Source organism: Wyeomyia smithii, chromosome 2 (assembly GCF_029784165.1).
Source record: "Wyeomyia smithii strain HCP4-BCI-WySm-NY-G18 chromosome 2, ASM2978416v1, whole genome shotgun sequence".
Classification (NCBI taxonomy): Eukaryota; Metazoa; Arthropoda; class Insecta; order Diptera; family Culicidae; genus Wyeomyia; species Wyeomyia smithii.
Window position 1 is genome coordinate 254,523,787 of NC_073695.1, and position 72,089 is coordinate 254,595,875.

Consider the following 72,089-nt stretch of genomic DNA (forward strand, 5'->3'; position numbering starts at 1 on the left):
ACGAGGTTAGAAAAGTTTGTAAAGAGATCAAAAATCACAAAGCAGTTGGAAAGAACAGCCTCCCAGCATCATGCATCAGGATAGCGGGCGTAATTTCGGAGCCGTTCGTGACCTTAGATGGTCGGAAGCAGGGTGATGGGCTCCCAAAACGGTTGTTCAACATTGCCTCGAAGGGTGCAGTACGGAAATCTGGCGTACAAAAAGCGGCACTATCATATCGAAGTTTTATGTGCTCCTTGGGTTTGTGGATGATATTGATAACGTCGGTATTAACCGCAGAGCAGTGAAAGAGGCATTTGTGCCTTTCAAGAGTAAAACAGCGAGGATTGAACTTGACATCAACTCTATCAAAACAAAGCACTTGGTGGCTAATAAAGAGCGGAGAAGTTCATCGAGTCTTGGTACTGAGATTGTGATATATGGGAGGTATCTCTGAAGTAATCGACGAATTTGTGTACCTTGGTACTCTCGTAATGTGTCTTAGCGATGTTAACCGCGAAGGATAGCAGCCGCAAACAGGAACTTTTACGGTTTACGTGGCCAGCTGGGATCCCGCAGCATGCATGTCTGCACGAAATTTGTGCTTTAAAGGACGCTGATTCTCCCAGTGGTACTTTACGGCCATGAGTGTTGGTCGATGTAGGAGGCCGATCGGCAAGCACTTGGTTTCCTTGGCGGAAAACTGGAAAATAGAGTGTGGCGCTGGCGCATGAACCACGAGGTGTACCAAGTTTACCATGTCATCACGCTGGTTGGTGAACGGCTGGGCAATGCGTACCAGCAGTACACCCGTACCGGTGGGAACTTGGTCGTATGCTGACAGGCAGGGCTGGAATTCATCTCGGTGCAGACAGAACCACACAAATCTGTACACAACACATTTGCCATCAAACCGTGCGTGCCACTCCTATTATTTCGTTTGTGTTATCCTCTCCCCATTCGCTCTTTTGTATTTTTTTCGCACCGAAAAAATGCGACCGAGTACACTTTGTGCATTTGCCAAAATGTGCGACACCACACATTGTGTCTTACTTTGCGTGTTGCTTGCGGCAATGATTATCGGATATGACAACCGAACGATTATAGTATTAAATTTTGTTTTGGTTTTTGCACTTAATTTGACTTCTACTGAAATAATTTAGGAGCTAATTTTCAGTGCTGCTCAATGAGTTTTGTTTAATAACTTAAAATGGTTTCATCCCGGAGATAGCCGCAATATGTCTCGTACGTGAACAGTAGGGTGGCAAAAGAAATCGACTTTTCGAATTTAGAAGTAGGGCTCAAAATTTTCTTCTTCGAAAAAAGTACCCATACTAAACTTCAGCTTAATCTGACTTCGGGAACACGAAAGCATAATTTTGTGACCAATAAAAAAAATGCACAGGTAGTTCATAAATTTCTGAATCAAAACATTCTGATGCCAAATGTCTATAAAATGCATGAAACATCGTGATCTGGTATTATCCAAAAACAAAAAATGAAAAAATCGATCGGTTAAAGTTCCACTTTTCGACTGAACGAACTTCTAAATGTGACGAAGGACAATTTTTTCCGTACAAGTCATTACCACCCTAATGAACGGTATCAGTAGTGAATGTATGTAGCGATTGTATATGAATACCGGGACAGAAACATGTCTGGACGTGCGTAACATGTCCTAAGACACGTCAACGCCATTGAGAATCATGTTTAAATGAATACTCAAAAACGTATATGGTCCTTTCTTAGTTCCTTTTCTCTGCTATTTTTTCTACCCGCAACGCAACGCAACGCGAACTGATCAAAGTGAAGCTCTTTGTTCTCACGCAATGTGTCACAAAAAGCAGCACAAAGTGTTGTTCCGTTCACCCTTTCTTGAAATATTTCTCACTTGTTGATATCTTTCATAGTCATTTCGTTTTCGCTTTTTCTCTTTGTGCCTGTTGGTTGTCAAAATGTGTAGGTACCGTTCTCGTTGTGCCTAGACGTAAAATTAACACACTGAGCGCAATGAGTGTGCGAATGACAGCCCTGCTGACAGGGAAGGGGGAGTTGTTCTCCTTGGAGAGCAGCTTGCCTGAGCGTCTGTTCCCCAGGTCAGGGGCGGCTCAAACAGCGACTGATCCGGAGCGGACGGCTGAACTATGAAATGCGGTGTCACACCAGCTACATCCAAGACGGCGACCCCGTCGCGAGACTAAGCATCGCAGCCCTAGTAAGGCAGCTTGCTGAAAATAAACATACTACGAACAATCCAGAGAATGATACGAATCGGAACAATCGGTTTAGACCTAGGCAAACGAAAAAGGACAACGAACGCAAATGTGGAGGTAACAGCCATTCAAGAGGTGCGTTAGCCTAAAACCGGAGAACGTGAATTCCGGACGGTTGATCCGACCGCGGGCACATCTTTCAATTATCATATCTACTACGGAGCGTCGGTTTCGTGCTACTTGGAAACCAAATGAAGCTTGTTATTAGGTGGAGGCCTATTAATGACCGTCTATGCGTATTGAGGATCAAGGGCAGATTCTTCAATTACAGCCTTATCAACGTGTCCGCGCCGACAAACGATAAAACCGATGACGTAAAGGAGGAGTTCTATGAGCTCCTTGAGAAAACGTATGGAGAGTGCCCACAGCACGATATAAAGATCGTCATCGGAGATACGAACGCACAAGTCGGAAGAGAGGAGTTCTTTCGTTTCGTTATTGGTAGAGAAAGCCTTCACTCTACCACCAATGACAACGGTTTGAAGTTAGTGAACTTCGCCACGGCCAGGGGAAAGGCCATCTGTAGTACCCATTTTGCACGTCTGAACATTCGGAAGCACACCTGGAAACACCCCAATGGAGAGGCCTGCTCCCAGATCGACCACATGCTGATCGACGGCCGGCACTTTTCAGACGTCATAGATGTGCGGTCCTTTCGAGGGCCAAACATCGACTCGGATCACTATCTCGTGGTAGGCAAGATTCGCGCCCGGTTGTCCAATGTATTTAAATCAAGATCGGCGAGGAAGATACATCTGGACATCCAGAGGTTATCAGCGGAAGGAGTTGCTGCAGAGTATACTCGGAAAGTTGATAGACGGATCGGTGAACCAACTGAAGTGGACCTGAACGAGCAGTGGAAGCACATCCATCATGCGGTCAGCGAAACAGCGCGAGAAGTGATAGGCATGACAACGGGAACCACGCGTAGTGGGTGGTTCGATGCTGAGTGCCTAGAGCTCACGGAGGAGAAGAACCCAGCCTACGCCAACACGTTAGTAGCAGCTAATCGTGTAACGCGTCAGATGCGGGAGAAATACCGGGAGGCAAGAGCTGCCGCAAAGAAGCTCCATCACCGCAAGAAACGTGAGCACTACGATCCCGTCCTCGCGGAGGGGGAGAATTACTTCACCAGGCACGACACGAGGAGCTTCTATAGAACGATCAACGGAATTAGGAACCGGACCGTGCCAGTACCTGCCATGTGCAATGACAGGGAGGGGAACCTGATTACTGAGAAATCGCAGGTGGCCAGGCGTTGGAAGCAACATTTTGAAGTGGTGTTGAACGGTGCGGAAGGTAGGAGAGTCGTCGAAAGGAACAGGATAGAAATTGGGGAGGACGGACAAGCTGTGGACCCACCAACATTGGAAGAGGTAAAGAATGCTTGCAAAGAGCTAAAGAACCACAAAGCCGCTGGGAGAGACGGCTTACCGGCCGAACTTTTCAAAGTTGGGAGCGAGCGGCTGTGTGGTGCAATTCACCAGATTATCCTAAGGGTATGGAACAACTACCTACGGATTGGTTGGAAGGACTCATATGCCCTATCTACAAGAAGGGACATAGGCTCGACTGTAGTAATTATAGAGGCATAACCCTGCTCAATTCCGCTTACGAAATTCTCTCCCGTATCCTGTTCCAGCAACTGAGGCCGTTTCAGGAAGCCTTCGCTGGAGAATACCAATGCGGTTTTCGAGTGGGGCGATCTACAACGGACCAGATGTTCACCATGGGAGTTCTCGACAATGGTTTCCCAACAAAACTAATTAAACTGTTACGTGCTACGCTTGACGGTTTCACATCATGCGTCAGGACAGCGGGCGCGCTTGTGACATTGCATGGTCTGAAGCAAGGTGACGGGCTCTCGAACTCGCTGTTCAACATAGCTTTAGAAGGTGCAATACGAAGGGCAGGTGTGCAGAGGAGCGGCACCATCATCACTAAGTCTTACATGCTTCTGGGCTTTGCGGACGACATTGATAAAATTGGTGTTAACCGTAGAGCAGTTGAGGAGGCCTTTACGGCTCTCAAAAGGGAAGCTGCGAGAATTGGACTCACCATAAACACTGCCAAAACGAAGTACATGGTGGCTGGCAGAGAGCGTAGTAGTTCTACGGGTCTTGGTACTGCGGTGGAGATGGATGGGGATACTTTCGAAGTGATCGACGAATTTGTTTATCTTGGTACTCTCGTGACATGTGACAACGAGGTGAGCCGCGAGGTAAAGAGGCGGATTGCGGCAGCGAATAGGGCTTATTACGGATTACGTAACCAGCTTAGGTCCCGTAGCCAACAGATCCGTACGAAATTTGCGCTCTATAGGACTCTGATCCTCCCGGTTGCGCTCAACGCACATGAATCGTGGACGTGTAAGGAGGCCGATCGACGAGCGGTTGGGGTCTCCAAACTAGAGAAGTGGGTGTGGCGCAGGCGCATGAATCACGAGCTGTACGAAGTATACAAACACGCTGATATTGTCAAGCTGATGAAACACGGCAGGTTACAGTGGGCTGGCCATGTAGCACGGATGGCGGATGAGCGACCGGCAAAGATAATATTTAGTAGAGAACCGGATAGAGGCCGACGACTTCGAGGCAGACCGCGCACTCGCTGGATGTGTGCTGTCGACGAGGATGCCAGAGCAGCGGGTGTAAGGGGAGCCTGGAGAGTAGCAGCCCAAGACCGAGTTTTGTGGAGACGTATTTTGGATTCGGCATAGGATCTCAATGATCGGTCGCCATGAAAGTAAAGTAAGTAAGGATGTCATCACGCTAATAGAATACGGCAGGCTACAGTGGGCTGGCCACGTGACATGAATGCCGGGAAGCGACTAACGAAGATGATTTTCAGCAAGAAGCCCGGCAGAGGTCAGTGACTCCATGGTAAACCTCGTGTTCGTAGAATGGGTGGTGTGGATGAGGACGCCCGATCGGCGGGTGTTGAGGACAGTTGCAGAAGACTATTCCAAGATCAAGTGATGCGGGGATGTATTCTGAATTCGGCAGTCGCTCGTTAACAACCTGTCGCCATAAAAGTAAAGTAAGTAAGTATTCCAAAAACCGGAATTTGGCATTTTAAATTTCTCATTGGCATCTGCGGTTTTATTTTCGCCCTTTTAGTATCATCCCGGTTCCAAAGAAAAAACAGAATTTGTCATCTTTGATTCCAAAATGATGTCCTCGTATATTCCCGGGTCTAATATCTCCCGGGATTTTTATTTCGATTCGCAAGTGGATTTCGATAGTAAAACAAAATTCAAATTTGAAGGGTATCAAAAAATTAAATTGTTTAATAGCGGAATCTAATGGAAACTGTCAAAATGCTTGAGTAGTCAGAAACTGAAATATCAAAATACTATTAATTATAAGAGGCTATCCACATTCCACGGGAACAGATTTTTGACGATTTTGAAAATCACTGTGTCTTTCTGCCAAATAAGGAATGATTGCAACTTTGCGTAAACAGAAACTCAACACCAACATTGCTGAGAAGTGCGTAAGCTCTGTACGATAAAAAAAAATTACACTTGTCTGAGAGGTTTGAAATAACGCTGTAAATCAGAAAAAAATAAACATACCGTCAGCCCAGCAGGTAAGCAAGTTAGAGCGCTAACATTCAAATAACAAAATACTGAAAATGTGATTCACAAAATCAAAAATAAAACAGCTGTTTAAATCTTGAAATTGACACTTAATTGCTGAGAAATTCGCTAAGCTTGGAGCAAGAATATGTGTCAAAATAAATCATCCTTAACGATCAAAACTGAATTCGCCTGCTATCGAATCTCAATATTTATAATAAAATAATTAAAGAACGAACTGGTTTGCTAAGGTTAAACTAATTAAATTTTCAAGAACTGCTCAGAAAAAAACCTATCGTTCTAAATTTGAAACAAATTAAACTCTAAACGCTCTGATGGTTTCATATCTGAAATTATAAAATGCTAGTAGTTACAAAATTACGACTACGTGAGCAAGGGTTTTCTGAGAGCTACACTGCCCATAATCGCATATTTGTAACATTTGCAAAATTGGTTGTTCGAGCAAACGACACTTTTATATTTTGACCTTAAATGCCTTGTTTCCAATATATACTTGCAAATGAACACTTCAACTAGACTTAGTATCATGAAGAAAGCACTACTTTACACTATGTATACATCGAACATTACTTTTGAAGTCAAATTGGTTGAAATTTTTGCAATGATACTTTTATGCCATCACTATCAAGCTACTTTTGGAATATATCACAAGAGAAATGAAGTTTTTCTTGTATTCAACAAGCATGAGCTGAACATAAGAAACGGATCACCGGTGGTTGTTTACTGGACTAGATTAACTTCCAAGTTCCAAAGGATGCAGATGTGGATTTTGATGGAAGCTTTTTTGACAGAAAAGTATAAAAAGATAAGTAGTGTGACAATTATGCGCTATGTGACAAAACAACTTGGTATTTTTTACGACATTTTTCAAACAAACACAAGCATATTTTTTCAGACGTAAAAAGTACATACTATTTTAAGCATTTTCCAATAAAAAGCGCGAATTCCATAAAATGTCGAATGTTACAATTATGCGATTACAGGCAGTACACAACTTAAAAAACCTTGAATGAAATTCTGGAAATCTACTAAAACACAGTCTAGTGTTCATAATAATTGGATGAGAAAAACGTTAATTCTCATATAAGAATAATAAACAGCGTAGAAACTCAGAGGCAGAAAAGCCTGTAATTTTTTGGAACCTTTACGTTCGATTATCTGAGCATTCTTAAGAACGCATGATAGTCTAATACTAAATCGATTGAACAGTTACAACAATCCTACATTCCATTTTCTTTGATTCGAGCTACTCTACAGCAGCTAGGTTTAAGTAAGAAAAGTAGTCAAATGTTTATTGCAAACTGATTCAACAATAAAATCTTAGGTGTTACAGTTATTTGATTGCCGCATCATGTTAAGGTGAAGGTGCGTACACACAAGTAGGACATCTGCTTTGCAGCTGCGCAACTTTCTCCCAACTAGTGTGAGTGGGAAAAAAAACAACATGCAAGCTCCGTCACAGTGTGTACGCACCTTAGGACCTGTTGGAGTTCATATATGTATGGTTAATTCTAGAGTAGATATGAAAATCGTTGCTGTTGGTTTTAAACAGACTTAGTTCTAAATTCTCCACGGAGGTCAACATCGTAGGTGACCTCTTCGGTAGTAGTTGCCTGAGTTGTTGTAGGTCTTGTTGGTGTAGATCCCGTACTCTGCGAAATTGGTACTGCAGGAACTGGAGCTGGAATAGCAGGAGGTGTCGCAGCAGCCTCTGTAGTAGTTGTAGCCGTAATGCTTTTCGTTGGTTTTGCAGAAGGGATTGGACGGCGACCATTAGAAGAAGAACCGTGTAGTTGGAGTGGCCAGTTGTAGTAGCCGTTTCCGTGTGCATAGTTTGAACCGGTTCCGTAATTATGCCCATTGCCATGTCCGTGGCCATAATCGTGGCCATGCCCATGGTCATGAGCGTCGTCATGATAATGCCCATACTCATGTTTGGTTCCCTGTCTATGTCTGTGGCCATGATGGCCGTGGTGGTGACCATCAAAGTAATCATCGTCCTCGTGATGAAAACCACCCCGGGAAGGACCCGGTGGTGGCGGAGTTGGTGGTGGAGTTTGGCGGTGTGTAGGAGCGGGTGCATACAAGTAATGATTCGGTCCATAACCCCCGGGATAACCTATGCCATAGCCAGTTGGAGCTCCGGGACCTTGGAACAGACTGAAAGACGATTTAAATTGATCATTCACACTTTTGAACACAGCTTGCGTATTTTCGGCCACTTGAGCGAACAGGTTCATCGAGAGAGGATCCAAACCGAACGGACCGTAGCTCAGCGGTTGCACAAAGTTCACTTGCCTTTGCCGAACGTGCTGCCGTAAGGGACGTTGTACCGTAGAGGGTGGGCTGTCTTCAGCCGTGTTTTCCAGACTTAAGTTTTCCTCTGAGCTGTGGCGCAAACGTCCATAGCTGGCAACAACTGTGGGGAGAGTAAAAGGATCGCATTATTTCGAGGATTTTCTGTTTTGCAATAAAATTGGCAGTTCTTCTGGAATCGTTCGAGAAAAATATATTACAATCATATGTTGTGGTGAAGAATATGCCGTTGATAAGATGTTTGTTGGTTGAGATGAGTCGAAATAATTACTTCTTGATAATGACGGTAGGAATAATCAGGCTTTATTCAGTTTTGCATGTTCTTATTAATTGGAGCAGAAGATTGAAAAATATGCTAAAACGTTCACACTTATCAAGCAGTTTGAAACTAATATCTTTGTATGAAAACTTTTACTTCCAAAGATAATTGCTAGCAGTTAATTTGTAATAGCTATTGTGAATATGAACTTAAATATCCAAACAGTGATACTCAAAGTTTTGTTCTAACGTTTTATCTATAACGTGTCGAAAACTACTTGAATATTTTAGAGAAACTTTCTTTAAACTTATGTAGCTTACTTACCCAATGCAAATAATTGTAGAATTATCACAGCTTTCGTTGCAATTCGCACACTAAACTTCACCGCCATCCTCACTGCTCAGAACACGATTCTGATTTGAGTAGAAAACGAGCACACTTGTGGGGCTGATATCAACTAGCATCTGCCTAGACAGTCCAACTGGCCGTCGATTGATGCGGCTAGAGCCGAACGGAGCCGGAATTCAGGTTTCACGATCGACCGTTACAACAAAAACATATCGCGAAGGTTATACTGCCATTTGAACGCTTAGCCCCGCTCAGCATTTTATTAAATACGCACGCTGCTAGCTCTGTCTCTGCGCGATCTAACCCGAACCGAAGGGGGTTTCACCAAACACACGGCCATAGTGAGCGGTGGACACATGAGTGAAAATCCTGTGGAACGGAATTTTTGTCCATTCACCACGCGTGTCGCCGTTACGAAAACAAAGAATTGAAATCAGAATTCAGAAACGAATGCGTCATCTGTGTGGTGCGGTAAACAACCAGCAGGCGGTATCAATTATAAACGCCGGTCTGTGTCTAGTTCACGCGTCGCCCGATTCGGGTTCAGTAATATTTTCGAGACTGTACTGCACTAATTATGAGTCAAGATGAAAGGAAGTTGCTGCTATGACAAATAAAACTGCAACAAACTCGAGTCTAGTCGAGTGACATACTGCTTTTGGTTTTCCCCAAACTCGATTCATGAACCTTGAAATCAATGAATTCTTAAGCAAGTGAAACGACAAACTTTAAAAACTAAATTTTGATATAGGGTAGATGATCCAATAGTTGTGGTAGCATCAATAGTTGCGGCATCGCTTTTAAATTCATCGTTTAAACTAATTAGAACCGAATTGCTTATGCAACATGTTGAAGAAATAATAGATTAAACATAAGTACATAGGTTACTACAACAATATATACTGAAAATATCCAAATTACTGAAGAATACTATGGGTATTCATGTCGAGCTCGTAAACAAATACCCAACCGTAAAAATACTCACCTCCATTGACGAGTAATGGAAGATACACAGTTTACGGCTGGGTATTCGTATACGAGCTTGATGTGAAGACCAGTAGGGTAGTTTTTCAGAAACTTACCCGGAAGGCACCACTCACTACCCATTTTCTTATTTTGTCCACGATTGTTTTAAGATTTGTGTGTGGTTTTAGTACGATTATTACTCATATAATTATTTTCCCAGATAACAGTTTATTATAGAAACTGTTGCACAGGTGAAGTTCGTTAATAGATGATCATATTATTTATAAATTACTTCCTCCACTATTGGATCACAGGATACACTATGTTCTTATAGTTGCGGTATGTTTCGCAATTCTGATTTACGTTTATCAGAACATATGTATGTGGGACTACTTGTGTATATTAGGGACAAGCAGCTACTAGGGGACATACCTAAATGATGTAACTTATTACTATTCAATTTTTGAACCCCACCTTCCCCTGCCACCGTGTATTTACCGATACTTCATACATGATCGGCCACAAAAGCTATCGCTCTCACCCCTAAAATGCTGCATTTATGACCTCTTAATCGATGCTTACCCACTGCTTTTGGTCTTGTAATTCTTTTAACGAACCTTTCACAGCTTCAGTCGCTCTTTTAGTAAACACTAACGTCAAAAATGTAAGGGCAAACATGGTACGAAGCAGAGATAATAGACTCTAACTTCCAGTGTTGAGAAGTCACCATTTGTGAAAAAAAATTCTTCTGAATATTTCAAAATGAGTGCCATTGGTCTTTCTCTTCAGCCAATTTCAGCCCGTTTCAAATGTTAGTCTAAAGACATTTTATAAAAAGTATGCAAAATTTGTTTTATTTTAATAAAACCTACACCCTCACTGAATTTTGCCAACATCTGATCAAATTGGCGCAAAATCCGTCTCTTAGTTAACTTCGTGCATTTTTGTATTTACTTGCAAACCGACTTGTCAACCTATTAAAAACAATATGATAAATAGTAAAACAATCAAAAACCACTTCAAACGAGGCAAATACCTCCATTTAACCAAGCAAACACGAATGTTTTATATACCGCAACTACAGGAACACCCATTCACAACATAAGAACTCTACCGAAACTATTGGAACAAAAGCGTGCAACTTATTTTAGTTAATTTAAACCCTCAAAGCGGGTTCAAAGTCAATTTAAAGGTGCAAAATTATCAAATAGAACCCATTTCAACATAAAATAGTGAAACGGACCAGCTAGATTCGTTTTTCTTAGCTAAAACATGGCTAAACATGCATAACTCGTGCTTAGCTCCTCCACTATTGGGTCATTTACCCTAGCTTGATCAAAGTTTTAAGAAACACATTTTTTAAATTTATTTACAGATTGATTGAGACCGTCCACATTCAACGTGGACAAAAAATTCGGCATTCAAAACCCACTCTTGTCTACGGGGACATTTTTTTCCAAAGAAAAGTTGGAAAACGTTTCTTTCTGTGGTTTATTTAGTGCTTGAACACAAAAATAGAAAACTCGAGATTTTGGAAATTCTAATTCCAGTGCAAGCTGGCCCGAAACGATGGTTGTAAATATGAGACAATCGTAAAAATACGGCAAAAAGGTTTGAATTGACGACAGAAAAACAATTTAAAGAACGAACTGGTTTGCTAAGGTTAAACAATTTAAATTTAGTTATACTTCGGTATAAGGCAACTTTTTTTCGTTACGTTATATCGATGCACGCAAAAAATTTTTTCCATTGATGTAAAATTCTAAATGGTTACTCAAAGGTGAGTAAAAACTTTTTTCCCTTCATCTAACAGCATATATAAACCTGTCTTATGCCCCTTCAAGAAAATTTTCGAAGACAAACATAATCAGTTAAAAAACATTGAAAAAAACTACCCCATTTTACGGTACTTATCGGTTTCAAAACTTACTACAAACATTTATTCGGACCATTATACACCAAAAAAATAATTGTACTTTAATTTTAAGATAATGAAAAAAGTTACATCATATCGAGTTACGTTATATCGAGGTGGCCTTAAATCGAGGTTGCCTTATATCGAGGTATGACTGTAATATCCATAGTATAAATTAACAATAAATAAAAAAATTAATTTTCAATCCGAAGCTGTATGTCTGGAATGTTCCAAAATTCTCACACTTTTATCAACTTATTAACACACCCCTTTTCTCAACTTAAGAAACTAGAACAAGAAACGACAATTTGGCTGAGGAAACTAAATGCTTACCATCAAAAGTTGGAAGGCAGCACATTAAAAAAGACTAGTCAATCTAAAACATGTTTACGGCCGATTTACTACAAAAGTTCACATCGTTGGACAACGTATTTCTATTTCCCTGACAAAAAATGGGGAAAATACCTTTAAATGATCCTAAATTTAGCTTGAAAAGCAAACGGCTACTTTCAACTTATAAGTCGAATATAAAATAATAAAAAGGTAGTTGCATTTGACATTCAAAAATCCAAAACAAAGCTGAAAATTTCTGAAAATGGCTTCTAAAACACAAAAGAGTCTTAACAAAAATTGGTTTCTAATATAGTTGTTAGCCGCTGGAAGAAACCGAAGAAGAGATTCAAAACGAGAAGGGTTGAAAAGTTAGTTCAATAAGGCTGAAAACTTCTGTAAAAATTGGAGGGATAAAATGTTTTCTACAAGTTAGAAAAGATTGAAAAAAAAAACAGAATTATTAAACCTAATGTTGAAACGTACCTTTGTCCCCATTTTAGAACTACTGTCAACAACGTACGCGTTACTTAATTTGAGGCATTTATCAATTTAAATCAACTATTAATCCATAAACAATGAAAACTTCTGAATTAATTTATCAAAACCAATATACCCATAGATCATGTTTATGGGACTGTGTATAGTACTCAATTAATAGACGTAACACTTTCAAAACAGTGAGAGAAATAAAATGAAAAGAAGAAAAACAAGAAAAAATTCATTAATTCTTAAGCGAGCTGTTGACAGAATCTCCACAATTTAACACTACACTTTTATTTCACTTCACTTTTTAATTCTATCACTTTTCAATTTTCACACACTTGCAAATGCGCATTTCAACGCTTACATAGCGCTTTCTTAAGCGCTTAGATGGACTGCATCAGTCCATCTAAGCACCGAAGAAGGCGCTATGTAAGCGTTGGTATGCGAATTTGCAAGTGATAAGTGAAAAGTGATAGAATTGAAAAGTGAAGTGAAATAAGAGAGTAGTGTAAAATTTTAATAAGGAAAAGAAAGATAGAGATAAAGGAAGGAAAGGGAAAAAGAAAGAAAAGAATTAAAGGATAAAGAAAGCAGCAAAGAAAGATAGAGAGAAAATGAGTGCGAAAGAAAATGTGTGAGAGAAAGAATGAGAGAAAAATCAGTGAGAGAAAATGAGAAAGACTATGAGAGAACGAGAGAGAGAGAGAATGAGAGAATAACAGAGGGGGATGAGAGAATGAAAGATACAGAGAACGAAAAAAGGAAAAAGAGATAGAATGAGAGAAGGATTGAATGAGGAAGAAAATGAAAATAAAAGACTATGAGAGAATGAGAGAGACGGAGAGTGAAAGAATGAGAGAGAATAATAGAATGAAAGATACATAGAATGATAAAATGAGAGAGAAAATACCCATAATAGAGAAAATGAAAAAAGATGAGAGAGCGTATGAGAGAGAGAATGAGAGGTTGAGTGAGAGAGCGCATGAGAGAAAGAGAGAACGAGAGAGAGATAATGAGAGACATAAGATGAGAAAGAAAATGAAAGAGCTGAGATGAGAGAGAGAATGAGAGAGAAAATGAGAGAGAGAGAGATGAGAGTGAGATGAAAGAGAGGATGAGAGAGAAAATAAGAGAGAAAATGAGAGAGAGAATGAGATAATGAGAAAGAGAACGAGAGAGATAGAGAGATAGAGCGAAAGTGAGAGAGATGAGAGAGAGAGAATGAGAGGAGAAAATGGAGAAAGCAAGACAGAGAAAATAAAAGAAAGAGAATAAAAGTGAGAGCGAGTGAAAAAGAAAGAGAGAATGAAAGATAGAGAGAATGAAAGAGTGAGAGAGAAAAAGATGTGGAGAAAGAGAAAGAGATAGAAAAAGAGAGATAAAAGTAAAAGAGAGAATGGAACGAAGGGAGGGTTCCCTCCTGAATAATGCCAATGTTCAGTTTTAGTATAAACAAGTTAAGAAACAAGTACATACAATTTACCTCAACATGCGTGAAAACGCTCCAAGAAACGAATGGCCTGAAAAAAAACCCAAACAGAGAATAAACAAACAACGTAATTTCTATTTCAGTTCTACAAGTTTTCAGGAAAGCAAGAAAGTCTAATAAAATAACTTCAAGTTTCTACCGAAAATTCTCAAAATTAACATCAAAAAACCTTGAAAAATCTCTAAAAGGTAGAAAAAAAGCAGGGATGTTCTTCCGAATAAACTCTTGTATTGTTTGGAGGAACATCCCTGAATTTCAGAAGAAAAGGAATATAAAATACTATAACTGAATACAACTTTGGGTGACCTAAAACACATGTAAAGAAAAAAAAATCCAAAACCGTATCGGAATGTAAGAAAAAATAAAAATATAATGTTCCTCGAAACTGTACTAATTTTCTCTGAACAAAAAATATCTAACTTTACACTTTAAAAAAATTAGAACCAACAACGAAAATGATAATTAAGTAACAAATTAAAATATAATTCATGAATGGAGAGGGATTGTTGTTCCCAAAATTCAACCTAGGAAACTAGAATAACTCCAAATTCATTTGAATCACTTTGAAGCATTTAGGGAATGAAAGAATACATGATTTCAAGTTGTGCTGAAAGCGTTTAAATTAACAAAATAAGCAGAATTTAACAAGTAAATAGAAATGAGAAGTTCTACCAATTTTTTTTAAGTTGTCATATTTGATTTGGCTGAAACTTTACATAGCTGTTTCTATGAGCAGAGGATGCTATTTTGTGTTATTGCATTTTTTTCCGAATCACGACTTATTTTTTGAAAGCTATTTAAAAGTCAGTTTGATGTTTGTGATATCAGCGCCATTTTTGCACAAAAAAATACTCTGGAAAAAATTGTTAATGAGGAAAAAAGTTTGAAAAAGGATATAATTTTTTTATCTAAAGCATCTCATTTTTCCAAAATCCATTTTTTTATAAATGCTACAAAAGATTAGCTAAACGTTTTTGGTGATCATGGAGAAATGAGAAACAAAAAAGTTTATATTCTCCAGAAAAAAGAAAAAAATATATCGTCTTCAGTAAAGTTGTAGACAGTTACTTTTTCTTTCCAGAAAAAATAGACAACGTAAGACAAAAAAATAATTTTAGAAAAAACACTAAAACATGATTATAAATTAAATATCCCAAAAAACTCACTTTATAGGAATCTGATTTTTTCCAATGAGGACTACACATTATGAGCTAGTCAACTGGACTTGGAGAAAAAATATTTGTCAAAAAAAAATTTTTTTAACTACTTTTACAGTGTGCATTATTTTAGAGGGCAAACTTATTAACTAAAACTTTGACAAAAACACTATACCAATCAAATAAAAATAGTTTAGATACTCAAAACATTTTCTATCATTAATAGGTAAACTGGGTAAATTTTCATGTCATTTTTTGTTAACCTTCATTGAACCCTTGTGTGGAAAACCACACAAATGAATTTTGTTTTGATTTTTTTTTTCGGAAACTTCTCGATCGATTTTGATGAAATTTCTTGACAATTCCTAAGCCATCAATCTTACACAAAATACATTTTCTCCAAGGGAAAAATATTTTTGGTTGATGAGATATTTAAAAACTTAAGTTGTTTACCCTGGTGTGTGGTTTTCCACACATACAACATTCGAATTTATTTTGGACAAGAAACAACTTTATTTTGCCCCAAACATATTTTTTTCCTTGAGTGCTTCCATACCTGAAGCTATGGGTACCAATTAATCCTGTTTCGAAAATCGAATAAGGTGTGTATGTGTGCGGAAGTATGTGTATGTGTGTTTATTTTCATTCTAACGACCAATATATCTCGATTTTCTCAGCAACGGCTGAACCGATTCGATTGTTCTTAGTCGCGTTTGAAAGAGCTAAAAGTCTAGTTAGTTGATGGAAAATATCGTTTTGATCCGAAGGTTCATTCGAAAATGACGTAACAAAAGGTGATCAATTTACATGGGAACTGATAAACTAATTGATTTTTTTCATCGGTTTGACTGATTTTAGAAATGTATAAAGGTGCATTCTTGTAATTCGCATCAAAATCAAATCAATCAAAAGGCTACGTGGGACATGTGTAAAAGAATGTGTTTATTTGTTATATCCCAGTGTGAGAATTTTCACACATATGGGTTACGAATACGCTAATGATAAAAGTATCTATTTAGTGTTTGCACAGCCTGGTTGAGCAGTGTTCAACATTTACACAGTTTTATGTCTACTGCAAGACAAGTATACTCGCACTTTTAGGTATATTGGAATGAATTTAGAATGGATCTCCCGAGATGGTCTAACAAGCCAGTCGTCGTGGGTATAATGAACGAATCGGTATGTAGCACCAAGGCTTTGCTTACTTTGCTTAGCATAGATTTCAGAATATTCTTACGAACATTTGCTTCATTTGGTCAAACCGATGTTAGGATTTTTCTTTGTCCAATTGCTATCATAGCATGTTTAATTGGTCTCATATCATGTAAACACGTTTTGTTTTGTAACTTTCGCATGAACCATCGGATCAAACAAATGTCCGATGATGACCTAATGGCCTTCAAGCCCCTCCCAATTGCAGCCAAGGAATTCAAATCAATACATCCATTGCTGAGATAATCCAAATGTATTTTTCAAGATTGTTTTTGTACACTACGCATAATATTCTTCAATTGGTTACCTCCAAAATACTGCAATGTACTAGGCATTTCCACAAGTTTTTTTTTTTTTTTCAACGTACCTTTGGAAATTATCATTTAATTATGAGTATATCTTTGAATAAAAATCTACCCTCCAAATCCTAACAAACGCATCTAGCACCAAAAGGACTCAAATCAGTCAAACCGCTTAAGAAAAAATCGGTTAGTTTATCAGTTCCTATACAAGCTGACTACATTTCGTTACGTCATTTCTGAATAAACCTTCGGATCAAAACGATATTTTTTGTCAAATAACTAGACTTTTAGCTCTTTCAAACGCGACTAAGAACAATCGAATCGGTTCAGCCGATGCTGAGAAAATCGAGATATGATGGTCGTAAGAATGAAAATATTCACACATACACATACTTCCGCACACATACATACCTCATTCGATTTTCGAATCAGGATTATTTGGTACCTATAGCTTCAGGTATGTATGCACTCAATGAAAAAAATAAGTTTGGGGCAAAATTAAGTTGTTTCTTGTCCAAAACAAATTCAAATGTCGTATGTGTGGAAAACCACACACCAGGGTAAACAACGTAAGTTTTTTTAGAATGCAATGAAGGTTAATATAGGGGAGATGAAATCATTTTAGGTTTATAAAAATCAATTTAAAGCCTTCACTTGTTCACTTTTTTTTTCTGGCAACTCTGTTTGTACTATTGTATATTCAGTTTTACTACCTGTGTTTAAATTCCGTTAATTCATCGTGAACCCGTACTCTCGAGTTACTTCTGTGCTTTGAAACCAATATTGGGCTAACAGTGAACACTGGAAGAGTGAAGTACAGTTATTTTTTGTGCTAGTTTGCCCAATTCAATACTCTCAAGTGGATCGGATTGTGTGCTGGCATTGCCATTGTTATTGTTTGGAATCGTGTAGCAGAGCAAGCAGCAAGTGTTCTTCCTTGCCTATCCAAAGGCGTTTATCAAGCATGGAAAAGAAATTATGCGGCGAGTGCAAACTCGAAGTTAATGATCTCGAACCGGTCCGCTGTGGTTTTTGTGATGCTCGCTACCACATTAACCAACAGTGCTGTGGATTCAATAGCAGAGTTTGCAAAGACCTTTTTTCGCAAGGTAAAATCATGTTTATTTGCCCGCACTGTAGAGATAAATTGAACGGTCAATCGATCGGTTCTTATGTGGCTGACATGATAGATAAACAACCTCCCCCGAATTCACAACAGCTTATTGATTTACCGGCTCAAGTGCAAAAACTTGCCGAGGTAGTTGAGGGTTTGAGTAAGAAAATTGACAACATGCCTCATAAACCACTGAATATTAATGGTTCTGCTAGCACCCCTATAAATTTATCAGCGACACCAGTCTGGCCAGCACGAAATCCTAAGCGCCGTCGTGCTGATCGTTTGCCAGTGGAAATTGCATCTGACCGCGGCACTAACACCATCGACATCAGCGATCTCTCTGTGCCGTCTATTACTTCTGCCGCAGCACAGAAATGTTTTTGGCTTTATTTATCTGGTTTAAACCCAAAAATAAGCGACGGCGATTTGCAAAAAATTTAATCACGTTGCTTGAATGGAATTGAGCCCATTGCAGTAATTCGACTAGTACAGCGAGGTGCTGATACGAGCAATTTTTCGTACGTATCGTATAAAATCGGATTGGACCCGGATGTGAAATCTATTGCCCTGGATCCTGCTTCTTGGCCAGCTGGACTGTTATTTAGGGTATTCGTCGACCGTCCAAAAAACTAACTCCTGGAAGCAGAACACAGTCTGCTACATCATTTGCTGTAACCGAACCTACTATTTTGCGTTCTTTCATTGACGGTGGGAGCTTACGGGCTCCCACCAGAGGCGAAGATTCCGTAAATTCTTTTGCGCCCCCTGTGCTGTATGGCTCGTCTTTTCAGAACACCGTTTGTGATGTGACCAACGTTAGTATGTACTACCAGAACGTGCGTGGATTGAGAACGAAGATTGACGATATCTTTTTGGCGACCAATGACTGCAACTACGATGTGATTATGCTAACCGAGACGGGATTGAATGACAGTATACTCTCACCACAGCTATTCGGCAGTGCCTTCAACGTATTTCGATGCGATCGGAGTCCAATGAACAGCAATAAACGTTCTTTCGGAGGTGTTTTGATCGCTGTCGCACGGCATCACACTAGCACAATCTTTGAATCTGTACATGCAAACTGTCTTGAGCAGGTATGCGTAAAAGCCTCAATCCATGGCCTAAAACTCCTACTATGCGCGATATACATTCCTCCTGACAAGAGTAACGATAGTACTATCGTTGATGCTCACGTCGCTTCCGTTCGAGACTTTTTTGCGAGCAGCGCAGACGATTGCACGTTGATGGTATGCGGCGACTATAATCAACCGCGTTTAGCATGGGATAACTGTAATGGTGTCATAAAACATGATGAGTCTACGCAGCTACCGAATGCAAGTGCTACTCTCATTGACGGCATGGATTTTCTAAATCTAAACCAGGCAAATTTAATTCGAAATCACCTTGGACGCGTGCTTGATTTGGTGTTTTACAACTCTGATTGCGAAATTTCCGTAGAGGAGTGTGTTGCCCCGATGCTGCCCGTTGATTTACACCATCCTCCATTGACAATCTCGACTCCCACCACTGAAAATGCAATGGCTGGTTCTAGTCTCCCTTCCGCGAGGCGAGTATTAAATTATAGAAAAATTGATTTTGTAGCTTTCAATGCTTTTATATCGAACATTGATAGGCCAGCACTGTGGCCAGACAGTAACGATGCGGACTCGATGGCAGCAAATTTTTGCGCGCTTGTTGGATCATGGCTTGCAGATAATTTGCCATTTGTTAGACGACCTTCTTCCCCTGCTTGGAGTAATCACAGTTTGAGAGTTTTGAAACGTAAACGGAACGCATGTTTGCGCAAACTCCGTCGTTTACGGTCAGATGAATCGAAGTATGATTTAAAACGTTCAAGTGAGGAGTATCGACGGCTGAATTCAAGTCTCTACAAGTCATACGTGTTGGGAGTTCAAACAGACCTGCGTAGAAACCCGAAAAAATTTTGGAATTTCGTTAATACAATTTTTCTCTTCTGTATTCGCCTCCGATTGTACCTCGAATGACGATGCTGCTCGCGCCGCTGCGAATGTTCCTGCAGATCTTGTTGATCTTGACACATTCGAAGTTACACATGATATGGTTACTGCCGCCGCTAAGAATCTCAAATGTTCGTACACTGTTGGTCCCGATGGAATACCTGCCGTGCTTTTGTGCCGATGCATTGATATTCTAGCCGCTCCACTTTGCACCATATTCAACAAGTCTTTGGTACAAGGGAAGTTCCCCGAGATCTGGAAGCACTCCTATATGTTCCCGGTCTTCAAAAGTGGTGATCGTCGTAATGTCAAAAATTACCGTGGAATAACCAGTTTGTCTGCCGCGTCTAAACTTTTCGAGATCGTTGTAAGCTCTGTTATATTGAGTAGCGCACGCAACTACATTTCTTCGGACCAGCATGGTTTTCTCCCCGGACGATCTGTGACAACAAATCTCATGCATTTCACGTCGCATTGCATTTCAGAACTCGAACGTAAAGTACAAGTCGATGTCATTTACACGGACCTCAAGGCTGCTTTTGACCGAATCGACCATAAAACATTGTTAAACAAAATCTCCCGTCTTGGTGCCTCATCTCGGTTCGTTAAGTGGCTTGAATCGTTCCTGCGTAATAGAATTTTACAAGTCAAGCTGGGATCCGGTGTATCGTCTGCGTTCACAAATAAGTCTGGTGTACCACAAGGTAGTAACCTTGGGCCGCTTCTCTTCATTATTTTCTTCAACGATATCGCTGATACTCTTGGGATCGGTTGCAGATTAGTTTACGCCGATGATTTGAAAATATACTTGACGATTCGCAACACCGAGGATTGTTATCATTTGCAATCACTTTTAAATACATTTGTGACGTGGTGTAAACTAAACTCTCTGATTATAAGTACTGCAAAATGTGAAGTGATAATATTTCATCGCACTCAAACACCAATCATTTTCAACTATACTGTCGATGGAGAAGTGCTGCGTAGAGTAGATTGCGTAACTGATCTTGGAGTTATTCTTGACCGAAAGCTTACTTTTGATAAACATCGCGCTGCAGTTATTTTGAGAGCAAGTAGGCAATTGGGATTCATCGCTAAAGTTGCGCGCGACTTCAAGGACCCTCACTGTATGAAAGCACTGTATTGTTCGCTAGTGCGCTCCTTACTTGAAAACGTTAGTGTAGTCTGGACTACGCACCAACTTTCATGGAACCTGCGCCTTGAGCGTGTACAAAGACGATTCATTCGACTGGCCCTGAGAGATTCACCTTGGCGTGATCCTACCAACCTACCATCCTATCCGGACCGTTGCCGCCTACTTGGACTTGACACTCTTGACCGCCGCCGTAAGTTACAGCAGGCTGTATTTATCGCCAAGATTTTGAATTCTGAACTGGATTCCCCGAAGCTGCAGTCCATGATGAATTTTCGTGCATCACAACGCATGCTAAGGCCCTCTTCTATGCTTGCAAACCAATACCATCGTACAAACTTTGGTTTTTATGAACCTGCTGCGTTTAGTGTAAGAACTTTCACGAGTGTAGAGCATTTATTTGAGTATGGTGAGCTTAGTCATATTTTTAAACATAGATTAATTAATTGTAGAAACTTTGAATGGCTCTTTTAACATTCATTAAGACTTTACGTCAGATGATATAAATAAATAAATAAATAAATAAATAAATAAATAACAAAAATTACTAATTATTTATTTTTGTTTTTGAATGCTCAAAGTAAAGCCAGAGTTTTAGACAAATTTAACTGATGCGATCGTAACTAAAGTTAGCAAAACCAGAAACAAAGTAGTCAAAACGCATCCTAAAAAAAGGGAAGCACTTTAAAAGCTAAAAAACATACCGAAAAATAATATGGCTCCCAACGCGGCTTAAAAAGACGAAAAAAAACAATCTCCAACATCATTAAGACAGACAATGTGTGCAGTAGGGGAAGCGGAAAATAAGCTAACTGAAAATATGATACAGATTTGGACAAATATACCGCATTCAGACGGGACTGGAACTCGCAATCTCCCTGTCTCTGGCATGGTGTTTTGACGAATTAAACTACTGGGACGGTGGTAATGTTCCACAATCTATATGCGTATCACATTCCACTACCGACTTATTCTATTGCTCATGCCTAAGTACACACACGCGTTATTTATACTGCTGAAAGGATTGTCTCATGCTCATCACCCCAGAAGAGTAGGCTGACGCTGATAACTCTTATAGACCTGTGTGATCGAGACCAAAGCCATACTGAGTCGAGTCATGCTTGCAAGTGCGACACAACAACAGAAAGTGCTCCGTAAAGCTAAATTTTTTCGAACCGTCCCAGTAGTTCAATTGGTCAAAACAGGACAGAGGAGATTGCGGGTTCAAGTCGTGTTTTTAAGCCGCGTTGGGAGCCATATTATTTTTCGGTATGTTTTTTAGCTTTAAGAGTGCTTCCTTTTTTTCAGGATACGTTTTGACTACTTTGTTTCTGGTTTTGCTAACTTCAGTAACGATCGCTTCAGTTAAATTTGCCTAAAACTCTGGCTTCACTCTGAGCATTCAAAAACAAAAATAAAAGATTAGTAATTTTTGTTATAAAGTGAACAAATGAAGGGTGGCTATTTTTCCAAATCTGTAGCATATTTTCAGTTCGATTATTTTTCGCTTCCCTTGCTGCACACATTGTCTGCCCTAATGAACTTGAATTTTAACGGGTAAAAGCCGTTTATAAAAATAGAAATTAGTTCGAAAAACGAAATCTCCGACATATGTCCAACTTCTAGAAAACTGAAAGACCAAAAAATTAGGGGAAAGTAGGTAAAGACGGACACCCTAAGGCTAAACCTAAACAATTACTTAGGTCTTATATTGCAGATCACCGTAGTCATACAATTCGAAAATTAAGATCAATTGTTATCGTAATTATCTTTGGTACTAGTAAACTTTCTACAGGTTTTATGTGTTTTGGGTCTTCAAAGAAATGACTTCAAATTGCAGTTTTTTGACATGGTTGGGAATGACGGACACCCGGGGTGGGTAAGATGGACACTACGATGATAAAGGTGTACTCTTGCAAAAAAGATGTAGTACACTACGTATTTTTGTGGTTTATGTGTTGAGTGATGATCTTACACTATTCTACGTTGTTAGATTTCATCTATACGTCACTTGAACAACTTGGGAGGGTAAGCTAAGATGAAGACAAAAACTCACGGCCCATATGGCCTGTTCTAACTGCTAAGTGATCCATATCTGCTGATTTCTGTTAAGAGTGTACTTGGTAAACATCTGTAGTGCACAACCGATATTATATGTAAAAATTCTTGGAAAATCCGTATGTTGATCTTTCCCTACCTTAGTGTGTCCGTCTAGCCCGACCTGGTTACAAATTTTTCTAACGATTTTTTTGTTTTGTTTTCAAATTAAACAGTAAGCTCGCTGAAAACCAACATTGCATCTCAGAAGTATTGACACACTACTAAGAAGGTATTTGCACCACTCAACAATCAGAATACATTCTAGTTTGCGAAATGTTGAAAGTGTCCATCTTACCCACAGTGTCCGTCTCTACCTACTTTCCCCTACATGATCAAATATCAGCCATATTACCCAAAACATGTCTGAAGAACCTTTCCAAAAAACGAAAAGGTCACAAGAAGAATGATCCGAAATTTATATATCTGAAAGTGAATCAAAATCCAGAATATCTGTAGAAATTTTATTGTAGGCCAATATTTTTTCTGGTAGATTTCCATTTACTGGAAAAAGGTACCATGGACTCCCTCCATTCTCCCGTGAAGTGAAAAAACGTGGACATTTGAGTTTCCACACTGTCGATAGGTGTAACATTTTTGACAATTTTTTGAATATTATAACTTTTAATATACCTAATAATCAATATACAAAACCCTTCTTCCAAAATTATTACTCATTCTTGACAAAATAATGGACACGATTGCTAACTGCAGATTCACTGCAAAAAACCCCCGAATATCTTGCAAAGTGAAGGGGTTTTCATTTTACGATTCTTTCACTAATATGGTCAACCAGTATCGGGTGGAATGTTGAATAAGCAGGAAATGAAACATATAAATGTGAGATCTATATGGGAAACCCGTCAGTTTGGTGGTTTTCTGTCGGGCGGATAGTACCGTTGACTAATTAGTAACTTAGTCACCATGTTGAATTAATTGCCCAAGAAAATGGCTTGATTATAGAGTGGAAGATTATCTTTATTGGATTATTTTAGATGTTTTGACATAAAAAAAACAATGACACGTTGTTCACTGATGCTTATAGAATGAAATTTAGTTCAACTGATAACATAAGGGGACAATTCTTGCGGTACATCGATTTTTTTCTCTTCTTTTGTAATTCCCCTGGAAATAGATGTCGCCTTAAAATTAACCGACTAAGGCTGCAACCTCTAACCTTCAAAAAAATTATATACGATTAATGGGGTTTGAGCCATTTTTTGATGATTTGATAAAGAAATATTACATTTGTCTTAATAGCATATTTTATTGTGTTTTATTTCATATATAGCCAACATTCAATTTCTCTGTTATCCCCTCATTTAACCTTTTAGCTGTTGACACGAGTTCGCGAAAGACTTGAATGGCGAAAGCTCGACGAGGACGACGACGCTAGCTACTCCTCCACCCCTGTTGAAACTTGCGAACTGGCTGAAAGAAGACGTGGAACCAGTCGCTGTTCTCGATTTTGCTGCTTGTAGTTAGTGGGATGTGCAAATTTTACTCCAGCTTGGACAAGGTTTTCGCTTGAACTGATCAGATTTGGCAATATTCGACGGCGTCTTCGTGATGTCGCACTATCTTTGAACTCTCCGCGGATGTCAACAGCGTATGTGACGTCGTCGAGATTTTCGGTCGGAGATGTTGTTATCATCGGAAGTGACATAGTAGTGGTGGATGACGGAATGACAACTGGCGGTGCAGCGGGAACTGGTGGTAGAGGGGGTGCAGGAACATGAGGCTGTGGTAGCTTAGGAATCTCTGGAACTGAGGTTGGGACAGTTTTTGGAGTTGTTGCTACATCTGGACTCACAGGCTTATTTGGTTTTTGGTGGGACGAATCAAATAAAGGATCTTGCGGTTGGTTAGGGTTTTGCGGTGGGACTCCTGGTGGGGGGTTGTACTGGTTATTATTCGCTGGTTCATAATGATGACCGTGGTTGTGCGTATGTCCATGATGATGATGATAATAAGTGCCTCCATAAAACGGTGGTAATGAATATACGTAGGACGTTTGTACAGGAAAACCATGTGTGTATCTATATCCGTATCCGTATGGACCTCCAGAGAGCTTTGACAGTTGATCAAAGTTTGATTGAATTTGTGTATTGACATTTTTTGCTATAGTGGCAATGTTATTGGCAATATTATTAGCTATGTTCATGGCTAGATTGGGCTGCAGGCTGTAATTTATCTGTCTGTCGGTTCTTTTGCAAGGCTTTACAGCATTTTCCGTAATATCGCTTGAACTCGATCCATTGGCGAATTCTAAAAGTAACGGGAAAAATGAAGCATCAACCGGAATACTATAATGCAAACAAGATGACATCACGATTGAAAATTTGCGCAATTTGCGGTTGATGTAAAGAACAACAATCAATACATTTCGTATTACTTCTAAGCACTACAATACAATTTACTATTCATAGATAAGCTATCCTACCAAATCACTTACCATTGCTGTGAATTATTAAAAACAACACAGAACTTATCAGCACATTAATGGGTGCCATCACGAAAGATTTAATTGCGCTGCTAACAACAAAACAACTAATCTCGAATCGAAGCCGCACAGCATAAAACTGATGCTTTTTCAGCTAGCAATTACACCGAAATCTGAATAAACAACAAGTGACCTGAAGAATGCTGCGACGAAAACCGATTGTGACCGCTCGCGCACACATGTACAGAACGGTGCTCTTAACGGGGACTCTCTCGTGGACAAACCAACAACAGGTTCGCTCTTCGCAATAGACCATCGCGCCGAATCTTTTTAACCTCACTTTTACTTCAACTTGGGTTACGTTCTGGACTTCGTGCTTTTTCTGGTGGAGTAATCGTGGTACCTCACATAAAGCATTTTGAAGGCATTTCTTTAGTCACAAAAATTCAATTTTTAAAAAAGGTAAAATGACCTCTCTATCAAAAAGGAACTGTGCAAAACTTCAGCGAAATCGGAAATGATCGATCAGCATCGATTTGTGAAATACCGTGGACTGCGTTTGTTTTGAATAATATGAGCATTTTTGCATATATAAAATTGTGCATACATGAAATTGGTTTAGAATTATAATAATTAAGTTTTTGTCGCAACATTTATACAAGCGGCAAACGTTAATTCAAGAAAAAAATCTTATTTCAAAGTTTCACTTCGAAAGTTATAAGATTTGCTGTGAAAAGAACCGAATATCTTGCAAGCTGAAGGTGCTTTCATTTCGCATTACTTTCACTATTAAACCAGTTTTGAGCGGAACGTTGACTAAGCAGAAAATGAAACATCCAAATGTGAGATCTATATGGGAAACCCTTCAATTTGGTGGTTTTCTGTCGGTTGGATAGTACCGTTGACTAATCAGTAAATCGGTCACCATGTTGAACTAATTGCCTGATAAAGCTATCAAACATTTTAAAGCGAAAGATTATCTTTATTGTATTACTCTATATATTGCATCAGAAAAAAACACGTTTTTACTGATGCTTGTAGATTGAATCTCAGTTTAACTAAAACTGGGTTCATTTAATGGGACGTCAAATGTTTCCTCTTTTATTGTAATTCCCCTAGAACTAGAACAACCCAGGCTGCAACCTCAGAATATCCGTAAATTTTGTAAGACCAAAGTTAAATGTGCCATTTCCTGAAGATTTGATAAAAAAATACATTTGATGATTCATTTTTATCGAAAATTTGGGTGCCCAAAGTGAAATTAAATAATAATTCTCCCATTTTGAGCCCGTGGAATTCCCCTCGAGTGTGTTTTCTTTATTTTTTCAAACAAATTTTACTGTGTTTAATTTCATATATTACCCACATTTAATGGTTCTGTAATCGCCCTAGTTGACCTTGCAGTTGTTGAAACAAATTCGGAAAGGTCCCGAATTGTGGCAATCCGGCAAAAGACCCACTTATGCTGAACGAACCGCTGCCACTGCCACTGGAGCTCGACGCGGAAGAACTCGACGAGGACGATGACGCTCCACCAGCTGCACCGCTAGCTGCTCCTCCACCCTTGTTAAAACTCGAGGACTGGCTGGAAGAAGACGATCCCTGTTGTCCGTTTGGACCGGTAAAAGTGTTGCTCAGCGTGTTGGCATTAGACCCGGAAACTGATCCATCTTTGTTCGTCTGTAACGACTGACTTGAGGCCGTGTTTTTGTTACCCTGAAGCCCGTTCTCGAAGAACGTCTCCGAATCGGTCTGCGCATTGCTGGAGGAGGTTCCATGCTGGTTTTGAAGGGTAGATGACGAACCTGCGTTCGACTGTTCCTTGAATTTGTCCTTCTCCAGGATGGAGTTTGTGTTGGCATTGGAGGATGTTAGTGCTAGGTTTCCATGCTTGTCGAAATTGGCAGACTGGCTTTGGGCAGTGTTTTTACTACCGGAGGAGTCAGCCGTTTGAAAACTCTGCTGCATTGTGTTGGCAGCGCTCAGCTGGCCGGAGCTTCCATCGACCGCAACGTTACCGGACGTACTGCCGGCGGAGTTTTGATTGAAGGAGCCCAGCTCGTTTTGGGTGGACTGCGACTGTGACTGTGAACCACTGCTCTGCTGGAACCCACCCCAGAGGTTATGGGACGTTGACTGCGAGCCGGCTTGCGAACCCGTGGAAGGTTGTTTGCCCGGTTTGTTGGGTGGTATTCGTATTGAAAAATCTCTATCCTCATCATCGTCCTTCGGAAAAACGATGGCGTCCGAATCGCGTCGTACTCGACGAGTGGCACGGATGTTATCGTGAGTCCAGGTGAAGTCGGTGTTTCCGAGCTGCTGCAGGTTAAGTTCAGAGAAGTTTGTTCCAAGGTTGGAGTCCGCTGGTGACGGAGGAGGTAGTGGAACTACAGGTAGTGGCGCAGGTTTAGGTTGTTGTTGGAATTGAGAACTAGGTTGGGGTTGTGGCTGGGGTTGTGGTTGAGACTGGGGTTGAGGTTGAGGCTGAGGTTGAAGTTGAGGCCGACTTTGAGGTTGTGGCCTGGGTTGGGGTTGCGGTTGTGGTTGAGGTTGCGGCGGTTGGAAACCATTGAATGCTCCTGACCCCTGTGGAACCTGTTGCTGTTGCCCGAAGGCTCCCAATACCGACAGAAGAGGTTGTCGATTTGGCTGCTGATAGTTGGCGGGGTTTGCCAGATTTTCGCCAGCTTGCACGAGGTTTCCGATTAAGCTAAACAGATTTGGAAACACTTGACGACGAGTTCGTTCTGTCGCGCTATCGTTGAATTCTCCGCGAATGTCGATATCGTATGTGACATCGTCGATATCTGCAGAGGGAGATGTTGCTATCGGAGGAGGTAAAGTTGTAGTAGTGGATAAGGGAATGACCACTGGCGGTGGTGCGGGTGCTGGTGTTGGTGGTGGTGCAGTAATAGGCTGTGGTGCCTTAGTTACCTCTGGAGCTGGAGCTGGGATAGTTTTTGGAGTTGTTGTTGCATCTGGACTCAGAGGTTTATTTGGGTTTTGGTGGAACGGTTCATTAGGGTTTTGTGGTAAGATTCCTGGCTGGGGGTTGTACTGATTATTATTCGCTGGTTCATAATGATGGGCGGGGTTGTGCGAGTGCCCATGATGATGGGGATAGGAACCTCCATATAATGGTGGTTGACCGTACGGTGGTGGGCCGTGTGGTTGATGCCCACTTCCATGATGTCCGCCATGTGGTGGTGGCGGACCATGTGGCGGGGGTGGACCATAAGGCGGGGGTGGACCATGATGTGGCGGTGGACCATGAGGTGGAGGTGGCCCATGATGCGGCGGTGGACCATGTGGTGGGGGTGGACCGTGCTGATGATATGAATTTTCGTGATGTCCCGGGGGATGTCCACCATGTGGCGGTGGATATGATTGTCCGTGTGGTGGATACCCGTAGGACGTTTGTGGAGAAAAACCGTATTGATTTTGTGGAGCATATCCGTACGAATTTTGACCGTACCCTATCGGATTACCATTATCAAATTGTATCTCAACAGTATATAACCCTCCTGATTTTCCAAAGGGCATCGATAATTGATCAAAGTTTGATTGAATTTGCCTATTAACACTTGATAGTACATTGGCGGTGTTTGCTGCTACTTGAGCAAATAGATTCGGTTGCTGTCCATAGGGCTGAAGATCGTAACTGATCTGTCTGCTGTCCCTTTTCCAAAAGTTCACATCATCTTCTACAATATCACTGGAGCTTAATCCATTGGTCAATCCTAAAAATAAAGGAAAAAAATCATCAACCGGTTTACAACAACGCAAGCAGGATGACAACATGAATATAAACTGTAATTTGCCGTTTATACAATTTACTGTATACAGTAATAATTAGGACTAATCAATGCACTTGATCGTACTTTTAAGCACTGCACTACAAATTGCTGTTTCTAGATAAGCTACCTCACCAGATCACTTACCACTGCTAGAAATTAGCAAACACAACACAGAACTAATCAGCACATCACTGGGCGCCATCTCGAAAGATTTAATTGCGCTGCCAATTACAACACAACCAATTTCGATTCGAGGCCACACAGCATAAAACTGACGAATTTTCTAGCTAGCAATAACACCCAATAGATGAACCATCTAAATAAAATATCAAGTCTCCTGAAGAATGCTGCGACGAAAACTGATCGTGTTGCTTTCCCAGAGGTGACGAAGTTGCGACCGCTCGCGCTCACATGTGCAGATCGTTGCTCTTGGTGGACTCTCTCGCGTGGATAAACCAGCAACAGGTTTGCTCTTCGCATGCGAACGAGAACTGGCAGACAGGTCAGCTAGGATTCCCCAGCTAATCCACCTTGCAGTTGTTGTAATTTACTCAACGAAAATCGTTTCTCACTGATTCCAATTCTCTTTCAATCGAACTAAGAAACATAACCGTGCTTATTGAATATATTCGCGATTCACCGTCGTCGTTGTCTTGTCCAGAATCATCATTACGAAAACAGGTTTGATTAACGGTGGCCGTCATTACTTTCGACCGTGTGTGAAGCAGAGAGTGCCAAACTCGGCACAGTGCGTGACTTATTCCACAAAACTCTGCATCATTCTACCGAAGCAAACTAACAAACCAGCCTCAACAACGATTCTAATAGCCGAGAGCAAACAACAACAACAAACACTAATCTAACCTTGCTGGTATCGGTCACTGTCTACTGATTCATTGTCAATCTGCATCGCCGATGACGATGTCGGTTTTGGAAAACACGTACGCCGCTAGTGGAGTTGTTTTATACACAGCACGTCGGCCCTGCCCAATGCTGCGTCGTCGTCAATGCTGCGTCAAGGTCTGCTGCTAGCCGGCAGCAGAGACGAATGGATGAAACTCGTTTTTGATATCATTGCGCATCGGATACTGTCGGTCAGTTGGCGGTTTCGGTTGACAGTGGAGTGCGTTATCCTCTCCGGGTTGGGATTTCCCGGTGCTCCACTTGGGTGAACTGGCGAAAGAGTTGAACTGGAGCAGTGCATAGATTGATTTGTGTGTGCGATAGGGTGCCAATGAAAATCCGCTTTTCGAAAAGTTTTGTCTGACCGAATAAATTCTCTATGCAAAAGTTGAGCTCAATCAGAATCAGAAGTGGAGGCTCAAACGATTTCACTTTTTTAGACCCGAATTTCCAAATATCCGAAATTGAAATTTTCTTTTGTTGCAAATATCTCAAAAATCTGTGAAATGCAGAAATGTGTTATCTAAAAAAATTGTTTCTAAAATAATAAAATTCTTTAGCTAGGAGAGTGAATTAAACTTGAAATGAGGATTCAAATAAAAATGTAATTGCTAAAATATCTGGAACTAGCTTTTAAGTTCATTGCGTTATCGGATCATCAGATTTGCAGGTCTGCTACGCAAACTAATAAACCATTCTCAAGTACGATTTTAATAGCCTAGAACGAACAACAACAGCAAATAGTAATCTAACCTTGCCAGTATCGGCCACTGTCAACTGACTCATTGTCAATATGGATCACCGACGCGTCTTTGCGTTGATTGACAAGGTCTACCAGTTCAGTTTCATTGTGCATCGGCTATAGTTCATAGTAAAGTGCAATGTTTTACCAGTTTGGCATAATATCGAAGATTTCTTAATAGATCAATTCGACATACAAGACAGCGTTCAGTATCGATCCCCAGTGATGGTTTCGCTTGGCTTTAATAGCTGGATATATATAACACATTGCTGGTCCCACGGTCTTCGACATAAAAATTATCTTCAAGCGTTTAAATCACTCACGTTACATTTTACATTTTCTTTCTAAGAGGCTTCATCATAAGTACCGAGCAGCTTGGATTTTTTCCAAAATGGTCAGTAACTACAAATTTGTTGCAGTTCGTGTCTCGATGTGTACCATGGATTGTGGTTTTCAAACTGATGCAATTTACCTGGACTTAAAGGCTGCGTTCGATGAAGTAGACCACGGGATACTGCTTGATAAAATGCTTAGGCTCGGTATAACATCGGATTCTGTTCGCTGGTTTAAGTCATATTTGACTGACCGTAGATTTTGTGTGAAAGTAGGATCTGTTGTTTCTGACCGCTCTTTCAATATGTCAGGAGTTTTTTTTCCTGTATGGACTTCCTCACTGCGACCAGAATCGTTGATCTATTGTGAGATATGCCCGGGTGTCCCCGCTATTGAAAAGTGGCATGCTTATTATTATTTTTGATCAGTGCTTGTGTGTAATGTACTTCCCCTCGTTTTACACGCTTACTGTTCTTCTATACCGAGCCTCTTTTCTCCTGCTAATTATCGCCAATTATAATTCCCTGGAGAAGTTTCGTCGTGCGTCCTTCTGGCCAGTTTTAATGATAAGATGGACTTATTTTTTGTTAAGAGAAAGTCACGCAAAGGTATTATAGAATTCAGCGTAAACGAAGGGTAAGTGGTGGGGAGCCTGAGAATAAACTCATACTTAAAGTCCTTTTTGACATCGAATGGCCTGATTCTACTAAGATTCGAACCCACGACCATCCGCTTAACAAAGCGGATTCTGTAATCTTGCGGCTACGCAGCTCCTCATGTCAGGAGTACCTCAAGGTAGTAACCTGGGTCCGCTACTCTTCTCTATTTTTATAAACGATGCTGCTCTTCTTTTGCCACCAGGCTGCCGGCTGTTTTATGCTGATGATACTAATTAGACACGTTTGTGAGTTGGTGTGGAAAGAACTGCTTAACGCTAAGCATAGATAAATGCAACACAATTTCTTTTAATAGAAAGCGTACGCAAACCGAATTCACATATTCCATATAAAATCAGCATCTTCTCCGTGTAGAGTCTATAAAAGACCTCGGAGTTGTTTTGGATCGTGAACTGCCATTTAAAAACCATTATGACAGCATTATCGCTAGGGCTAACCGAAAACTTGGATTTATATTCAAGATTGGTGATGAATCCGTTTTGCTTCAAATCGCTGTATTGTTCCCTCGTAAGATCAATCCTAGAGTCCAGTTCTGTAGTATGGAGTCCTTTTCGTGCAAATTGGTCACACAGAATAGAAAAGGTGCAGAAAAAATTCATCCACTATGCTTTTCGCTTCCTCCCTTGGCGGGATCTACAGAACCTACCACCATACGAAAACCGCTGCCGACTTCTTGGTATTCAACCAACTTCGACGACAAATCGCACAGGCCGTCTTTGCCGCAAAACTATTGACTGGCCACATCAACTGCCCAAGTATTTTGACCCAGCTTGATTTATATGTTCCTGAAAGACCATTGCGTCACAGAAACTTTCTTCATTCGAAACCGCGCACTTTATAGTTACCACGATCCGATTTACACCATATGCCGCCGCTTCAATGAATTTTATGAGTTACTAGCTGAATGTACCCGGCCTTGCTCGTGTAAAAATTTCTGTTTTTTTTTATAGTTTTCTATATTTTCATATATTTTTTCCAACCCATCATTTCAAATAATATTTTTATTTTATTTATAAACTTGCTTATATACCACCTTTTTCGTTGATTAACAATCGATGCGGAGGGCCAGCTGGGTCGAGTCCGTTGGAAAATGGATTGCCTAATCAGCATCTTCGACGGTATCGATTAACTTACAATAAACTTAAATTAGACTGAAAATACACAATCAATAGCCTAAGCTCACCACTGATAGTTAAAATTATTGCTTGCTATATCACCTCGTTTTACTTTTTTGTGTAAACAATATCAATATCATCCTTATAGTTGAACATCAGTCTTCATGAATTAATTAACAATTTGGTGATAAGGGGACAATTTCCACATTTTCCTCAAGTTTTGAATAACTTCCAATGCAGAAAAACAACCCTCACTATACCAAACGTTCGGACACCAAATTTCGGTTTTGGGGAGTCAGCTCTGACCTATGAACCTAATACCAGGGAGTATTTGAATAGTTTTCTCTTGAATTTGAAAATAGCTTTGACAACGGGTGTCGTCATTTTATGAACATAGTTCTCTTTCTAGAAATATTGACATTATTTAACCACTTACTCAGTTTTACACAGCTTGACAGAAAGCAGATATCGCGGAATTGATTTCAAAACGACGTTTCAATAATACGTCCAAGCCTTCTTCTGTATTCTAGTTACCTTTCCAGAAAATGTAATCCATCATGTAGGATTTAAAAATTTGCGCCGGAGATGAATATTTGGATTCTGGACGTCATCTTGATATCGAAAATAAGCGGTTCCGGAGACACCAATGTTTGGAGGTTTGTAAACGTTTTCTACAGTTGTATACAACTTTCAAGAAACCAAAACTCACCATTTTTGTTTTAGAAAAACAACGGACATCATACTACGGCTCCTAGATGTCAACTTCTGGTCATGACCGACCGAGGGCATGAAAATCATCGTACCTTTTCAAAAAGTTCCCATAGGGCACTAAAAGACCTGACTTTCTTATGAACTAAGAACCCCTCCCTCTTTGATAGCTGCCCCTTTCTCTTTTCGACATCATGTTCCGGTTTCTGGAAATCAATTTCCGGTCTCCAGACATGACCAAAGGCCTAAAATCTATCGTATTCATTTAGAAAATTCCCATAATGCATGAAAAAAATTGATTTTCTAACCAATTAAGACCCGCTCCTCCTTTGGGGGTTGCTCCTTCCTCTTCTCAATAATTCTTAAAGTCAGTAGTTTAATTAAAATTTGAAGCACCGAAGTAGAATATAAGAAGTAGTCGAAATAAGCGTATCTGTGATTTGAGCAAAATTGTTTCTTTTGTTTCTGAAATACCTTTGAGAGTAGAAAAAGCAACTAACTGAATTTTTCTCTTCTCAATGATGTTAAGCGATTCTGCTAAGACGCTCGAATTTTTTTATAATATTTTTTTCGAGTTATTTAAACTTTGCCTTTTTTCTCCCACGACGCAACCGGAATTTTTTTAAAATTATCAACAGTTTATTAATACCTTCATTACAACAGCCGCTCATAAGAATTCCAGAAGCTTCATAAACTCTACAAGGAAATTTGAAACACCCGATGAAGAAGACAGCAAAGATGACAATTAACTGTGACTAAAAGTCCATATTTTTCGTTATAACTCTTACCCATGATTTTTTATATTTTTATGACTTTCTAAAAAATGTTGTGTGTGTTTGCTGAAGATTGTTAAACGCTATATTTATAAATAACAAAGTTATTCGATAAAGTCAGAATTTTCATGCAGAAGATTTTTTTCATTGAAACAATCGAAAATGCTCCATTAGACAAATGATTTTATATTCTTTTCGAAGTAGAATAGACGTGCTTTCAGAACATCAAAAAGTTATCTGCGTATTTTTGCGTATGGCTGAGTAATTTGAAGTTAAACTAACCCTTGAAAACCCGTTAATGGTTGAATAACTTTTTTATTTTGAACCATAGCTAGATCAAATGTTCAGCAAAAATGTGTATTTCTGCTTGGCTAATAATTTTGTAGAAGTTCTAAAATATGTAAATATATTATTTGAGTGAACTTTGCAAATAAAAATTTTTATATCTTTTTTAACATAAGAGATAGAAATCCGATACCTCCAACAAAGTTGCTAGTAAAATCCTTTTCCGCAACTTTTTCGCTGACACTAGCTGTCTATCTCACTGTCCTGAAAAAATAAATTTTCCATGTCACTTCTAGGTGAATTAATCACTGCATCGTACATTCTAAAAGAAGCACAATAAAATACATAGAAACTTTTCCGAATAAAGTAGGGGGATTAGGGGCATAATGAGCACACGGGGCGAAATGGGCACCCCTCTTTTATGCGAAATTACGCAATTTCTAATGCAATAAGGTATGTGGAACTCTTCCGTAGTTACTACAGTATATCTTTATGTAGAACAAAAGTGGTTTGTCTAATTAAAATATGGAAATATATTGAAAAAATCAACTTGGTTCCCGGATGTTGAAAAAATTGTTATTATTGCGCACTACAAAAAAAAGCCTCTACGGTCGTTTAAATGTCTGAATCAAGTATGGACGGATTTCGCGCCAAATGAACCCGCGGTTGGCAGCACCCTCTCCGAATTGGTTGAAACTTTTTGGGTGTTAAGACATCACCTAATTAAGCATCTCTGCATACTTACTTTTTCCAAAATTAGTCTAGACTGTCTTCTAAAAAGGGCGAAACTTTTTTTGCCGATTTTTTGTAAATCAATATAATTCAAAAACGGTAAATTTTACAAAAAAGTGTTCTATAAATAATTTTTAGGAAATCGTCTGAATTTTCATAAAAAAATATGGAAAAAATTATATATTAAGTCCTTCACTGAAAAAAAATGCAATTTAAACACAAAACATCGATTTAAAAAAATGGTCATCTCCGATTTGGCTAAAAAATTTTTTGGTGAAAGATAACATTGTTGGCTACATTTCGTTCATGCATCGCAACTTGAGAATGAAATACTTGTTATGTTGTGTAAATGTGTAATGTCAATAAATTAGGTAATAGTAGAACCAGTGTTTGAGAGTTGTTTTTCACTCTGGAAGCAAAATCCTGCGTGAAGCACGTGGCCGCTGTAGAACATAGGTAACCCAAATGCGGTAGGTGATTTTCTCCCGAGAGGAGTGCTGCTGCTGATGTTTTGACGGCTACAATACATGTTTATTCTACCTGCAGAATATATGTTTATTCTATGTACGTATCTTTTACCTATTGTATCTGTTGTGATTTCATGTTAAGGCATAAATTAGAAGTAGAGTGACACTTTTTCGCAACATCACATGGGAAAGGTCCTTGTGACGCAATCGGAGGTACCCTGAAACGATTGGCAAAGAGAGCAAGTCTTGCCCGAGATTATGGAAATACTATTAAAACTCCAAGAGAACTTTCGACTTAGCAGTTCAACAAACAGACAAATGTATAACTAAATTAAATTTCTGCTACATATGCAAAGAACAGTACACAAAAATGTCAGAGGAACTAGAAGAACTATTCAGTCAAGTAAAACCTATACCTGAAACACAGAAATTTCATAATTTTGTACCTTCAAGTACTAATCAAATAGCAGTTAAAAGATATTCTAGTTCAGAAGATGACCCAAAAATATTTACTGTATTTAGTAGTGGTAAGAAATAGATGCTACGGGATTATGTTTGAAAATAAAACATTTGAATTATAAATTTAAAAAATCGTTTTTTTTTCCACATTTACACCATTTTCATAGGTAAATTTATCAGGTTGGTTCATAAGATGTGAGAAGCATTCACATCTGTAATACAATGAACTTTAGGTACGTGCATACACATAATATATTGAAATCAGGCATTGAGTTTTACTTGTTTAAAATTGTTTAAAACTAAAATAATCAAAACATAACAAGTATTTCAATCTATCAGGTTGTTTAACACTGAAAAAATAATATACCTTATTTTTAGGTTGCATTTTAATTTTTTATTTTGGAGAAAAACTTTTTTTCCTTAAATATGCTCAAGTAAACGAAATGTAGCCAACAATGTTGTCTTTCACCAAAAAATTTTTTAGCCAAATCGGAGATGATGATTTTTTTTAAATCGATGTTTTGTGTTTAAATTGCATTTTTTTTCAGTGTAGGACAAAATTTATAATTTTTTCCATATTTTTTATGAAAATTCAGACAATTTCCTAAAAGTTACTTATAGAACACTTTTTTGAAAAATTTACCGTTTTTGAATTATATTGATTTACAAAAAATCGGCAAAAAAGTTTCGCTCTTTTCAGAAGACAGTCTAGACTAATTTTGGAAAAAGTGAGTATGCAGAGATGCTTAATTAGGTGATGTCTTTACACCCAAAAAGGTTCAACCAATTCGGAGAGGGTGCTGCCAATCCTTGAGACGATTTGGGATGAAATCCGTTTATGTAGACACATCAATATGACGTATGGGTCGTAACCCAAATTTCACCATCATTGAAGTTTTGATTTTAAGCTTTAATTAGTGTTAAAATCTCATGTTAATTATAACTAATTCGATAGGGGCGAAATGGTCACCTTTGGGTGGGGTGAAATGAGCACACCTTGTCACATAAACTTACCTGAAATTCATCTCAGTAGACTTGTGAGCTTGTCTGTTTCCATAGTCGGTGTTTGTTTACAGTGATGGTGCGAACATATGTTAGATAATCTTTGAGACCGAATCGGCCAGAAAAAGGGACCGCAGGCAGAATTGGCCACCATGAGGCGCGACGGGACATTCACGAAACAATCTGCCTAATATCACGGCATCCCGCGACAAACGTTGATCCATCAGTTGTACTTCTACACAGTTTCAAGATATGTTCTATAAGAAAGCTCATTATACCCCGTGGGTGCTCATTATGCCCCAGTTAGGTGCTCATTGTGCCCCACACATCGACTGATTGCTAGTTTTTGAAGCATGAATCTAATTTGTGTTTTTCACCATTATACGATGACTTTTCAATTTGTAAATGATGTACCTTCAATTATAGATAGTTTATGCAAGTTTTGCACTGGAGACAGTTTACATTTTTTGTCGTTTTCCATGCTTAAATCAGCAACCAAGTTAGGGTGCTCATTATGCCCCTATTCCCCCTACTAAACTAGTAATAGTTTTTTTCTTTTCTTTTTTTTTAATTTAAGAGAATGGTTTCTTTTACAAAGTTTTTTATTAGCCAATAATATTTAACTCCTCCAAAGTCACAACTAATTAAGAAACGACGGTGTGTGAAATATTGATTTTGTTTGGACAAGGTAAACAAAAAACTTCTACTTTCATTCTATTTTTTTGTCTAAGTGAACTAACAAACTCTATGAGTTGCTAATTAAAAATCTTTTAAACTCTGAACTTTGCCGCAGAAACAGGATGGCTATGGCCTGTAGATTTTGAGATATATTAATATACGAAAACATTGATGATATTTTTTAAACGTCATATTTTAAATAGCACACAAAAGCGCTACTTTAAAATCTCAGGGCTGGAATAATATTAAACTAGGTGTATGTAGACAAAATTTTACCTTGTAACTCCTTGAAATTTTGTTGTTGTTCGGTATCAAATAGCGTCTTGCCCCATGCGCACCCCTCTGCATCGTTGTAGTGTATAGTTCGCTGTCGTCGGTGTCATCGCGTGGATTGAACCAGCTGTACAGATAAGTTGAGTAGTTTTCAGGTAGCCTTTATTTTTCACTTTTATTATTATTTGAACTACCGAGCAGTTTGTCTTAATAATCACGCGTTCATTTTTGTGAACATCATTACAGAGACGATGGACTCGTCCTCTGATGAACCACCGAAAATGAAAACCAGGCCTCGTAGCAGAGCACGAGGGTCAAACAGTACCCGAATAATTCGTCCGGACTCTGGGTTGTATTTTTCCGGCCCAAATCAAAAGTTTCAAATGTCATGAAGATTTCTAAGGATCCGGTAAAGCAGTATAAAGCTGTAATTGGGATCTTCAAAGTTCGCCCAAACAAATTACGGGTGATAATGTCTGATCTGTAACAAGCAAACAAGTGAGCTTTTTACACGAGAGTATCGCGTGTACATCCCTGCTTGCATTGTGGAAATCTACGGTGTCGTCACTTAAGCGAGTTTGACATTCGAGGACTTGTTAAGTGCTGGGGTTGGCCTTTTTAAGAAATCCAACAACCAGCCTGCAAAGCTACTTGAATCCCATCCATCAGACTCGTTTTGGGCAACGTTCGCCGGAATATGCTTTGCCTAGCCACAGTGAAATGAGCAGGGTACGTCTACACACGTTACCTGAGGGATTTTCTTTTGCCCATCTTGGGAGAACTTCGACCGGGAAATACCATATTCAGCCAGAATTCTAAATCACAAGAAACATTCATAAATTTCGATGATAATTAAGGGAAATTAATTTGTTTATATAACGACTGGAACGGTTAATTTAATGGGTTTATCGGCTTAATCAGTCCGTGTAGACTAGCAACAACGAATTGTTTTTTCTTATTCCGACAGTTTCTGACAGATTCTGACGAGTGGTCCCCTTTAGGAAAGGGGTCCACTATAAATTAATTTATCCTTACCTTCGATTCAGACTTGTACTTGAACTTGTAGGATAGAACTACCTTGGATTGACTACTTCCTTCAGTGAACCACCTTGGCGTCAAACCAAAAAATAAAAATAATTAAATTAATCTGACCAGTGGTCCACTAAAGAACCCTACATTTCTTTTGGAGGAGTACTGGATTTATCTTTAGTGTAGAGTTAGTCATTTCCGGGTGAGGTAAATTATTCTATAGTGGACCCCTTAAAATTACTAGAAGCTGAAAAAAACTCAATTTGTGGGAAAATTCGACGAAAATTCTGAGAATCGAAAACTTCCAGCAGCAGACATCTTATCCACTCAAACTGCACCGCAAACATTTATAAATTCCGATATATGTTGAAAAAAAAAATTGAGTTAATCTGACGGGAGTTCCATATTATATAAATATTATATAAATTTAACCATGGTAAAATATTCAGCAAATAAGTAGAAAATTGAATGTGCGAAGTTCTTTGGACTACAATAAGATATTGTGTCAAATACCTATAACCACCAACCTGGTTATAGAACGACTTCTCCCAATATAAATAGGACATGTATCCACTCCATACAAATAAGTTTTCCAGCCTTCACTTGTTAAGGTTATTCACAAAATGCCCAGCTCAGTTGTGTTTGTCAAAACTATTTTAACACGGTAACGATAGTAATTATTCAAGATACTAATTATGAAGTTTCAAAGTAGTAAATAGGGCAGATCTGCCTAATATAGACCACTTCATTTAATGGACCATCTGAACATCTTTTACCAAATGACACATGATAAATAAACTTATTTTAAAAGGTTCTTTGACAAAGTCAATAAAGTTCTTCACCAGAAATGCTGCAACAGACGTTCACTATAATATTCTTAATTAAAGCTGTAAAAAATATCTCTTAATGACAGCTGCCTGATTTGCCATGGTTCGTTAACGTTTTCATAAAAAATGACTTTACCAAAAACTGTACTGACATCACACATACCGAGCGAAAACTACCAGATTTTTGATGAACGGGTAGAATAATAATATCTTTCAAAGATAAGCAATCTATTTCACTAGAAAAACACTTAAAGTTTGAAAAAAAAAATGGTGGTCCAATTAATGGTAAAAAAGCACTGTTTTTCTTATTTCGACATGCTTCATTCCGAACAAGAGCGATCAGCACGCAGTCTCGCTGAGTACCGAAGTAGACTTTTATTTACATCGAAGTAACATCGCGAATCATAGTTACCATAGATGTGTTATGATCGTGTTATTGTAACAAGTAGCTAAAGTGCGAAAAACGCCAAAAATTGGTGAAAAATATACTGAAGCAGTTCCTGGAGACAAGCAATAAAAAGTGGTGTTTTGATTAGAGAAGCTTCCACGATCCACCGTAATGTTTCGTGCAAGCAGGAAGTGGTCAGGAAAACCACGAAAAGGAAAACCCATTTCGAAAGAGCGGCAGCGGCAGGCTACAGTTGCACGATTCATCTCAGAAAATCCTCGTCTCTCAAGGTTCGTACGAAATATTCTTTTTTATTCGTACGAAATAATTACTTTGGAGGATTGATTACAAAGCGAGTAAAAAATGGACACATGGTCTATGAATGGTCCTTTATAATTCGAAGCAATCTACGGCATGGTGCAATTGTTCACATTAACCTGTTACACAGTAGATTTGAAAATTATACAAGTAGACCTGGCTCAAATTGGGAAATTTTTGTGGTCCAAATTGGGAAACGGTGGCCCATTAAAGGAAACTGCAGCGATGATTTATTCCTTGTATTATAAGGAAATAGAGGTATTATCTTGTTATTTTTTATACAGAAAAAATAGAAAACATGTTACTCTATGTTTATACATAATGAAATACTCAATTCAGTTGAGATATTTACACTTGTTCTTGCAAAATATGCAGCTATACTACTAAGTGGACCACTAAAGGCAGTTATACCCTATGTATAATTTTGAATGTGTTTTTTAAGTATAAAATAGCAAAAGCTTTTTGGTGTTGTTCCAGAAATTCGTCTAGAACAATGTTCATGATAGAAATAACGAATAAAATGAAAACAAAATTGAGCCGAGTCATTCTTACAAAACATTCTGTTAAGCATAAATATAATTTTTATGAAAACCTCACTGTCTTGCTAGTTACGTGTGAACATATCAAGATTTTGAGGTTTCCGGAGGTTAGCATGAAGGAATAGACTGATCCCACACAATTGTGTAGGTAAAAGGAGACGTAAACAAAAATCTAAATCATAGTAATTCCTTTTTAAATACACTTGTTTGCTCCATTTTTTATTATTCGTAGCAGCAGCGGTCTTGACATTATCATTGTGACCAATGAAAAAATGAATTTAACGTTTAAATAAAGAAAGAGAGAAGGTTTTGTTTCAATAACCTTCTACCTACACTATTTCGTAGGCTCGCTCTTAAAGGAATATGGGACCCCCGGGTGGTGAATATAGGAATACTATGCCCAATATTAGAGCTCAGAGGAGTCTGTTAATTTAGGAAATATATTTATAAAATAAAATCTTTTCCTCATTCATATAAAGTTTTCTTAAGAAATCATCTGATTCCACTGCTCAAGTTACTCAATTATATGTTTTTAAAGGTAGAAAAATTGGTATTTTTCATAATATAGCCAGAACCGGTGCAACCAAAAACTCTATTAGTATTTTGAACATCATTTGTATTGTTTTACTTCAATGAGTTTTAGTATCCAATGGAACTTTAACACGAATAATGTAGCTAACTTTCTATTGATTCGATTGTTGAACACCGCCGTGAATCAAATATATTTTTAAAGTGTTTTGTGTACCGCTCTGGAACCATAATTATGCAAATCTACAATACAATAATATTCCATGTAAATCTGCACAATTTATGTCCCTATATTACTTTCAAAATTGTTTCACTGCCTCACTGCAACCGTAAGGTTGCGAATTGCAATTAATCTCGCATCTAATGAAACGTTTCTTTTTCCGAACGACTTTCTTCTATTATTAATATTGCCGAGCTGAAATCCGCCAGTTTTTAATAAAATGTATGCATATGTTGCACGTTTTTTCTTCTTTCCTCTATAAGGATAGTGTACAGAACCGCTTTTCTACGTTCATATTCCTAGCAGGTGATTTGGTTCTACTATATAATAATGTTTTTTTCTCTCATCTTTTTCAGATATTTCGTTTGCTGAAAGACTGGTTATGAATAAAAAAGCCTTCGATAAAATAGAAAAAATGTTAGAGTACGGTTCTCAAGCGAGGTTTACCATTGGAAACGGAATTCCCAGATGGGTTGCAACCTATACTCGGTCATTCACTCGCGAGATATTGGATAATTAGAACACTTGAAATCTCCTGCGTACCAAAACATTCATAGATAAGTTTTCACACACACAAGAACCGGTGGACGTATTGCCCAAATATATTAGCACAATTCAGACTTAGCCCCATGTGATGTAAAAGCCACTGTCATTGCTCTTCTCGGAATCTGCTACGACGAAATGATTGAATGCCGAAAATTATGCAAAACCACCACACACCGACCGTGAGGCCAACCACTTTCGAGTTCTACCTCTTTTACCCGAACGGAATCCACAAAGGTCGTTTCCTATCAGTGTTTATACCTAAAATGAATTTATAGCATATTGAGCGGTACACTGTGGTTGAACGTTTCAGTTGAACGCAACACTCGACTGAACACGGATCGCGTCGCGAAATCAGACAAGGCAAGAGAAAAAATTCCACCATGAAGATCGATGTTTTCCTGAGTTTTTTGGTGGCATTCTGCGCCACGGTGGAGTCCCGATCGGTGCGAGTACGCCGGCAGGATATCACTTTTAAAACCTACGACCAGGAGGAGTTCAAAGTGTTCGCTGACCGGATGAAACCTATGATCCGAACACCGGGATCTAGTCAAAGCAGTATCGCCAATACGGGATCACAAACACTGGTGAACGAGCACGGAACGCTGCAACAGACGGCGGGTGGCAGCCAGTCTGCGAATTTGGCAAATGATGGTTCAAGTGGACAGTTGAGTGCAGCCAATACCCAGCAGCAAACGTTCCAGTCGGGCAATACACTGCAAAGTCAAAACAGCGGCCAAAGTCAGTCGGCGAATTTTGGCAAAGAACATCAGATTCTCTCGAACGCCAACACGAACACTAACACGCTCAAAGAAGGAGACAAAATCAAGCAGCAGTCTGGGGGTGGTGCCGGAACATCGGTCGTCGATAAGCACGGCAGCCAATCGAGTCAGGCTCAAACGAATAGTGAGACGTTCGAGGAAGCCGACAAGAAGGGTAGCAAATCGACCGGCTCCAGTCAATCGCTTCAGGTAGGTAAGGACGGGTCGGGATCCGGTGCAGACAGTAACACCGGCTCGGAAACGGTCGAATTGGCGGACGGAACCAAAATTACGAAATCCTTCAGCTCATCGTCAAGCTTCCAAAGTAGCGGTAAAGTGAACGCCGGTGCATCGGCCAACAGCTTCTCGAATATGATCGGCTTCGGAAATATGAACGGTTAAGTGGCAAGCGTTATCAGCAGAGTGTCGTGTTCTGAGTACACATTTTTGTTTTTGGCTAATGGGGTTATCGTGAGTAAACTGTCCGGCAAGTGATTGCGCGTTGTTTTATTTGTTTGTGTTTTATGTTTTTCGCCCGCGAACGCGGGGTGAATCCCAGCTTCGGGCTGGGAAATATCACATTTTGTCCTGATTTGTTTGGTTTATGTTGTAGTTAAGCATTGGAATATTTTATTGTGAAGTACAGTACAAATATATCTTAATTTTCACTTATCATCAATGAAATTGTAATTGTAATATTTCTCGAAGAAGTCCACCTCCATGACGTGGGATAACTCCGGAAACCCATCCAATTTCGAAGGTGAGAATTAAACTTCCGCAGAATGGACCTACACAAAGCGTATTAGAGAGCTGTGCGTGAATCATATTTTAACGACTCCCCACGCGCACTGTTTGCTCACTAGTGTTGCAATAGGTCGTCGCAAAACAAGACCCGGCACTATTCATGACGACCCATAAAGGCTCCTTGTAGCTGCAATAATTAATGGCGACAACACTACTTTAATGCGATTATTTATCGCCTCGTGCTAGCCGGCGCGGCAGTGCCTTCCACCTCGGTAGATGAAACTTAAATACCTTATTTAGTGTGCTCCCATTGAGCGCAACCCTTTTCCTCCTGTCTGCTGCGGTGTCGAGATGTGTGGCAGATCCCATCGACCAATAGGGTTGCCAACTAATCGTCGGTTCGGGTAAACATGAATCTTCTCCAGTTATGCAAAAAAACCTTCAACTTTATACCAGGTTGGAAAAAGTCCGTTTGAATTGTTGATATCTCTTTGAAAAGTCAATCTTCTTTTGCGTCGAATATGACTTTTGGCATTGGGTTTCGTGCTTTGGAACAAAACGAATAGATTTTTTGATTTTTCATGTGCTGCTAATCGCGATAACATAACTTCGTGTCAGATAGAGATGAATTACTGATACCAATTTTATATACTCAGCAGGTTTTAACGAATAACAGGCTAAATCGAAGTTGGATTTCATTTATAGTATTATTTTCATCCACATAAAAATACAAACGGTCTTTTTCAGGGCCACCGCAGATATCACTGAAAAGTTTGATGAGTAACAATTTTCGTGATTCTCCTGATTAGAAAAAGAATTGATTCTATACTTTACTAATAAAATCTGAGGAATCCCTGAGCCAAAAGATTCACATCAAGAAGCAACCCTATCGGCCAACTGTTGCCAACACATGTAGCAAATTGCACCCAGACCAGACACACATTTAATTTACCGCTGCTCATCCACCCACACGAGGCTGCAAGTATGCTCCCGAAAGAGGTTTAAACCTTATGGCACCATCAAGGGTCGTCTCGTTTTTAAAAGATGCTGTCAGCTTAGTGAGCACCAGCATATTCCACCCTTTTTGGTTCGACAGGAGCAGGATGGGGAGTGACAGGCAATAATTCCGGCTAACCGACCCCGTTCCTTATCCAACCGGAATAAGAGAGTGAGGATCAGTTTCCACTACACAATGGACGGTATTGTGTACGGAAAATGTGGTTTTCCTAAGCGAAAAGAAAATTTTGTTATCAAAAACAGCACATTTTTACTGCGAATCCGACAACCACGCAGCACTTTAGCTAACACCCAGCTAGTCTCGAATTCATCCGTCACTTGGTTACATGGTTACATTTACCTCCAGACAAAACTCCTCGAGAAAAGCTCCCTCGCATCGCTCGAGAAGAAACATTTCGGTTGTTAGCCGCACGCTACAAACTGCTTTATTATGTTGTCACTTTCCTTAGTGAATAAAATAAATATATGGTTGGCGTAGTAAATTTAGCCAGCACGCAGCACTAAATCATCATAATATGAAAAATTTATTCGAGATGCATACAAAACGTGACAATTTTATGCTTGTTTCCTCCATTCTTGTGCCAAGCGGAGTTAAGCTTAGGACCCCTACGCTAAAAGACGACCTATAGTGGGGCAGTGGGTTCGAGGAAAGCGTTTGGTTCACCACACACCGTGCTGATTCGGCGGACCGGTTCTATCTGCGAGTTTCTGCGGTCGTGATAAACAATTGCACCAGTTAATAATGGTCGGAGTCGCTGCCAGCAGTTTCTTTGCGGTTGACGGTTGTCGCAAAACATTCCTGCGATGCAGTCACTGTGGGTAAGAGTCGGGTGGGATGACTGCTGTGAACTGTCAGTGTATAGTTTGCATCTGAGCGTAAGGTATTATTTCAGTTGCTGTGGAGTGCAATTGTGGAGAGGATTTTCGATAGACAACTTGGAGGTGATGGCTTTTCATGCTAAGAGCAATAAAACACAACCAGCGTTCTGACAATGATGATGATGATGCTAGGGTGGAGAGAAAGAAATGTTTCTAAGACTTATTGTTGAGATAGGTCAAATTCTGTTAACAAAAGCATTGAGAGAATAAAAACCTGTTGATTTATTATAACAAAGGTAATTGTGAAAAAAAGAACAAAACTTGCACTCGTATACACTAAAGTCGCTTTTTATGCGGGGGATACGTGCCGCGTAAAAAAACACCGCGTAAATTCTGGAATCCGCGTAAAAAAAACATCGTTAATCCTGCAATCCGGATGAAGGGGAACCGACATCCGGGCAAAAAAAAAACTGCGTAAATTCCGAAATCCGCGTGAAAAAAACCGCGTAAATTCAGGAATCCGCGTAAAAATAAACTGCGTAAATTCCGGAATCCGCATAAAAAAGCCGTGTAAAAAAACCCGCGTAAAAAGCGACCTTAGTGTATATAAATTTCACCTTGTATGCGCCACTCCTAAACTCATCTTTCGCATTTCGCACTAATTACATTCATTGAATGGTTTTATTCAGTGTTTGATTATTAGTGTTTGATGAATCTTATATCAATTATATCAATAAGATATTCCATAACGCAGTTGATATTACTGATATTGTGTATTCTAATGTGGAATAGCCAAATAACATTCAATATGAGTATTTTAAGAAACGAGAAGATTCCCAGGGATTCGACCCCAAATACCATTTCGAAATCTGTGATGGTGACCTCCGGTTTCTGATGGACAGTCTAAAATGGTAATAAATAGGTACCATTCATCCAGAGAATTTTTGGAATCGGGATGATACCCAGACGCTTGAGTCCGATCCCAGACACCATTCTAATAGCCAAGATGGTAACCTCCGGTTTCTGAAAAACAGCCGGAATAATGCCCAGAAACCAGAAACAGCTTCAGACACTATTTTAAATTCTAAGATGGTTACTTCCGGTTTCTGTAATACAACCCAAAATGACCGAAAACCATCCAGCGTAGATATTTTCGGAACCTGGATGATTTTCAGATGCCGGAAATCAATTCCAGACGCAATTCCTAATCCTAAATGGCGACTTCCGGTTAATGAGTAACACTAAAAAATGGCACGACAATTAATTCCAGATGACAATCACAGATGGCGAATTCCGACTTATGGAAAACAACCTTGAGTGACTGAATATTGGCGTGTCCTAACAAAGTTGATGTTAGAAAAGTCAAGGTGCTCAATCCTAAATTGCAAATTATGGTTATTTAAAGTATTTTTGTAGAAACTAAACTTACTTTTCGATTTAAACTGTCTATAAAATTGTTCACCGGTTGCGCAAACGTGAGTTATGAAAAATGACATTTTGAGCCAATAAATCACTTTTTTGCACTTCTTGCAATTCTATTTGATGTTGACATTTTTCCGCTTTTCTTAAATTTTTGTAGGGTTATTTTTCAATAGTTTGCATAGTTTGATTCAGCATCGCATTCAGGTATTTGAATCACAGAACTCAGATCTTAACACTTAAGTTTTAGACAAAACCCTTTTAAAACATATATAACCAAAAAAATTCAGTCAAAAATAAAAATTTTCATTACAAAATGGTCAATAACTATCCAGTATGAGAATTTTTGGAAGCAGGGTGATGCATAGAAGCAGAAAAATCGATTATGACGCTATTTTTAGATTCAAAATGGCGGTTTCTGGTTTTTATTCATTAAATCCACGCATTCGGCTTTGAAAGTGCTATTAATCGAAAGCAAAGAATGATTTTTGGACGTATTAATATCAATCACAGCTACTTTAGAAACAAAAATAACGATAATTCAGGGTCAAATCTATTCATTGTAGCTCACGAGATGGAATATACTAATTTTGGTCTTTTTTGATTATAACTTAACCGATTTCTATTCGGTTCGTTAAGCAAGGTCAAAAATTAAACATGTGTAATTGCATGGTAACCATCAGTATTATATTTTTGGTATGGTACAACCATAGTTGAAAATTATACTTTTTGAGTTTTTTCAAACTTTACTCAGGTCTACAACAATGCAAAGCCTTGGTGCTACATTTCGTTTCGGAGCTCGACCTTCTGTTTTTATTATACACAGACTTCGCAGCCAACTGTTAAGTGTACAGGACAATTGCGGGGTTACCGCTATGATCCTACTGACACTTACAGTCTCTCTCGAGCCAGGACTCGAACATACGACAACTGGCTCGTTAAGTCAGCATCGTACCCCGAGACCAGCTGGGAGAATAGTTCTATTCAGTTCTACAAACTTAACGTAATTTACCAAAAATTCAGTTTTTTAAGTAAATTCAATAAAATTCTGACATTTTGAAACTGATTGATTGAGTTTTGAAGAAGTTAGCGAAATTTTGCGAGAATAAATAAAATTACCCCGGAAATTTTTGGGTTAACTTTTATATCCAAAGCTAGTCCCATTCCCTTTCACCTACATGCAGAAAATGGTAAAAACACTTTCGGACTCCGGGCTCGAAAACGGTATTCGGATCCCGCATTTGGGTCAACATTTGAACTCCGATTACTAATTGCTCACAATGGAATACGATGACATCCCAGCAGGAACACCGCTATCTACAAATTGAAATGCTAGAGAATACAACATCGGCCAAGCTCCGTAAAAACTAAAGTACTTACCTTACCAGTCAGCTCCAGGCCGAAGTGTCCTTTGCTGTTCGAAGAAGTCATCTCCATTCAACTCGGTCCATGGCTGCAGCTCGCCAGCCATGTCGTCTGCGGAGGCCCGCAGGTCGTCTTCCACTTGATCGAGCCACCTTGCTCGCTGCGCGCCCCGTCGCCTTGTTCCAGTCGGGTTGTTATCAAGAACCATTTTCACCGGGTTGTCGTCCGACATCCTAACGACATGCCCAGTCCACCGTAGTCTTCCGATTTTCGCCGTTTGAACGATGAGTGGTTCTCCCAGCAGCTGATGCAACTCGTGGTTCATCCGCCTACGCCATGATCCATCTTCCATCTGCACTCCACCACAGATGGTACGCAACACCTTTCGTTCGAAAACCCCAAGGGCGCGTTGGTCCTCCACGAGCATAGTCCAGGTTTCGTGGCCGTAGAGGACTACCGGTCTGATCAGTGTTTTGTAGATGATTAACTTCGTGCGGCGACGGATTTTATTCGAGCGGAGCGTCCTCCGAAGTCCAAAGTAGGCACGATTTCCTGCCATAAGGCGTCGACGAATTTCTCTGCTGGTGTCGTTGTTAGCAGTCACCAGTGAGCCCAGGTACACGAACTCGTCTACCACCTCGATTTCATCACCGCTAATATGAATTCGTGGCGGGAGGTTGACACTGTCTTCTCTGGAACCTCTTCCTCTCATGTACTTGGTCTTCGATGCGTTTATGGCCAGTCCAATTCGTCCGGCTTCAGCCTTCAGTCTGATGTACGTCTCCGTCATCTTTTCAAGGGTTCGTGCTACAATATCAATGTCGTCGGCGAAGCCAAAGAGCTGAACAAACCTTCTAAAAATCGTGCCACTCGTGTCGATACCAGCCCTACGTATCACACCTTCCAAAGTGATGTTGAATAGCAAGCACGATAATCCATCACCTTGCCGTAACCCTCTTCGAGATTCGAAGGGACTCGAGAGTGTCCCCGAAACTCGAACTACGCACATCACCTGATCCATCGTCGATCTGACCAACCGTGTCAGTTTATCCGGGAAGCCGTAATCGTGCATAATCTGCCATAGCTGGTCTCGAACGATTGTGTCGTATGCCGATTTGAAATCGATTAACAAGTGATGTGTGGGCACGTTATACTCACGGCACTTCTGTAGGACCTGCCGTTCCGCGAATATTTGGTCCGTGGTGGCGCGGGCACCCATAAATCCCACTTGGTATTGCCCCACGAATTCCCTTGCAAACGGTGATAGTCGACGGCACAGAATTTGAGAGAGTACCTTGTAGGCGGCGTTCAGTAACGTGATTGCGCGGTAGTTGCAGCAATCCAACTTGCCGCCTTTTTTGTAGATGGGGCATCCTGTACCCTCCATCCACTCCTCCGGTACTACCTTCTCCTCCCAAATCTTGGCAATAACCCAGTGTAGCGCCTTAGCCTATGATTCACCACCGCGTTTTAACAGCTCGTTGGGGAGTTGGTCAGCTCCAGCGGCTTTATTGTTTTTCAGCCGGACAAAAACTAAAGTAACCGATGGTTTTTTGAGGGCCCCAAACTAACTGAAGTTTACTGAAACATCACTATTTTTGTGTGTATAATAATTTATTTATTTTTTATTTATTTGGAATTCCGTCATGACATAGCCTGATAAACAAGGTTTCTCCAATTCACTCGGCTATTGGCTGCTGCTGGGACACCGTACACTCTCCGACAGATCTCGCTGCACCCCTGGTCATCTTTTTCCTGCCGGGTTCGAGGCAAACATAATCTTCGCAGGGTAGTTGTCCGGCATTCTTGCAACGTGCCCTGTCCAGCGTATCCGTCCAGCTTTGACCACCTTTTGAATACTAAGTTCGCCGTAGAGTTGCGCGAGCTCATGGTTCATCCTTCGCCTCCATATTCCGTTCTCCTGCATGCCGCCAAAGATCGTCCTTAGTACCCGGCGTTCGAAAACTCCGAGCACTCGCAGGTCCTCCTCGAGCATTGTCCACGTTTCATGCCCGTAGAGAATTACCGGTCTTACGAGCGTTTTGTACAGGTTACGCTTCGTCGTATTGCTTGTGAAGCCCATGGTAGGCACGACTTCCGCTGATAGTATGTCCTCGGTTACCAGTGAGCAAAGATAGACCAACTCGTCGACTACCTCGAACTCATCGCCGTCGATCTTAATGTTACTGCCTAAACGATGTCGGTCGGCTTCGGTTCCGCCGGCTAACATATCTTCGTTATAGATGTATTTATCTGCAACCTAATCGCGTTTTAGTCTTGTGTACTGTTCTGCCACCGCCGCAATTGTTCTGCCGACAATGTTCATGCATCAGCAAAGCAAACGATTGAGTGCTCGATTGATCCGCTCGAATCATTACAATCTGTAGCGCAATATTGAATAGCAGGAAGGAGAAACCATCACCCAGTCGAAGCCCCCTGCGGAATTCAAATGGACCCGACAATCCACGCGAAATCCACACTGCGTCCCATCCACCGTAGCCTTTATCAGCTTTTCCGGAAAGCCGTTTTCGTCCATGACCTTCCATAGCTCTTCGGTCAATAGTGTCATACGCGGTTTTGAAGTCGATGAATAGGTGGTGTGTGCAGGTTCTGTATGCACGGCATTTCTGGAGGATTTGCTGTATGGTGAAGATTTGGTCCGTCGTAGACCGTCCTTCCACGACCATCCTTGCCAGCCGATTTATCGTTTTTCAGCTGCTTGATGGCATCCTTAACATCGCCTATCGTTGGGGCTGGGAAGACGACATTTTTCGCACCAGCGGACCTGATTTCTTCGTCGTCATGGTCTCCTACCTGGGTGCCATTCAGATGTTCGTCGAAGTGCTGCTTCCACCTTTCGGTCACCTCACGATCGTCCGTCAGAATACTACCACCTTTATCCCGGCACATTTCGGCTCGCCGCACGAAGCCTCTGCGGAATGCGTTGAGCTTCTGATAAAACTTTCGCGTTTCCTGAGAATGATGCAGCTGTTCCAGCTCTGCAAACCACCTCCAGGCGGCGCTTCTTCTCCCGGAAAATTTAAGTTCGCTGCATTTTCTCCTGTCAATGTCTTTCCACGTTCTGACGAGTGGCACTGTGCATTCTCGCCATCCGCGCAGCGTTCTTCTCATCCATCACCCTCCTACATTCGTCGTCGAACCACTCTTTTCTTTGATTCGTCCCACATGCCCGATGACGTTCTCCGCTACGCTGTTGATAGCTGTTCAGATGGTGTTCCAACAGTTCTCGAGAAGAGCTTCCTCCAGCTGGTCCTCTTCCGGCAGCACAGCTTCGAGCGAATGCGCGTAGTTTTCGGCGACGTGAGACTGCTTCATTTCTCATCGAGGCGGGCGTCGGTACCAAATGTTGTTAACAACGGAGAGTTGTGGTCGCATCTAAACCATCACCAGGTAGTGGTCCGAGTCGACGTTAGCGCTCCTATAGGATTGTATGTTGATGATGTTTGAGAAGTGTCGATAGTCAATCACGTGGTCGATCTGTGTTTCTGTCTAATTTGGTGACCTCCAGGTGTACTTGTGTTGGAGGTTGTGCTGGAAGCAGGTACTACGCACGGCCATGTTCTTGGAGGCGACAAAGTAGATGAGTCTTAGGCCCATTTCGTTGGTCAGTTGGTGCGCGCTGAACCTTTCAATCACCGGTTTGTATACCACCTCCTAGCCGACATGAGAGTTAAAATCCCCGATGACGATCTTGATATCATGTTTTGGGCAGCGGTCGTACTCACGCTCCAACTGCGCGTAGAATTCATCCTTGTCGTCTTCGGTACTTCCGAGGTGAGGTGGTAGATGGCATGACCATCCCGGAACGTACGTATCATTGAGGCCTTCCAGCATACCTCCTACAGTTCCACGTCCCGAGTTTTGAATCGTTTGTCCGTTCTCGTCGCATGGGTCTGTGCCGATTGTTTCAGTCCGAATCTCCGAGTCCTCCTTCCCTGTCAGCATGGTTGCTCGTATCCCAGCTGGCACCGCGTGGAAGTCGGGATTGGAGTGACTGGATAAGAGGCTAAGGACCACATGTGGGGTCTATTTTATTTCAGTAGGCGCACTTGGCCCCGAGGGTACGCATTATCCAGCCGTTCAGCCAGCCAAACTGACCTGATATTATTTGCAAATTTTTCAAAACAAACTGTTGTATTTTTCACATTTATTTTGAGTTTTAACCGCTGATGGTCAGAACTCATAATCGACAAAAATGACGATGGGACTGATATACGTTTCACGGCAGTCTATCATTCCTCTTTAAAACGACGTAGTGTTTGTAAATTTTAGATACATCTTAAAAAAGTCCGGAGGTGGAGTCCTCATAGCCATTGATGCGGAATTTACTTCAGAAGAAATCAAAACAACCAAGCACAAAGAATTCGAGCATGTGTGCGCTAAAGCACTTATTGCGGGAGAAACACATATTTTGACGTAGGACTACGTCTTTGTTTTCTATATTAGATTACATATTGTAAAAGTGAAAATGAAACTGGCAAATGTTGCGTCAGATGTCAAACGATTATAGCAAGCGAACGATTTAATGCATCTTAGTCATTGATATGCCGGTGGATAGATAAAATTTGTGACAATTGATTGATATAAAATTTAACAATGTTGCTTTACTGCTTATGGTGAAAAGTTCCAAAATCAATCTTTCCCATACATTTTCCTCGCTACTGCCTTGCTTCCCGAGCACGGATAACAATAACATGAACGTAATAAGTTCCACTGCCTACATATTCTGACTCAACAAAGTGTTTTGTTTAGTTTCTCTTTCTCGAGACTGCGTGGCCACGCCTTCAATGCAAAAGTCTACGCTACGATACAAAAGACTGAAAATTCAGCTTCAGACTACTTTGTCTCTTAATAGCGAGAGGAGTATAGCTGTTAGAAGTACAGGACATTAGGAATTGAGAGCAAATTTTATTATGCGCGGCCAAGCAAAATATTCAACGTTACCGGTGGTGCGATCATCAGCGTTCTGTGGCACACATTTCTAACCGAAGATTATGACTATGACTATAAATGCTTGAAGATAAGAGTTATGATAATTTTCACAGCTGCTTTTTTTCCTGTATGGACTTCCTCACTGCGACCAGAATCGTTGATCTATTGTGAGATATGCCCGGGTGTCTGCTGTATCCCGCACTTCTATTTTCAGCAATACCGCTATTGAGAAGTGGCATGCTTATTATTATTTTTGATCAGTGCTTGTGTGTAATGTACTTCCCCTCGTTTTACACGCCTACTGTTCTTCTATAGCAAGCTTCCTTCCTCCTGCCAAATATCGCCAATTATAATTCCCTGGAGAAGTTTCGTCGTGCGTCCTTCTAGCCAGTTTTATTGATAAGAGGGACTTATTTTTTGTTAAGAGGAAGTCACGCAAAGGTATTATAGAATTCAGCGTAAAGAAAGGGTAAGTGGTGGGGAGCCTGAGAATAAACTCATACTTAAAGTCCTTTTTGACATCGATTGGCCTGATTCTACTAAGATTTGAACCCACGACCATCCGCTTGGCAAAACGGACTCTGTAACCTTGCGGCTACGCAGCTTCCCTTCACAGCTGCTACTAGTGTGAAATATTCATTTCATTATTCCTCAATAATCATTTTTACAATAACGACCAGGGCACAACGAAGATAAACGGTAGTGTTGCCTATGAACAGTTTATCACAACAAGATATAACCCTCATTTGAAGAATTTCCATGCTAAATTGAGTGATAAAGTGTTTTCCGGTTCAATTGTTCTTTTGTGCCTACTCGAACACCGGTCAAATATCAATAACGCAAGTTAGTTAATCTAAGAACCAGAGTAATTTTCGCATCGGGAAAGCACAAACATGCTTTCCAATGCAAAAATCTACGCTCAAACCGATACAATAGACTGCGTGTAGAATATTCAACTTCATTCTTCTCCCTAACACGATAGCAAGTGGAGTCTTTATACCTGTGTGAGATACATGATGTATGACAGGCGTAGTGAAAAATGTTAAACAAGAGTTAAAATCAATATTCATATTTGTACTACGTCACCATTTCATACAACCCTTAGGGCTGTACACCTTATAGTATTTTCTTCTGTGTACTTCTCACCGGAACATGCCCACAAACAATCTTTTGAATTACTTTTTCAAATCGTCGAAACTATTACATCAAGTATAAAACCAGAAGTAAAGCTACACATTTATGGCGACTTTAATTAAAGAAATGTTGACTTCATTCCAGACATTGAGAACGAATCATTATTACTCCCAGTCGTAGGAGAAGATGAAACATTACTATATATCTTTATATTGTGAAAGTGTTCACGCGGAATCCTAATGCTTCTGTCAGGGATGTACTCATAAATTTAAATTCGTCAAAGTCTTTTATTCAGAGAGCCAAGGGCCGAAGGGACTACATACGTGCAAAGCGCAGAAGGTTCCAAATTGTGACGGACGGCAAAACACGGTGGGAATGTCACGGGCCCAGAAACTGTCATTGTCTCATCATGGATGATGAGACTTACGTCAAGGCGGACTTCCGGCAACTTCCGGGGTACTGTTTATCAGTGCCCAGCACGAAGTTGATATTCCAGAGGAAGTAAGGATGCAGAAACTTTCGAAGTTTGCCATGAAATACTTGATTTGGCAAGCGATTCGCTCATGTGGCAGGAGGAGTGTGTCGTTCGTAATTACCGAGATTGTAAACGGGGAGATCTACCTCAAGCAGTGTCCACAGAAGCGTCTGCTTCCTCTGCCGAAGCAACACGAGGGACCTACGATCTTCTGGTTGGGTCTAGCTTCGTGCTACTATTCAAATTATATCCTGGAGTGATACGAGGCCAACGGGGTCAAAATCGCACCCAAAGACATAAAGACCCCCCCCCCCCCCCCCGTTCCAAGTCACCGGAACTAAGGTCTATCGGAAAATGCTGGGCAATTAGGAAGCAGGCACTAGCTATTATGGATTTCAAGGATTTCAAATCTGAGGAGGACATGAAAAAAATGGGTTTCCGTACAGAAAATCTGCAGTTAGATGTTGTAAAAAATCTAATGAGTGGAGTTGAGCGTAAGGTGCAAGCGTACGGCTATGGCATTGAAGTTGAAAGTAATAAATATGCTAAAAGCTTACTAATGGGTTATATGTTATTGTCTGTAAGTTTGAAAATGATCGATCAACTAGGTAATTTTTTATAGCGATTTGACACTCTTAGGGTAACCGCTCCCATATTCATCTCAGTACATATATTCATCTCATCACGTCTTTTTGAGCAATTTATCGTCAAGTTTTACCATATTTCAACGTCAAACTTCCAGCCACTTGAGAAAATCGAGAAGCAAACATATTTACTTTCAAAAATTTGTATAAGTTTGAGGGTAAATTGGACAAATGAGAGAAATAAGATGAATATGGGTGAACCAAGCTGTTGAGATGAATAATGGAGCGATTATCCTATTTAATGAATTTTTGAATTAAAAATAAGAAAATTGGGTGAAAACACTATATCAGAAACTTTGTTGTTTTTCGTTTTTTAAACAATGATTAGAAATGTTCTACGCAAGTTTGTTAGATGAGATAAAAAATCGGGTTTGAACGTAGTAAAACTGGATACTGTTATCAAAAGTTGTTCATTTCAAGAGTTCAAAATTTCAAAAAATGTTTATCAAAAATGATAAGAAATCATAGTGTTATGCATATATGTTATACATAGTAAATTCAAGATCACTCCTGCCGTAATTTTACTGTTTCCAAAATAATTTATTCTTGAAAATTCCTAACTCTACAACAGTTCGCATGATGGAAAAGAAACATCACATAATATGACGTAAATTCTTAATTTATATAGTTGTATTGGACTGCTCCACATATGCACTGATGATGGTTGAAAGTCATAACCGAAATACGTATCTACGGGCAATTTGAGCGGTATCCAGGTTTTTGTAATAGAATTTGATTTTTATAGTGAATTCTCAATATTAAATTCCATTCTACTAAGACGCTCAGGCTCAATAAGAAAGATATTTCGAAAACTATAAATATCAACCACATTTTGCCAAGCGAGGGACCAAACAAAACTGTTTCAAAATTTCAGTTCAACTGCACTTTAGTTTTTTGGCGACACAAAAAAACATGCACAAAACTTCTTGAAAAAAATTGATTTCGCACAAAAACCTTACTTATACCGATTACAACGAGTTGATCGCAGCTTCTGTCTTAATAAAACCTAACAAAAGTACCTAAATCGAAAATTCAAAAGCTTATAGATGAGAACCGACAGCGAAGAGTAGCAATAAAATCATGCTCTCAAAATAATACCACTTCGGTTCGTACGACAGAATCATCCAAATTGCAATGAAAACCGAGCCAACGTAGATTAAAGCGAAAGCTATCTTCCATCAGCTTCAGTACTGGTCAACAGGGCAACGCTAGCGCGTCATAAAACATCCTTTTACACCCTTGAAGTACGTAGCCGAGCGCGCAGCTCGAGCTTGTTTTGTACGGAACAGGGTCGTAAAATTTCTGCTTTATTTATACGTTGAACAAACTTATGATAATTCCCATTATTCCGTACACACCGTAACTGTCGAGCATCTCTCTTCGACAGCGATGTCGAAGCGCGAACAAGATGTTGTTTGCTGCAGCTTCTATTTTAGTGGGTTCCTGTTTGGCAAACGACAGGAACAACTCTTTGATTGTTGCACTCCGTCTTCACGGCGGCGGCGTGGCGGATGGAAGTGTGTCGTAAAAGTGAGAATCATAAGGATCTTGTAATGAACTTTCGTCTTTTTTTTTCATAAATTTACTGGTTCTTGGTGTTCCTGTTTTATTTTTTTATGAGCACACCGAACTTTAGCTGATCACCAAACGCGCTCAGGTTAAGACTTAATCAGCAGGAGGAGTAGGTACTAAAGTATTGGCCTGGTTGTATGCTGGCACGGGGTAGGCTAATCCGAGACACTGCTTGATGGTGTATCCATAAAACAGAAGTTACAGACGAGATCTTAAAGATAAACGAGGCTGAAGACCGGTGGCCACCAACGAGGCGTTTGTTAGATGGGATGATGGGATGTTCTTTTTTCACGTGCGAATTGACTGCTTGGCAAGTTTCTGTTTTTTATAGATAGCACGCCTCAATTCTGCGAATTGATTAATTAATTCAGTGAACTTACTAGATAATTCATTACTGACTAATGGTGCTTCAAATCGATGTCACTGATCACAGAAAATAACCTTAAAAATAGTAAGGAAAACACCATCTATAACCTCTACCAACTGGGTGCAATCGCTTTGCGTTGATGCATGGCATAAGGTTGAGGTCACCGCTAAGCGTGTTTTACGATGTTTGTACAGCCACTCGCTGGAGACTGACTGACTGCCTGGCTATAGAGTTACAACTAGGAAAGCCGAGGGCGGTGGGATTTTCCAAAAGCGATAGTTAGTTTTTTTTTTTCTTCATTTAGATGCGTATCGGCAGCGTTCGGTAGCCAAATGTGGTTGGAAAGTAGCTATTTTCTTAACTTATCGGTATTTATGAGCAGATGAATACGAAGTTGATCATCGGTAATTTCAATTGTCAATCGGTCCCTTCTGGTTTTTGGATTGAGGCTGAGGATCGAGCGTTAAGATAACAAAGAGTAAAAAAAAAATAAACAACAGCATCTAAATCGGATCTGGATTTAATGATTTTCACATGTGATTGGAGAGGGAATCCTACGACCCTGAGTGTTATTCATAATTTTGTTATTGTTTAGTTGCACGGATTGTTTTAAATATGAGTTATGTTGATACTATCGATGCAGATGGAAGGGAAAAATTGTTGTACAAAATTGAAATAAAACGAAGAAAAAGTGGATTATGATGAATCGAATCAGTTAAAAATTGAATCTTTTTTACTCAATTATTTAATAAATTTGAAAAAAAATCGCTCTTCACTGCGTAGTCTTTCTCGTTGTAATTGACACCGTATGTTCGGTCAAAATCAGAAAAAAAACAAACTCAAGGCTTTATTATTCTCGCTTCTGGTAATTACATTTGATATTGAAATTTCTTTCCTTTCCAACTCGTTAGGAGGAAGAAACCCCACAAAAGAGCGACACTTCAGAGCAGTTATTTATTCACCAGCAGATGCAGCAGTTCACTTGCTGTTCTTGGTTTTCATTCATTCACTTTTGGCCAATTTTTTTGCTGCCTCGCATTTCCTGCGTACCCGCATCGCAAATAGGTCTCCATTGCACACAAAAACCGCGACCAAGACACGACAGGCCTCGGATGAGTAAGCGGCCAGCTCAGGCGATGAGAGGTTTACAAACATCAGAATGCGAGATTTTTCTTTCCACAGCAGCACTGTTTATTTTAGGTCCTAACTGGTTGTCAAACAGATGACGATGCTGGTGATGATGATGATGATGAAGACGATCCACTTGCGTGCTCCATTCGGCGCGATGATTGGTGTAGGAACAGCTGCTCGAGTTCAGGAGTGACGGTTTGGATATGATAGATGTCATATTTAGCGAATGTTGTTTTGCTTCTGATGAGCTTGGGAAAGTCACTGCTTGAGTACAAACTTATGTTTAGTGATGGCTTCTCAAATTGCTAATAGAGATAGAGTTAAATATATTTTTTTTTGATCTTACATCTAAAAATCGACCGATTTTTTTACTTTAAAAATCGACAAACAAAAACAAGTTGAGAAATTTCCACATTCCAGCAGCCGGTTATGGAAGAACGCATTCATCACGAGTTCTAATAAGCTTAAGGGCTGTTGTCGCATTCATCAACCATCCACCTTTGATGTACAGCGATAATCACAGTTGCACGATGAGCGAAGGTGTTACGTCTTACCTAATGCCGCTTCTTTCCCTCTCTTCCGAGAAATCCGTGAGCCACGGACTAATCTTGCGTTACCCGGGCAGATCAGTTGGCGTGAACGACGGTAACCAGAGAGAACAGAACCGGATAACTATAATAATCAGCTGTCGAGTACCAGAAAGTGGCCGCAGCAGTGTCGGCATGTAGTTCCGTCAAAGGAAGGCAGCAGCCTCCGGTAAAATTTAACACCTACCGATTTCGGTTGCCAGAAAACGAGAGAAGAAAAACGAGATCCTACTGGAGAAGAAAAAAGTTGAACTGGCCGGGTAAGCTAAACCATAATAAAGGTGTCAAAATACACGCCGACAATGATTGTTATTTGGCGTGTTGGTAAATTCTTCTTCTGTTGGCACCGGATTATGAGCTCTTTTACCTTTGATGCCTACCCGCTTGTGCTACTGCTTGCTACTCTGACTGCGTGCCATAAAAAGCTAGGGAACATATAAAAACCGTCGTTTAATTTCTTTCGAGTTTGTAATAATTTTTCTTTTCGAATGCTCCGTGCTGAGTGAAATGCCATGCACCGAGCGGGCGTTTGTTATTTTAGCTAAAACGACCTCAGAATGACCAACCAATAAGTGAGGCTTGGAGGCTTTGTCGGTGAAACATAATTGAAGGATTTACATTAGAAGAGCTTACTATTCGCTGCGAGATTCTCATCATTCATAAAGATAAATCTATTACTTATTAACATTATTCAAAAAATTACAACATCTCTACTAGATACAATAAATCGTTTCAATATTATTCATAATTTTGAAATAAGGCGCTATGAAATATCTTAACGAATTGAATTGTTTCTGTTGTAAAGACAAGAATATGACTTTATTTTCATTTTTTTTTTCAAGAGTTTAAAAAAATCGAACGATATCAATTTCAACTAGGTGCGGCAGAAAAAAAAATGATGAAATTAATTAGTTTTCTTTCCAATCCCACTTGGATCTTTCAGTTTCTCGATATATCCCCATATTTTGTCAATAAAATCCTAAGGACGACGCCGGAACCTATAACAAACGTTTCGTATGTAGCCTTCTGGTATCTTCTGCCATGTAAGCGTTTTGACAGATTTCAGAGTCTCCATATGCCCAGATTAAATGGTGTTTGACGGGGTAATAATTGATCCCTAGAAAAATCGGCCTTCACCAAATTTTCTAGGGTCCTTCGAAATATCGATGAATCGTACTGGGTAGCGAACAATTTATGCACGGAGCGATTTTAACACGTTTAGCGTACGTCTAAAGCGCGGATCCCTACTTCCTAGCTTCCACTGGCAATCTCCTTCGGTGTCTTCGGTGTCTTTTGGCCGCTTCTTTCGCGTCCTTTTTCTGAATCTACTAACGTTTGAACTACTCGTTGAACACGAATTGCAAGGAGTAACCAATCTACAATCACAGACTCACAGGCATAATACTTAGAGCAAGTAGTTTACGTATGTAACACTGACACTATCTGCTGTCGTCTTAGCGCTGCTTCCTATATTTCAACAGCAGCGGTGGCGTACGTGTGTCAAATTAAGAACCTAGTGAAATATGCGAGATCGCTTGACAGCTCCCCAGACGGTGTTGTCTCTTGACAACTATTACCATGGACTGGAAATCTACAGTGAGCGTTTATTGTGGTGATGGAGTCAGGTTCCAGTGTTAGTCTATTGTTGTGCTACAATTCTTTCTAAAAATAGTCAAATTCCGATAAATTCTGTACCAAAGAATCGCATTTCATACAGTATGACTACTATAAAATTTATCTTGTATGATTTATTTTTACAATCTTTGAAGCCACCAAAATGGTCATGGAACAGATATAAAGCCTGGTTCTTAAAATTTTACAACCAAAATTGTTCATTGTATTTGATACTAATAATGCAACATAAGCTGAAGAATTGGAATCGTACAAGTGAGGATTTTGAATACACAATTTGGATAAATAATGATTTTGTACGATTGTATCTATATATTGAGAAATTATAATTGAAAGACTGATTCAAGTTTTCTTCTATATCGCTGGTGAATTTCAAGGAATTTGCTTTTAATACTTTTCTTGATTTATCTTTGTTCAGAGTCAACATCTTTGTCAATTAAAAATACCTTTTCTACATACCTGAAATCAAAACCACTTGAAAATTGGAAAAACTATTGATATTGGTACTATCATTAAAGACTGAGGATGAGCATAAGCAGGATTTACCGCTCGCTATTGCTAGTACGAAGTCAGCTGTAATTACAATCAACAATACCAGCGCAAGCCGCATTAAACCGCAGGTGAATGAACAAGGGTTCACAGGAATATGTCGACGTGATACTCGCTTTAATTGGAAGCCGCGAACACCGCTGAACTTCCACGAAAAATCACTGGAATATTAGATAAAGAAGGGTTCGTTTTGGTAAACTAAGCGCTGCATTCGAGTACCGGGTTCGTAATAACAAATATCGTCCATATGAGTTCATTAGACTAAATAAATTAACCTATAGTGTACCCCTTTCTTAAAGTGGACCACTCGTGAGATTAACTCAATTTTTTGCGAAACACGAAGGATTAAAAAAAAATCAAGTTCTGAGATATCTGACTGGCAGTCAACTATAGAGAGAAGGTCCAATGTAGCTTAATTTACCCTATCTGTAAAAAACAAGACCTCATGGAAGACATTGACGCGAAGTCTCTAGATACTCGAACGACGTTTCTCGTATATAGATCGTTTGTTATTACAAAGCAATTTTCTGATTTGAAGGCGACTTAATTAAAAAAAACAACAGAATGCTATTGGGGCCACGCGTGTGCTATATCTCTGTGAAATTCAAGACATTATACTACATGATGTGGCTTCTATCGCTTGATGTGGAACCATCAAGGATGGCACGAATCAGTATAATTAGTTTTGTTGGAAAATCATGGTTGCGCATTTTCTGTCGTAACTCTTTTCTCTTAACTGAGTCGTACGCTGCTCTGAAGTCTAAGAACAGATGGCCAACAAAACTTTTCTACAACAGTCTCAGTCGATGGAATGCAGGCGGTGGCTTTTTTTGTAGATCGAGCATATGAGACTCTCCAACTATTCCGAGGGCAAATTTTCATCAGCTCACACTTTCAGCATGATCCGATGAATGGCCCGAAACAGCTCTTTAACTGCTTTATTTACCTCGTCCATGGTTGGTGGATCCACAGCTATTCCATCGTTCATCGTCAAATATACAATTTCTTCAGATCGCTTGAACGAGTCCGTTAACATGACGAGTTACCTAAGACACCTATTAAGACTGGAAACTGGCGAAGTTCCATACATTCAAAACTATTCACAAAAACCCAAACCAATCAAAATCCGAATGTGGGAGATATGAACTCATGTCTACTTATAAATTTAATGATGATTGATTAAAATAATAAGAATGTAGAAAAATATAGGGTGTCGAACGTCTTCGACAGTGGTTTTATTTGGCATCTTTTTGCAAAGGGGCCGTCTACATTCCACGTAGAAAACTCAGAGCGGGGTAGAGGTAGGCAAATGTCTGCGCTTGTCCACGATAGGGTGGAAGAGGTTAACGATAGTGTCCACGCGGACACGATAATTTTTCCAAAAAATGGAAATCTGCCAAAAAATATATTAGCCTGCAATAAAAATTCAACAGCTGTTCTGAGTTTAGGGTCGCTGTCAGCTGTATTTGTAATAAATTTTGCCTCTTTGTTTTTTTTATTGGGAACGATTCCTTAGACATGTTGGGAGTATATTGAGAACTTTCAACAATTTCAGGCGAAATATTCTTTCGTTAGCAGAGGTACTTTCCAATATTTTAAGGTTAATCTTCAATCATTTTTCATAAACTTTGTTTAAACTCTTCGAGACATTTTCAACTAAGTTTTAACTAAATTCAGAATCAATTTCTGATTCGTCCTTTTCTTCCATTTCGGAGCGTTCTTCAACCATTTGGGCGAATTAGACTAAAACATTTTCTTCTTGACATTCTACTCTCGTTAGAGTAACTTTATTTATTTGAACTAAATTCAAGAACATTTTCTGAATTTTGTTTCATTTTCTGGATTCCTGGAGCGTTACTAAGGTTTTTAAGTTAAATCGGAATATCTTATAGGTTTTTTTTTCAGAGGATTTTTCAACATTATTGAGACGACTTTTTTGTTTTTATTTACTCTTAACCTAAGAAGCAGCTGCAGCACTTTTTGGTTAATTCATGATCATATTTTATTTTAACCTCTTCTGGCCAATGAAAGCGTTCTAAACAATGATTTCCATTGTTGACTTTTTCTAGCCCGCCTTAAAAGTTTTTCAACCTTTTTGAAATGATTTTTTAATTGAAAAAAGTGTTTTCAGAAGCTTCAAGCTACATTTACTAAAGTTTTTATGCATTTCAGATTAAACTTGATATAGTTTTTTCTTTAGTTTGAACTTTTTTCTAATTTATAATTGCTTTTTTAAGTTACACTGGAGTCGATTTTTACGCGGGGGATACGTGCCGCGTAAAAAACCGCGTAAATTTCGGAATCCGCGTAAGAAAACCGCGTGAATTCCGGAATCCACGCAAAAAAATAGCGTAGAAAAAAAAACCGCGTAAAAAGCGACCTTAGTGTATAACAATTACAATTATTACAATTTATAGTTGCATTTTCGAATTTTTACAGTACACACTAATTCCAGTTCAATTTTATAGCTATTTTTGTTATGTTTTTTTTTCCTCTGTGTGGACTCATCACTGCGACCAGAGACATTTTGATCTATTGTGATATTACCCAGGTGTTTTCTGTACTCCGTTGCTAATATTATTGGCAGTATCACTGTTCAAGTGAATGATCCGCTCTTTTATTTATATCCGTGCTTGCGTGTGAGAGTTTACCCTTTCATTTAAAGCTTACTGCTCTACCTACTATACCGAGCCTCTTTTCTATCCTACCAATATTGCCAGATTACAATTCCCTGAACTGAGGCTTCACCTAACGTTCCTCTCTGGCCAGGTTTATTCTAAGAGGGACTAATTATGTCAAGAGGAAGGAGTCTTATCGAAACCTCGTTCCTCCTACCAACACCGCGTCACAATCACAATACCCTGAAGAAGCACTCAATGCTCCACCTCTGGTCAGGTTTATTATAAGTAGGACTTATATTTTTGTCAAGAGAAACCGCGTCACAATTACAATTCCCTGAAGAGAACTATTATACGTTACTCAGAACAGTTTTATTATAATAGGGACTTTTTTGTTAGGCTGAAAGTCAGCAAGGGTACTATAGAATTCAGCTTGAAGTAAGGGTATGTAGTAGAAAGCCTGAGAATGAACCCATGTTAAAGTTCTTTGACAACCAAATGGCCTGATTCTACTATGTAAGATTCGAACCCACGACCACTCGCTTATCAAAGCGGACTCTGTAACCTTGCGGCTACGAAGCTCTCATTTTTCTTATGTTAGAGGCGTTTAATTAATTCCTGTTTGCGCCTTTCCGCTGTTTTACATTTTTAAGTCATTTTGTCTTTGAGCGGTTTACAACTACTTCCGAAATCAAAGTGTTTTTAGAGTGTGTTTTGGAATCTATTGTGTTGTTTTTCCGGCGTTGAATCATTCAAAGCATAAGCTGTGATTATATCTCTTTCGGTTTCTTCTGCATTCGTTTGACCTTTTTTTTTCCTAGGCTGAATTTTACTGGTTTTTTATTTATGGTGATTTTATAATCACTAAATAAACTACAGGAAGAAACATTTTCCAAGTCTTCTTAGTAAAAAAATGAGGTGTTTTGGTCAATACCCACGCTTATCCACGAGGTCGATTTTTATGTCCACGTGGAACGTGGACGGCCCTTAAGAATGCTACAGAAAACCAGCCGAAGAATCTTAAAACGAACAAAACACTCTATATATATAACAATACTTATCCTGCACAGAGTTGATTCTCCGTTGATTCTCTTCTTCAATATTCTAGATGATAAGGGAGCCCGAACTTTGCGATGTCATGGAGCTCGGCAGTTATTGATTAATTCAAAAATTTTTGTTTTCATGAGCCATGTCAAGTGTTTTTTACAGTAACTAGAATTTATAAAAAATAGTGAATAAAAAATTAGTGAACAAAACCTGAGATCTGAATATAAATTCATAAATTTAGGATTCTTTACGGCGAAATCCATAAATTACGAAACGCAACAAACTCAATTTTTCGATTCGTTTTTGGATTTGTAAAATCCTCGAATAACTTTACCAAAAGACCTAAGTGACAATGAGAGATTTTCTCCTTTCTCACTCTGTTTAGTTAATTTTAGCGTCATTATAAAAGTTGTCAACGACTTCTCGCCACAAATCGAAAGATCGTGACATTGCCTAGCTTACTATGCAAATAGCATCATGGAAAAAATAAAAAAAGTAGAAGAAATTAACAAAGAGATTCTCTGAATATTACTTAGGTCCTTTTCAAAAGTTACCCGCGAATAATCCATGTCCAAATGTAGTAAGTTGTGATTTGTTTGCACGGTCGACAGAATTGTATATCTAGCAAACTGTGAATGAACTCCTTGGGTTATATTAAAGTCTGCTTCTGCTCAACCAATCAGTTTATTAGTGGATGGGGAACGGTCCTAACTAAGCAGCAACGAGTATCAGCAGCAGTTGTGGTAGTTGCGTCAGTGGTACGTGCACTACTTCTCCCTCTAGTAAAAGGCTGCATTTTTGTGGTAGTGACAGCCACTGTGTTTTCAAAAGAATACCTGATTTACACTGTCGGGTATAGCACAGAGATGCGATTAGTATCATATCCGATATCAAACCAAATAACAACCTATTTAAACTGGAAATAACTGTCTTATTGAAAACAAAATATTTATTAATTTGATTTATTACACTTGATTTGAAATTTAACAGAAGTGGGCAGCGGTAGTGAAGGTGGTAGATTTTCCGTAACGCATCATTTTACTATCGAATGATATGATGGACGGCCGCTCCGCTGAAACTCTCCCCGCCTGTTATATCATCACGATTCGTGCAATACTCATATAAGCTGTTCATTGTATAACAGCTTTGAATAAATATTTAAAAATATTTAATCAAAAAAAGCACTAGGGTCGTACGGCGTCTGAAATGAAATAATATTATAATATATTGCACCAAAATGTTTACTCTATATCCATGACGTGAAGATTTGCGTTTTTTTTTTTCAATTCATCTAATTTGATCTAATTTGATCGAAATTTATTAAAACGAATCAAAATTTATGATGACCTCTCAACGATATATTGGATGTGAAGCAAGCAGAATTTAAAATGATATTGCTTTAGAATAAAGGGATGAGGTTAGCCTTACCTTTTCACAAAACATGTGAAAACATACGAAACGAGATATTGCAACTACAAAAGGTTTTTTGACCTTGAAAGACCGGACTATTCAAGTTTTGGAGACGTTGTCTTAATTAACGTTTTTTGACGTGAAACTACGTCATTGAGGAACGTTGTAAAATGAAAATCTCAAATCGAACGGGGATAAAATAATGTCCAAGTTTAGATGCTTATCATTCGGTTGGTTTTTAACAGATTTCCTTTGATCTTGCAGCAATCGATAGGAAAATTGGCTACACATTCACCCAAATGCAGAAAATTGTGATATTATGCGAACTATTGGACTATTGGGAATTCGCCAACCAACCATGGTCGACTGAATATTATACATAATTAACCGATAATGTACTTTTTGAGCTATATAAGAGCCTGGGTCGACTCAAATTAAATCATTTCACTAGCGAACGATGCGATGGACGATCACATGCAGCAGTAGTGGCAGCGGACTTCCTGTTCCTGTCAGTGTCGGCGAACATTTTGGGGGGTGGGAATCTTTATAAAATCCACTTTCTGCTCAAATATTGTTCTACTAGCGGATGGTGTGACGGTCCCTTCTTGATAGTTATTTCCGTTCAACGTATCCGATTTTTATTGTGATAAAAAAAATTTTTTCAGAAGAATCAAATTAATGTTCAAACATTTTTCTCTAGTGAATTTTCACTAGCATTGCAGCTTGCAATCCGACTGTTAAAATTTGTTAGGTAGTTCTACGTCAACCTTGTGATCGTGGCTTTGTAACAACCCTTTTGTTTTTTTTTTGGCGAGATACATCACTAAAAGTAATGAAAGCACAGATATTAATCAATTTAACATTCAATTTACTACTTCAGTTCAGAATAACGATGCATAATCAACTTACGACATGTCAGCTCCAGGATATTAGCACCTTGCTCTCACCATGAAACACTCCAACATTAAGGATGAATCTTACGCGTCGATCAACGTCATACGTCAGAATATTCGCAAGTGTTTAAAGTTTTAAAGACTAAAAATTTTCCATTTTAAAACACAAATATATGACATATTGACTTGTTCTACTAACTTCATTATATTCGACATGATTTCATAGGGTTGAAACAAGGTGCAGACCGGAAATTGTTCATCACCCCGAATATAAATCATCGCCCCGCTAGGGTCGAAAAACGTACCGCGAACTAACGTTTTACCCTCCTTCGGCCCTACTCGGGCCTTGCGAATAATTAATGAGCATAGTTAAGAACATAGTTTGCGTGATGATCGTGAATGTTCCCGTTATTCCTGCTTGCTTCTTCACTGGTTCAACAGGATCGGTGTGAAAGTTTGCTAATCATGAACGTGACAGATTTTTCCTCTCACAGTAAGAAGCTAAAGCAAAATTCCTGGTGTCAAACTTGATGGGAAGGAATTACGAACCTAGAGTATAGTTTCAAAACACTGCAGATTAGAGATCTTACATTCACAATCATGAATCACGTTGCAGTTCCTACTGAAAAACATTCTGGAGATTCAGCCGAAAGAGTTTGAATAAACACACATTTCAACAAATTCAAAGTAAATTCGTTCGACCGTGTGTAAATCGGGCCAAATAAGAGTCTTTTTAACGACTGATTCCGTACTATCCTTTTTGCAGAAAAACCACTTCAAAACACCCACCCACATACATCATAAGAATCAGCATCAAACATCAAACGTTTGCTAATTGATTGAATGAAATGACCTAACGAAGCAAACGATCGCTTTGGTGTACTTCCACGAATCGAAAAAAGCAAGATGCTGCGCTGGGTTGCATCTAGAAAAAATTCTCTTGTAAGGTTGCGTTATCAATTTTTGTTTGCTTCGGTTTTAACAAAAAAAAAATATCCGTGACACATTTTCATGTACCTACCATATCACTGCTAGGTGGTTTCGAGTGTACTTTTTTCGGTCTATCATTCTAAATAGCTAAACAGCAACAGCAGCCATCCTTTGAAGTACATTACCTCCCACAGCCCATCGCAGGCAGTGGCAATAATCAACGAACGCGACACTCAAACTAACTGATTGGGAAACTTTTTTTTTTGCTGTCGATTTTCATCCCCCATGCAGCGCCTCTGATGAACCTGAAAGGGCCGAACCGTTAGTTGATGGACAATCAAAAGATTACTGGGTGGCGCTTGCGGTTTGTGAAATTAACTGCCGCTAAACGAGCGGGTGGTTAGGCTGCGGGAAAATGTAGCATGCTTTAGAATGTTCCGGTTGCCATTAGGTGTGATTTTGTGAGTGAAAATTAGCCCCAATTGAAAACATTTCATTCTAATTGCACCGCACTCGTACATCGTACTGCATAAACCCGACTCTCGGTTCTCTGGAAGTAATGACCTTAGCGGGACTGGTTTTAGCAATAATTAAATTTAAACAAATCTATACTGATCGAATGCAAAACATTATCACCAGATAATCAAATCGAATTTAATTAAATTCTTCCAGTTTCGATTTCCCCACAGCCTACCTCCAACGCACCGAATTTCTTCCGGGAAGCAAAGCACATCCCAAATAAATTTGTACTTCCGGGTGTAGGAGAAAGCTCCATGACCTTCACTATAGACAACTCACATTGTATGGCCTAAACATTTTCGATATATTTTATTAAATTAATTCTTCCCCCTAGCTGCTTGCTCCAGTGACACAGAAAACAACTCCCCATGAAACATCATTATCACAGGACTACGAGAAAAAAGCGTTTAGGTATGCTACGCTCGAAAACCAGCAGGATAGTGCCGTATATATTCACATTGGATGCAGAAAGCATGTATTGTCGAATCGTGACTAACGGGAGGGCTTTTTAAGCACTGCACTCTAGCGCTTTTCCACCTCTCCTAACAATCTCCCACGCTACATTACCAATACAAACAAACGCACTCCGGCAGTTGACAGAGTGAAAAAAAAAATTAATTTAATTAAAAAGTTTTCCAGAACCCACGACTGACGGCGTCGGCGGCGGCGGTGGTGACGGCGTCTTCTCTGGAGCTTCCGGAAAGGCGAGCTGTTTAAGAATGTGCCGCACAACCTTCCGCTCACGTTCCTTGGCAGGAGGTGATGCCGCGCTCCATTTGGAGGTGTCTGTTTTTATATTTTTATTTTGAGGCTAGCACAAATTTGCCCCCAGGAAACGATGTCTGTGCAGTGGAAGAAAAATAAGATCTCTCTGGCCCCCGCATCGCCGAGATTCCAGGCGACAAGTGTTAATTGAATAAAGTCGGTGGAAAATATTTTCATTTCCTACGCGGCGGCAATATCGGCGCGATGCCTGCCGCGGGCTGCAGTTGTGAGGACCGGAACTGTTACAAACTGGGGCAGATATGGAAGCAGGTGTGCTCTGCGGTGCGGAAACTTGGCTGGGCTATGGGGAGCGATTTTTTTGGTTCGAAATTAGGAAAACAGTTTTAGATTATTGATTACATAACATACAAGATGCAGTTTCCAAACGTTAACAATTCTGAGTATAGTTGTTCTTTTTCAGTGTATTTTGCGGAATCATAGCTAACTATCGTCTCTCCTTCCGTTATGATTTTTTAACCATATGAGTTGTGTATAATTTTGGAAAAGAAACTATTCCGCCACAATAAGCTAAATATTTTGGTTTTAATTGTATCAAAAGCTTGCATTATTAGTATCTAAGTTCTTATTTATAACTTTATAAAATTTGACTGTTAGTATTCTGCCAATCATAAAAAGTAGCGTTTATTGAGATTGGACGATCACCAGGAAGAAATATTAAAGAAACCGTTCCACATTCGCAGTATCTGAATATAAGATCATCGAAATACGGTCACGAAAGAATGAACAGCAGTTGTAAACCGAAAGCATATAACTTAACAAAAAATGCAACCAGAAATAAAAATAAATAACGCATTGTTTTTCGCGGGATATGATCTCTTAGCACATGGCAACCATGAGACACACTTATAATAATATATGTATAATACCGAACGAAATGTTTATAACGTTTCTTATTAACATCAGAGAAATCTGAACTTCATAAGGTACAGCAAGTCACTAGGAGACAAATTCAAAATATAAACTATCAGATCGCCTAATTTATAAATCCAGTAAAAAACGTTTTAGCTAATCAATTCAACAATCATACTGGGTACAATCATAACATAGCGCGATATCTCCGATAAATTGGCCTTATCCCGCTCCAAACGACGTGTTTCTTTTTATGCGATATGAAATGTTTTTAACCTTCTAGTGACCAGTGCCGCCCTCAGACGGTCTTCAGTTACACCTCTAAAAAGCTTCATTCAATACTTAAAAAATGTGCATAAAGATTCATAGTATTTTTTTTCGTGTTCCGTCTGAAAATTAACTTGGGCATTAGAGGGTTAAACTATCAAAGCAAGTTAAAGATTTTTGATTTATTTGAACTATTGAAACCCTAATAAATTCAAAGACAATTGTAATTTAATTGAGACTGTAGGCATCCTAATAAATGTTCAAATTATGTTTGCTTCAGCAGTTGAGCTTTTTTAAGCAATTTTATTGCACCCAGGATAATTTTAAATTAGTCATTCTTAGCAATTTTTTCTCAACCTGAAAAAATTCCACAATTTTTCGATTGAGGAGACCTGGCATGTATCTTCGTTAATTGTAGCTATGTATATACCAAACTCCTTTCTGAAAGACACCAGGGTATGATCTATTAAATTAGCACCAGAACCCAAGTTGCCACACGACGTGGGTGTTCAGAAAGTCTACTTCCCTCTTTTAGGCGGAGTAATCAATCTACATTAAAACTTGATAGTTAATATTTTGGGCAAGCTCTCCGATAATGAAGATAACGTGAGCAAAATATCATACCTTCAAGCTTAATTCCACACGAAAATGTTTTTCACTACGTAGGGGTGTTTAGAAAGCAGATTTCTCACTTTTAGGGGTATAAATCACACAACGAATACTATCAAAATATAGGGATTGATATTCTAAGCATTTTCTCCGAAGATACTATGAGCGAAAAATCACGCTTTCAAGCTTAATTCTACGCGAAACTGTTTCTCATCACGTTGTTGAGTTTGC

The 72,089-nt window shown here is 39.5% G+C and overlaps 3 protein-coding genes across 3 annotated transcripts; all 3 read right to left on the bottom strand.

The window, feature by feature from the left end:
* Positions 1-7,118: 7,118 nt before the first annotated feature.
* LOC129722700 (kininogen-1-like) lies at positions 7,119-9,025 on the bottom strand. Its single transcript, XM_055676379.1, has 3 exons — positions 8,753-9,025; positions 8,152-8,272; positions 7,119-8,013 (listed from the first exon to the last, which is right to left on the bottom strand). The coding sequence occupies exons 1-3, from the start codon at positions 8,817-8,819 to the stop codon at positions 7,398-7,400; spliced, it is 804 nt and encodes a 267-aa protein (XP_055532354.1). The 5' UTR covers positions 8,820-9,025; the 3' UTR covers positions 7,119-7,397.
* Positions 9,026-24,042: 15,017 nt separating this feature from the next.
* Positions 24,043-25,854, bottom strand: LOC129724589 (uncharacterized). The gene is made up of 2 exons (XM_055679587.1): positions 25,438-25,854; positions 24,043-25,250 (listed from the first exon to the last, which is right to left on the bottom strand). Exons 1-2 carry the CDS (start codon positions 25,493-25,495, stop codon positions 24,379-24,381), a joined length of 930 nt encoding a protein of 309 aa, XP_055535562.1. The 5' UTR covers positions 25,496-25,854; the 3' UTR covers positions 24,043-24,378.
* Positions 25,855-26,512: 658 nt separating this feature from the next.
* LOC129724588 (AT-rich interactive domain-containing protein 1A-like) lies at positions 26,513-30,057 on the bottom strand. The gene is made up of 2 exons (XM_055679585.1): positions 29,367-30,057; positions 26,513-29,165 (listed from the first exon to the last, which is right to left on the bottom strand). Exons 1-2 carry the CDS (start codon positions 29,422-29,424, stop codon positions 26,794-26,796), a joined length of 2,430 nt encoding a protein of 809 aa, XP_055535560.1. The 5' UTR covers positions 29,425-30,057; the 3' UTR covers positions 26,513-26,793.
* Between the last annotated feature and the right edge of the window lie 42,032 nt (positions 30,058-72,089).

What these genes read in the sequence shown, in the direction of transcription:
- LOC129724588 (XM_055679585.1), bottom strand. Translation starts at nt 29,424, where the DNA reads ATGGCGCCCAGTGATGTGCTGATTAGTTCTGTGTTGTGTTTGCTAATT. An exon ending in TTTGCTAATTTCTAGCAGTG is followed by an intron (nt 29,166 to 29,366) that starts GTAAGTGATCTG and finishes CTTTATTTTTAG; the next exon opens with GATTGACCAATGGATTAAGC.
- LOC129724589 (XM_055679587.1), bottom strand. Translation starts at nt 25,495, where the DNA reads ATGGCACCCATTAATGTGCTGATAAGTTCTGTGTTGTTTTTAATAATT. An exon ending in TTTAATAATTCACAGCAATG is followed by an intron (nt 25,251 to 25,437) that starts GTAAGTGATTTG and finishes CGTTACTTTTAG; the next exon opens with AATTCGCCAATGGATCGAGT.
- LOC129722700 (XM_055676379.1), bottom strand. Translation starts at nt 8,819, where the DNA reads ATGGCGGTGAAGTTTAGTGTGCGAATTGCAACGAAAGCTGTGATAATT. An exon ending in TCTACAATTATTTGCATTGG is followed by an intron (nt 8,273 to 8,752) that starts GTAAGTAAGCTA and finishes CTCTCCCCACAG; the next exon opens with TTGTTGCCAGCTATGGACGT. An exon ending in CGGCAGCACGTTCGGCAAAG is followed by an intron (nt 8,014 to 8,151) that starts GCAAGTGAACTT and finishes ATCGTCTTTCAG; the next exon opens with TCTGTTCCAAGGTCCCGGAG.